This window comes from Capsicum annuum, chromosome 7, assembly GCF_002878395.1.
Source record: "Capsicum annuum cultivar UCD-10X-F1 chromosome 7, UCD10Xv1.1, whole genome shotgun sequence".
NCBI lineage: Eukaryota > Viridiplantae > Streptophyta > Magnoliopsida > Solanales > Solanaceae > Capsicum > Capsicum annuum.
In genome coordinates, this window is record NC_061117.1 from 143,515,252 (window position 1) to 143,587,340 (window position 72,089).

Here is a 72,089-nt window from a genome sequence, read left to right on the forward strand (position 1 = left end):
CTCTATTCTTCTTCCTCTCTACTTTATATTTCATAACACATTATGAATAAGAGACTCTAATAAATTGAGTAATTGGAAAATAATGTAAATTCATGCAATATTTAATTCAACTTCTTGACGTTCCTACGCCAAGGTAAAAAGTTCCAAGAACAATTCTGAATTTTATATATTGGTTTCAATTTGATGAAATTTTTTATTCTACCATGTGGTAAATTTGGAGGGAATAAAATACCCACCTAATCTGGATTTATTATTTATTGATGTTAATTTATTAAAAAGAAGTAGGGGAATATGATAAGTAACTGTGAAATAATTATTTCTCATATACAGTGACAAGAAGATGTCTACTTGTTCATAATATGCATTGATAATACATGCTAGTTTTATGAATTATTTTACAATGGGTCAATTACATATGCTTAAATTGACTTTTGATTGATCAAATTTATGCTCATATGAAATCTGGAAATTGAAAAAAACAAACACTTTTATTATGGGTATTACAATATTGCTTATGGTTATATTTTACCAGATATTGTGTTTATACAAAGCATGTTGGAAACAAAATTTTCATGACCTCGAGAGTTGATTGGTTTTTATTTATATTTATGGAACATCAGTTTATAAGGATAATCACTTGAGAATTGTGATCTATCTTGAGTCATTAAGGTGGAAACATTTTAATAGGCACAACTTTGAGTGTTATTATATTTTGGCCTATTATACATTGAGTACATAAGATGATTAATTCAAGTTTCACCGCACCAAGATAAGATATCGAGTTTAGGTCCTGATACGTAGATGCACTATAATGATTAGATATTGGGCTCAAATCTTGTTGATTTATCACCTAAGATGCCTTTATATGGATAAGACGTTGAGTATGAATCTTAATACACTCTATTGATGATATAATGATGGATATGGTAAAATAATGTCTTTTTGGTAAAAATATATTAAATTTGTCCAATTGAATATGCTCCATTCCCTTAAGTGAATATGGTATCAATGCATAATATGTTTAAAAGAAGACTAGTGATTGAATGTATGAATATAAGCATAGAGGGACAATATGATAATAATCATCAAAAGTGATAATATTTTCACAGGCTTATTATGATAAGATAGCTTACAAAAAAAAATTTCTACATTATATGTATGCCTCAATTGTCTCCTAAAGTAGCAATACATAAAAAAAGGTTATAAGCTATCAGAATTTGATATGCTTAAGGCACGATTATATTCTATTCCTGGAGAATGAGAATTTTGAAAGTTATAAATACAGATCCATACCCATAGGTTGAATGTGACTGTATTAAGTCAATATAAACACAAACATGTTCTTGATTGTGAAGATATCATAATCCACCTCCTGAAGAGGTAGACTAACTTAGCAGAGTCTATTTCTAAAATGGTAGAACTCTAAAATTTCCTCTCAAAGTAGTAAATCTGAAATTCATGCAATAATAAATTTGATGTTTACTAAAGGATTATTGCTCATGTTATTGTAACTAGGAGTTACTAATACAAATAATTTAATCTATTGACACGAACTTTTTGTCATCATGAAGATGTTCATATTGAGTATTAGACACATGTTTAAGAACTAGAAGATTCTTTAAGAATTGTTTATGTTTCTTGTTCTCGTGATAAGTTGGTTGAACCAACAATTATTGGGATTAGATCCCTTAAAATATAAAAAGTATAAAAGGTGAATAAGGGTTCATTCACAAATCATGTGATATATTGAAAGATCCATCAATAAGATAATCAAATGTACATTTATTGTCAACCTCCAGTTTTACATTCATAAAGTTGCTTGCTCAATAAAATTGAGTTAAGAGCGTGATCTTCAGATTGTGTAATCAAGACAATTCATCTTGATAACACTGGTTTGGCATTAGAATGCCATCGATAAATAGTTATATCATTGATAATTAGAAATAAACTTCATATCTTGGTCTAAATTATGATTAATTTCCCCTTATAGTTCGTTCTAAGTCAGAAACCCCGTATTTTTTGTTTAATAGATTTGGCATGCGGTATACGATTAATCGATATACCATAATTTACAAAGATGGATTCCTCAAATAAAATAGAGGATGTGTTTTAGTTTTCCTAACATAAGGAGTAGAATATAAGAAGCTATAAAATATGTTAGGAATTATCGTTAGCTCCTCGTTCAGAAGATAATTCAAGTTAAATGCCAAACGCATCTCATATTTAAGCTGTAACTGCTCCTATTTTATGTCATTAAAGGAAAAAGTCTACACATGTGTGAAGCATAGTAGACCAATCAAATCCAAATGAAATAATCCTTGAAAAGAATGAAGCACAAATAATCATAATAAGAAGGCAATGTGCTCTTGAAGAGCTTACAACATAACACTTCGTGAAACCTCATAACAGGTTCAGGTAACTAAAATACTGAAGTGATGAAATCTCAAAATGTTATTTCACAATGTGAACTAATACAAAATGATATATCATAGATAATATTAATGATACACTATTGGCGCAATATTATAAAAGATTACTGTAATGATCCCCCATGCCATTTTCTTGATTTGCATGCATTTCTAGCATTTTGAGACTTCCCATAATGGTTATGTGTAATTTATGATTTTTTAGAACTATCGATTAGATGATCAGACAGTTTATTTGGATTTCAGGCTCATTTCTCTATTCTAAAGTTTTCGATGATTCTAAATGAGCGCCAAACAAACTAATCAGTAAAACAACCTGAAATGAGAATTTGATAGTGCCAACAGATCTAGAATATCAATTTTAGGCTAAGTAGACTTTTTATTTGGCTCCTGAGGCACTTGAGCTCACTTCGACCTACTGGTCAAAAATTTAAAAATTAGAAATTTGAGTGTGGGACCAATATTTGGTCAAAATGACCTTGGATGGAAAATATGACTTTGCCATCATATCTAGAAAATCAAATTTAGTAGGTTTACATAGTTCAGTTGTGCATATATGATGCCGAATAAATCTCGAGACCTTAGTAGAAACTTGGAAAATTTTCCAAGTTTCAACAGATAACTGGTGCCTGTGCGATCGTACCTTTGTGTGCAGAGGAGATAGTATAATCAAACTAAAAGAAATTGAAATTATAACACCTACTCCGGATGCAAAGCTATGTGATTGCATACCTGGAAATGTGATTACAACTCCTAATTATCTTGAAGGGGTATAAATAGACCCCTGAGGTCGTGAATTAGCCCATTTTTCATCCATACATCGAGTGACAAAGCCCTAATGAATGTGATATCTCAAAATTGAGGCTTGTTGGCGATTGGAAACCTTGTTTTGTTTTTATTTTTGTAATTATCATCCAAATTAAGGTAAGATTCCACCCTTTTATTGGTGAATTTTAATAATTTCTTGACCGAAACCCCAATAGCTCAATAGCTTGATTTTAGCCTCAATTTAGCTTGGTTTTCACCTATTTTTTTAGGGTTATAATTCCTTGATCATGTATGAACATTGGGTTGGCCTCGGAAGTATGATTTCCATAAGCGGGATCCATATGGGGTTTTTTATGTCATTTTTTACCTGAAGCACAATGGTGCAATATGGGTATCATTATTCTCGTATTGATGAGTAGATTATAATTTTGATAGTGTGGAAATACTTTGGGATTGTAAAGTAAAGATGCATGTGTGGTTAACTATTTAGGGATCTGCAGTATGTCTTTAAGGTAGGCTTGTATCTACTCTTCTTCCTAAGATGATGCATTTTATATATTCCATGTGAATATAAATGTTACGATTGATTATAGGTAGAATGACTTAGTATTGATTATTGAAGTTTGGTGATTAGATGAGGATTTTTGACCTGTAAGGTAAAATGCTTATTACACTTTTAGAATCCTATTGTCTTCTCCCTAGATTGAACTAATTCATAGAATGGATATGATATGGTGCTAGGTTTTGAATGTGCTTTAAGAATTGGAAGCATGGGTAGTATGATGAACCTTATTTGAACTATTTTACTGATCTTGAAACAGTAATTTAGGTGTAGTTGACTTGATTTCTCATGCCCTAGGTGTGTTCCTATTTAGGATTGATTACGGATTATGAATCACCAATAAGTGAATTTTGGTACCATATCCTAGTCTGGGATATAAATTGCCTAAATAACGAACTCGAGGATTAGAAGTGGGTTCTTTTGGCTCACCTTAAAAGACTTGTGTTAGACCTTGTTGACTTAATTACGGATGTTAGGCATAGTTGAGTCTAGTAAACCAATTGTGTAAGGTTACTTCACAACTTGGTGAGTCATAATGGTATGTAATGCCCCAAAAGTACCCTCTGGATGTCACACGGTGGTCATGACTATGAATAGTCTCAATCTAGTCTCAATCTAACCCATAAATTAAACTTAACTTGGGACTCGTATGAAAAGAGAACTACATATTAGAATCTAAAGGTAAATGAATTCATATTTTAACAAAAGTCTTTAACTTGGAAGTCTTTACACAACTCTTAAAAACCAAAAACATTAATAGTCTAACAAGCCTCTAATACTAACCAGAGAGCCACTGGGACTGAGCCCAGCTGACTCGAACATAAGAAGAAATCAAATAACTAAAATAATTCATCAACAATAAGATCCTGATAAAATGGGTCCTCAGACTATGAGGGCTCACCAAAAGTTAAGATGTAGGTGGTGATGCCCGTAGTCATCATGCTGCAGGAAATAAGCACCAGACCCTACATTATAAGACTATATAGAACATAGACATATATGTGGGTCAGTACCTCTAGAATGTACTAACTATGTGTGGGTGAATGCATAAGTAAAAATGATAACTGAATATTCAAATAAACTTTCAATGATGAATGCGAAGTGTAAATGACTCACCTTGTATATGAATGAAATAGAAAACTGACAGATCATAATCATAAATAAAGAATCATAAGAGTAAACTTTGTGAGCCATGACACTTAGTTTCTAAAATCAATACTAATTTTTCTTTCTTAGGGAGGTTCTTCTAACCAAAATAAACCATGTGAGCTACCGTTGAGTCCGTGTTACCCAGATTGGAGAAAGTTGTTCTACCCTTGCCATCAGAATACAACCTTAATCTTAGTGATCACTATACTTTACTTCATCCATATTGGGAAAAAAGTTTAACCTACATTGGCTCGTAGTATCTGAGAATTTAGGATACGCCCATCTGCATTCCCTTCTTGGTGCTAAATACTACTCCCAAAGTTTATATATGTTCTCATACTTAAGAAATCCACCTTAAACTAGCATAATGTTTTGTATACTAGAAAAAACTTATGCTTCTCTTTACTTTAAATTATAATTAAGATGAACAATTATGGATTTCAAGTCTTGTCATTGAATCAAAAGCTCAAACTTTCTTGTAAACTTACGCCTTAAATCTCATACTTTCTTTCATATAACTTGTAGGACAATATCATGCTTAAAACTCAATTGGAAATCTTTAATCAATGTTTCAAATCAAACTCATGATATTCAAATCATAATAGAGAATATTCAAGTCGAAACATAAATAGATGAGAATATGTATGCACTTAAGTACTTCAATCATATGATAATTTCATAAACTCAATACAAGAAAAATTGGGTAAGAACCCTAATTGCAAATCATACAACTTTAACTTTAAAACAAGTTTTGGGCACAAGGATGGTAGAATATCCTTGCTCACAAACCTCACTTACCTTAATTGGATGAATCCTTGGAGAAATCTTGAATTTGAAACTTTACTTCTTGAGTTCTTAATGGAAGGTACTTGAATTTTGTTAAAGGGAAGAGGGAAATGGTTTTTATGACATGTATGGAATTCCTAGGGCTAAGAGAGTGGAATAAACGTGTTATAAAACACCTTAATTCATTTTATAATGATTAGGAATGGCTTAGGGTGTGAAAAGACCTTAACGCCCTTAAATTAAGTCAAAATGAAACAATTTTAGGCATTGTGTTTAGCTATGGGGCACATGCCAGAAGTAAACTTGAGGTAGTGCGGCACACACCAACAACACACCTCATCCAATGGCTATTTGCAATCGCCAAGCGATGCACGGCCTTAGCACAAGGTCTAACATAAGGCGCACACTCATTTTAAGGCCTAAAATCACCCCCACTCATCCCATAACATCTAAATATGGTCTACCATCGAAATAGGGAGGGTTCTAAAGATCATTTTAAATGCATCATTTGAGCATTACAACTATGGGGTGTTACATTATCTCCCCCTTAGGAATCATTCATCCTCGAATAAAACTATGTAAGTTGAAGCATGAAGAATGTTGAGATCACATATTGAACACTCATGTGTTGTATCATGATTAAGTAACTGAAAGTAAACCATGATACATAGACTGAGCTGAGTTTCATAAATACATGATATGACATGTACATAGTTATATAGCTAAGATAGAGAATGAGAAAGTCTATTTAAAAGAAACCATTACCTCAAACTGAGTCCAGATTCATAAGAAAAAGATGGGATACTTGGCCCACATATCTACTTCTCTTTCCCATATGGCTCCCTCAACAGACTGATTTTACCATAGGACCTTAACCAAAGAAACTTCCTTATTCCTTAGCCTATGAACCTGATGATCAAGGAACGCAATAGGGACTTCTTCATAGGAAAGGCAATCCTTAACATCCACACATTCCAATGGAACAACAGAAGTTGAATCACTAAAGCACTTCTTTAATAAAGAAAAATGGAACACCTGGTGTAGTGATGCCAAATCTATAGGAAACTATAGCTCATAAGCTATTTTCTCAAAATGGTACAAAATTTTGTATCGGCCAACATAGCGGGGACTAAGCTTCCCCTTCTTTCCAAAACTCAACTCCTTTCATAGGAAAATTTTTTAAATAAACTAAGTCACCAACCTTAAACTCTAGATCCCTTCTCCTCATATCTGCATAAGATTTTTGATGACTTTGGGCTGTCTTCAGATTCTCTCAGAATTAACTAAACTTTCTCCATAGCCTCAAATACAAAATCTAGCCCTATTAAAGAACCCTCTCCTACTTCAAACCAACTAATAGAAGATCTACAACTCTTTTTATGGAGAGACTTAAAAGGATCCTACTACAAACCAACCAATAAGAGATCTACATCTTCTTCCATAGAGAGCCTTAAAAGGAGCCATTTGAATATTGGAGTGATAACTATTATTGTAGGCAAACTCAATCAAAGGTAAGTGGTCATCCCAACTACCGTAAAGTCAATAACATAGGCTCTCAACATATCCTCTAAAGTTTGAATGGACCTCTCCACCTGAACATCCATCTGAGGATGAAAAGTTGTACTCATATGAACTTGGGTACCAATACCCTTCTAAAAAGCCTTCCAAAAGAAAGAAGTAAACTAAATACCTCTATCTGAAATGATAGAGAATAGAACCCTATGCAACTTTATGAATACCCTAAGACAAAGCCTGGAATAATCCTCAGCTAAGTACAAAGTATGAACTGGTAAGAAATAGGTTGACTTGGTCATTCTATCTATAATGACCCAAATCGAATCATGCAAATGATGCGTACAAGGCAACCCTATCACAAAGTCCATGTTCACCACCTCCTACTTCTAAGTAGAGCTGATAAACTCCCAAAGAATACCACTAGGCTTTTTGTGTACAGCCTTAACCTGCTAATAGTTCCAACACTTACCCACAAATTCTACAATATCATTCTTCATTCCACTCCCCTAATAGATTTCTCGTAAGTCACGGTTCATCTTAGTGGCTTTGAGATGAATAGAATACCGCACACCATGAGCCTATGCTAATATTCACTATTTCAAACCATCAACACATGAAACATATAACCTACCCTGATAATTAAGCACCCCATCTCTCCCTTAGGATAAAACCTCCACCTTCTGATCTCTAATTGCCTTCTTTAACTAAACCAAACTAGGATCCCTGACTTGCTTTTGTTTTACTTCAGCAATTAATGAAGATTCCAAGCCATTTTGAACTTATATCCACAGCAAAATTAACCAACCGAACTCCTAACCTAGCAAGTTGTTGAACCTCATGAACTAACTCCTTTTAATCTTCTTCAATATAGGCAACACTACCCATAGACAATCTACTAAGGGTATCTGCCACTATATTGGCCTTGCCCAGGTGATACAACACACTCATATCATAATCTTTCAACAACTCCAACCATATTCTCTGATAAAGATTCAGATCTGTTTGAGAAAATACATACTGAAGACTTTTATGTTTAGTGAAAACATCAACATGCACACCATAAAGGTAGTGCCTCAAAATTTTCAAGGCAAAAAGTACAACAGCTAACTCAAAATTATGTTTCGGCTAATTCCTTTTATGATCCTAAAGTTTCCTAGAGGCATAGGCTATCACTCTCCCTTTTTACATCAACACACAACCTAACCCAACTCTAGAAGTATCAAAATACACTACGAACCTCTCTAATCTTTCTGGGAAAGCCAACATTGGGTTCGAAGTCAATCTATCTTTCAACTCTTAGAAACCTTTCTCACACTTATCCGACCATAAAAATTTCACCTTTGTTTGGGTCATTTTAGTCAATGGTGCAGCTATAGAGGAGAGACCTTACAAAAATCTCCTATAGTATTCGACCAAACCCTAGAAGCTTCGAATATTAGATAGAGTAATGGGTCTATATCAGTGCTTCACTACATCAGTCTTCTAAGGATCTATATGAATATCATCCTCTAATATGACATGCCCTTAGAAAGTAACAGATTCCAACCAACACTCACATTTACCAACTTCACATACAATTGACGATCCTTGAGGCTCTACAACACTATTCTCAAATGATCAGCATATTGTTCCCCACTCCTAGAAAACACCAGTATGCCATCTATAAAGACAATGACAAACAGGTCCAAGTACTGCTCGAAGACCGTGTTTATCAAATCCACAAGGGCTGCAGGATCATTTATTAGTCCAAATAACATAACCATAAACTCAAAATGGTCATACCTCATTTCGAATGTTTTTTTTAGAATGCCTTGCTCCCTAAAATTCTACTGATAATATCCCAACCTAAGGTCAATCTTGGAGAACCATCGGGCACCCTAAAATTAATCAAAAAAATCATTGATTCTAAGAATGTGATACTTGTTCTTGATGGTAACCTTGTTTAGCTGTTTATAATCTATAAACATTCTGAGAGTACCATCTTTCTTGCACATAAAAAGTATTGGATCACCCCACGGAGAGACATTGGGTCTTATGAAACCTTTATATAAGAGGTCTTTATGTTGTTTCTTTAACTCTTTAAGTTTGGCTGGAGCCATATGATATGGAGGGAAAGAGATGGGTTGAGTATCGGGAAGAAGATCAATACAGAATTATATTTCTCTATTTAGAGGTACCCCTATCAAATCTTCAGGGAATATCTTAGGAAATTCATTGGCTACACGTACTGATTGAACTATTGGGACTTCAGAATTAGTATATTTGACTCTAACTAAATGATAGATACAACCTTCTGATATCAACTTTATGGCCTTAAGATAAGAGATGGAACAACCTTTGTATATAGATCTAAATATCTATATTTTTATATATATATATATATATATATATATATATATATATATATATATATATATATATGATAATATATTCATGCATAGCATGAATGGATCCAATCCTTGCCTATAATAACATCAAAATATACCATCTCTAACTTTATCAAGTTTGCTTGTATAATTTTTTGAAGGGTCGTGATAGGACACCTCTTATAGACTTGTCTTACAATGACGGACTCACCCACTGGGGTGGAAACTAAGAAGGGCTTAGAGAGATTTTTAAGACCTAACCCAAAATTTACACCAATTAATGGAGTTACATAGGAGAGATTTGATTTCGGGTCTAACAAAACATATACATCAAGGTGAAAGGCACGAAGCATACCAGTGACAATATCGGGTAATCTCTCCTACTCCTGATGGGATGGTAAAGCATAAAATTAATTTTGGCGCTGACTACCACTAGTACTGAAAGATGCGCCCTGCGGAGGTACTGGGTGACCTAGCTAAGCTACTGGATTAGTAACTTGAGTTTGAGGACGAACATCCCTACTTCCCTGCTTAGCATACGGATACTCTTTCATTCTATGTCCCAACTTGCCATACCCCAAACAAACCTTTTTTCCTATCAAACGCTCACCAAGATAGGTCCTGCCATACTTCGTATATGTCGAATAGCTGGGCCTTCCACCTACACTATTCAGAGAACTGGAATTAAGTCCTTCCCTACTACTCCTGCCTAATCCTAGGTGCAAGGGAACTAGCTAAAGATTACACAGACATTGATGAATAAACCTAAAACTGCAAATGGATTCCCCCTACAGATGTTGCTAACTATACTCAAACTGTCCAGTTCTAGCCTTTTTATTCCTCTTCTCTATTTCATTCAACTTTTCTTCCTTAATCTATTGAGTATGAGTCATCAATAAAGCAATATCCACATCCATAATAAGCATGGAAGTCTTACACTCCTTGACCTCTAAATTATATACCCTAGTAACAAACTTACTCATACAAGCTCTAAGTCAGATAATAACTCAGGGGCATACTTAGACAACTAAGTGAACTTAGGACAGTACTCCTTCACTATCATAAAGCCCTATCTCAGGTTCATAAACTCCTCTATCTCAGCTTACCTCATCTCACATAGAAAGAACCTATCCAGAAAAGCATTCTAAAACTCTGGCCAACTCATAGGAGCTGCATTCTCAGCCCTACTTACTTTCCATATAACAACCCAATCATAAGTAACATCATTCAGCCTATAGGATTCTAGCACTATGCTCTCCTCTTCAGTGATATGCATAATTTGAGTAATCTTCCTCACCTAATTATTAAAGAGTTGAAGATCCTCATCCACCTTTGACCCATGGAATTCAGATGGATTTATCCTCATAAAGTATTGAATTCTGGCTACAGAAAAAGTATAATTTTATTGAACAAGGACTGTCACCTATTTGTTGACAAAAAAATTGGCATTTAAATCTTAGGACAATGCTTAAAAGGCAGCCAAAGAATTAGCTTAAGACATATTTTCATTTAAAAGGTCATCGTGCAGGAGTAGTTGATTACCATTATCAGCTTGGCAAAGAGAAATATTCTATCATATAAAAGCATTAGTTAAGGTAAATAGAGACAAAATTAAGCATGATAGATCATGAAATAAATGATGACTCCTAACTCGTTTTGTATCCTCGTGCTCATAAATATGATGCACTTCACATCCATGATCAAGACTATATGTAACATGGATTTTCTGGCTCCCTCATACTCTTTAAAACCTTAGGATCTGAAACCAAGTTTGTAAATCCCCATAAGTACTCCCTAGACATCACATGATACTTAAGACCAAGAGTAGTCTCAAGCTAACCCATAATTCAAGCTTAACTTGGGACTCGTATGAAAAGTGAACTATATATTAGAATCTGAAGGTAAATAAATTCATATCTTAACAAAATGCATTAAATTGGAAGTCTTTACACAACTCTTAAAAATTGAAGAACATTAATAGTCTAACAAGCCTCTAATACGGACCTGAGAGCCACTGGGATAAACCTCAGCTGACTCGAACATAAGCAAAAATCAAATAACAAAAATACTTCATCAATAATAAGATTTTGATAAAATCTATCCTCAGACTATGAGGACTCACCAAAAGTTAGGATATAGATGGTGATGTCCGTAGTCAATCGTGCTATTAGAAATGAGTACCAGAACCTACATTATAAGACAATGTAGCACAAAGATATATATATATAGATCAGTACCTCTAGAATGTACTGAGTATGTGGTGATGAATGCATAAGTAAAAATGATAACTGAATATTCAAATAAACTTTCAATGATGCATGCTAAGTTTAAATGACTAACATTGAATATGAACAAAATAGAAAACTGCAAATTCATAATCATAAATGAAGAAGCATAAAAGTAAACTTGGTGAGCCATGACACTTAGTTTCTAAAAGATTTACTTATTTTTCATTCTTAGTGATATTTTTCTAACCTACGTAAACCATATAAACTACCATGGAGTCCAACATCATACCCAAATTGGGGAGAGTTGTTCTACCATTTCCATCAAAATACAACCTTAATTGTAGCGATCACTATACTTTACTTTATCTATATTGGCAAAAAAGCTTAACCTACTTTGGCTCGTAGTTTCTAGAAATTCATGATACGCTGATCTTCATTCCCTTCTCGGTGCTAAATACTACTACAACAGTTTATATATGTGCTCATACTTAAGAAATCTACCTTAAAATACCATAAGGGTTTGTATACTAGAAACCAATTATGTTTCTCTTTACTTTAAATCAAAATTAAGATGAAAAATTGTGGATTTCAAGTCTTGCCATTGAATCAAAAGCTCAAACTTTCTTGTAAACTTAGTGCTTAAACTTAATCCTTTAATCTCATACTTCTTTCATATAACTTGCAACATAATATCATGCTTAAAACTCAACTGGAAATCTTTAATCAATGTTTCAAATCAAACTTATGATATTCAAATCCAAATATAGAATCTTTAAGTCAAAAAATAAATGGATGAGAATATGTATTCACTTTGATACTTCAATCATATGATAATGTCATAAACTCAAGACAAGATAAATTCGGAATGAACCCTAATTGCAAATCGTATAACTTTATCTTTAAAATAAGTTTTGGGAAAAAGAATGGAAGAATATCCTTGATCATAAACCCCATATACCTTGATTGAATAAAAACCTTTGAGAAAGCTTGAAGTTGGAACTTAACTTCTTGAGTTCTTGATGGAAGAAACTTGAATTTTGTTAAAGGGAAGAGGGAAAGGGTTTTTATGTCAGGTACTGAATGCTTAGTGTTAAGAGAGTGGAATTAATGTGTTTTAAAACTCCTTAATTAATTTGAGAATTATTATTAACATTTTTAGGGTGTGAAAAGACCTTAACGCCCTTATATTATGTCAAAACAAAGCAATTTTGGGTGTTGTACTTTTGCTGTGTGGCGTATGCCAATAGCACACTTGAGGTTGTATGGTGCAAGTCAATAGAACACCTTATCCAGTGGCTATTTATGATTTTCATGTGATGTATGGCCTTAGAACAAGGTCTAACATATGGTTCACACTCATTTTTATGGCCAAAAATCACCCCTTACTCTTTCCATAACATCTAAACATGGTCTACCATCAAAATGGGGGTCCTAAAGTTCATTTTAAATGCATCATTTGAGCATTACAGCTATGAGGTATTACATGGTATTTCCCTAGTTAATGATTAATGGATCATAGCTATGAGATAGTCATAGATATGATATTTAACATATAAAGATGATACTCCTTATAGTTATGATTTATGGATTATTGATATATAGTGCCTCCTAGATGTAAGATGTTTTATAGATGTGAGATAGCTCCTGGATGTTACATTCCATATGATAGATTGTTCCTCCTAGAAGTGAGATGCCTCCTAGATGAGAGATGCCTTATTCATATATTATGTTTCCTAGACGTGAGATGCCTACTAGATGTGATATGACTCCTATATATGAGATGTCTTATTTATATATTATGCCTTCTAGATGTGAGATGCTTATTGATATTAAGCCTACTAGGTGAGAGATGATTACAAATATGCTTTATGGCTTGTAGAGATGTTATACCTCCAAGTTATTATATGGCTTAGAGATACGAGTTGGCTTATAAATATGATAATTGATATGAGTTCTACATACGTATGTGGGCCTAAGGCCGTGATTAAGATGTAATAATTATTCAAAATGTATTATTGGTCCAAGGTTCATGTTATGATATCGGTTGGACATATGGAAAATGTTTATTCTTGTAAAGGATGCAGTTGTAGTTTATGAATATAGATATTAATGCTTATGGTTCCATTATTTGAATACTAGTGAGGGCATGCATAGATTTGGTACAATCATGATATTTAACTTGGAAAATTATGCAATTCTAGGTAAAATATGATTTATTTCTGTTTTTCCTAAATAAGGTTTAAAGCCCACTTTTACCTGAAAAATAGATTTGTTCGTATCAATAACTACCTGTCTTAATGAATAACTTATATAAAAAAGAGGTTAATAATGATTTTTTAAAGATTAGATCGAGATAGATTTTGGTCTATGATTTAGTACTACTAATTACTCCAGTCGTGATAGATTCTGACTCTTTCCATACTTTTAAAATTGATTAATCCCAAATTTTAATCTGGGCAATGGATTTACAGATTTACACTCTCTCTAGCCATGACTTTAGTCCATGCATGCATTATATATCTGTATGCACTTATCTCCGATATGGGATAGAGGACAATATTGTATCAATGATATAAATTATAGGTAAGAACTAATGACAAATTTTAATAGTAATGTTATATATATGTGTTGATGATTATGATGATAATGATATTACACCCAACAAGGATAGAGGATAACTATTATGCTACTACTTATACATTGATACCCGACAAGGTCAAAGGATAGTGTGATAATGATATTAATACCTAACATAGTCAGAGGATTATTACATGTATATACCTATGTATATATCTACTAGTTCAAATCCGGCTAGCCCTATGTAGAGAAATTATATATATGTACCAGGCAAGGCTGAAAGATGATTATGATGATGATGGTTATGATGGTGATGGTTATGATGATGATATGATATTAATTATACTTACTGATTTGAGTTTGGATATATAATATGATACTTGGCTAATTATGGTATTGTTGATTCTATTACATTCATCCTTGCACGCATATTGCCTATCACCAGTATGTGCATGTATCTATCAGCCCATATGGAAGGGTTGCATAGGTATGAGTGATGACTATGCCTTATGGTATGCTATGTATTGGTTGCACCTCTGAGCTTGGGGCGGTGGGGGCATGTGAAAGGCTCAGCTAGGTATTGGTTGTTTGAATAATTTGGTTACTCATATGTTCATGGATATTGTTATTATAATTGTTATGAGCATTAATAAGGCCAATTTGTGATATATTAGTTATTGATTTAGTATCAAGATTTGAGGTATGATTTTAGCCTCTTTTACCTAACAATTTCATTATTATGCATGATTACCTCATGATTAGACGTATGGATTAGAAACCTTGAGTATGTTAGTACTAAATCTTGCTAGCATCATAAGGTCTTAAAAATAAGGATATAATAATTTAGGTTGTGCTTTGAGTTGACATTATATATATGTATATGTGTATCTAGATATATATAGCTATGGTATTATCGTATATCCCTTGCTTCTTTGATTTATTCATTCATATTGTATATTCATTCTTTGGCTTTGTATACTATTTTATATATCTATGTTTTTTCCTTTATTCATATATAGGCCAAAGATATACGGTGCAGCATTGCGATTCTAGATCCTTGATTTTTCCTTAGCCTTATCATGCTAGTTTTATTGCTATGAGTAGAGTAGTTTCCCTTACTATCTTACTAGTTTTATTATATGATTGTTGGACACCTGTGTGTAGTTTCCATTCTATTTATATGTTATATATATCTACTTTATCTTTAGAGCTCAATTTCCAGTTGCCTACTGAGTACCACGTGTTTGGTAGTCATACTACACTTTTCCAACCTACAGATCACAGTACGGGCTATCATCGTTGATGTGTGCATCATGCAAATAAACGATGGTTAGGAGACTTAGAGTGAGCTCCTGGCATTGGAGTATTACTTACCTTCCTTTTTTATACTATGCTAGTCTCTGTTGTATTTGGAGATAAGTTATACCAGTATGAGTCCCTTGGTATTTTATTTTTGTACTCTTATTTTATAAGAAAATCTTATGTTGATACCATCAAGTTTTGGGACTATATTATGTATTTGATCATGTATTACGTCTATTCTGCATTCTTTTCTTTATCTCTTTAGGTAGTTCATTACTAGCCATTTTGGACTATAAGTTTAGCATACCTACTGGTGGGTTATAGTAGGCGCCATCATGACTAGACAAATTGGATCATAATAAATTTGTATCAAAGCCAAGTTCACCGGTGTATTAGTATAAGAGCTAAGTATTAGGTAGAGTCCTGTGGGTTGATCCGTACATGTCTATAATCTATCTTTGGGATGAAATAAGGACATTCTTAGGAAATTCATTTCTTAACCCCTTGTCATGTGTTCGCATTGCTATGAGTCTCACACATATTCTTTGACTCTATTATGTCCAAAATGAATAATACGAGATATTGATAGATGTGGACATTATTTTAACACATTTTCTCAGAGCTCCAGTGCAGCATCGGACCAGAGAGTAAAGAATGGACATTGAAGATCTTTAGCACAAGCTAATAGATTTGGGGCCATCTTAGACTCCAATTAAGCTCGTGACTACTTCAGATTTTCAAGGTTCAACATAAGGGATCCTGAGTCATGTTGCAGATTCCTCACCTTTATGGCTGACATTTGATTCATTGAGCAGTTCTCAGACCAAAGTTTAAATTATTGGTGTTCATCAAGGGTCTTTACTAGTTTTTGAGCACGAGATTGGGTTTTTTAGAGTGAGCCAATCCAGATTTGGTGCATGGATTTATTAGAGGTTTGGCATTGCCACTCTGTTTAGCGTTCGAGCACTTGATAGTAGTTGGGTCTTCCTTCTCTCAACTTATGGTTTATGTGAGGGCATAGAGAGAGAATGTATTAGGACTTATAAAGGTGGCAGCTAGAGTCCATGCCATCAGTATAGTGTTATAGGTATAGTATTTGTAAGTGAGGATCCTTGTGATAGAGGTCAGCTTTACTTACAGCCTATTATCTCTAAGTAGGTAGCATTTTAGACTAAGAGTAGTTCTCAGATTAGTCAAGGTAATCATAGGAGGGAGAGTCCCCATCAGACCTCGTAGACTTTTTGGTATTGGTCTTTAGGCCATGGAGGCAATTCTAGATTATAAGGGGCAATATCTTAGAGTATTCTAGGATTTTGTTTTGGTTGTGTTGAGATGGGACACTACTACAGAGAGTGCCCCAGATATGAGTTACTTGATCAAATAAATACAATATTTATTCCCCACCATCCTAGAGTTATTAAGGTGGACTATGACTGTGAGAGGGATGGTTATTATAGTAGAGAGTGCTCTAGAGTCAATGGGCCAGCAATTTGGGCTATGTTTGTATTCTCTCTAGTTTAGGGCTTTAGGAGTTTGCTACGACTTTAGAGAGATCAATCACAGGTCAGGAGTCTTTCTCTGTTATGGGTTTACTAGTCATTCAGCTTATTCAGATATATGTGTGATATTCTGGCATCTTTAGTTAGAGATAGTGTACTTATTACCTCAGTGTATGATTTAGTCTGTCGATCTGAGTTTGGTCCCATTTAGATTTTTACTCTCTAGATCCATTAGGCATGTGGTTGTGGAATTCACTATGATTGGTGTGCTTTTATTTCCCTGCACTTTCCTTTTTCATTGTATTTATTAGAGTTTTTGTACATATTTATATTATATGTCTTGATGAGTTCATACTGGTTATTATGTGCCTTGTTATTAAATTTATGATTATATGACCACCCCTCGTGGTTTATTTCTTTTTTTTAATGGATGGATTAGATCTATATTTATATTTTCTCCCTGTAGGTGTAGCATTTGGGTTCGAGTCCCATTTATCTTGGCACATTGTGTCCAGCCTTATTGTGTCCTTGAGTGGTACTAACTATTAATTTTTATTTTAGTACCACATGTTTATTATATTGATGTTTATATTTCTATTGTTGTTGATATTGTTTGATCTAATTGATCCTCATTGGGTAGCTATTTAGACTAGTGTTATCTAGTAAAAATTCCATTCTTTGTGGTTCTTATTCAGTGTCTTAATCAACTATAGCTCGATTTGATGATTTCTTCTCTGTAGCGAGGTGAGGTAGATTGTTCTCCTTTTTTGTTGACTCTGTTAGACTGATTATGGATTTAATTGTGGTATCGAAGGTAAGTTGACCTTTTGTGGTTCTGTATGGTTCTAAAATTTGCAATTTAGTTATATTTCCTATTTTGGAGTTCGAGATTCTTGGACTTGCCTTCTGAGTTGTAAATGTATTGTATCGGCAATCCCCTTATATAGCCTATTTCTGAGCTTGACCAATTTTAGATCCATTTTTCATTTGTGTCTATTTCGTTGCCTGTTAGTAGTCTTGATATTTATATTAAGAGGTCATGGATTGATCTCTTAAATTTGTTGGATTCATCTCTTGGTGATGGTTTTCTCTTATCATTAGTGTGGAGATTGGATGCTCCTTTACTATCATGATATGGTTCTTGTCTAAAGTAGAGTTTGAAAGTCAGAGGTAGGTGGTCCTTCCTGTGATTGCTTCTTGAATTAGAAAATAAAAAATCCTTCATCTTTAGTTGCTTGGTTTATTTTTTGGTAGTGGCTTGGACCTTGGTATTGGTGTTGAGATTGGTATTTTCTTTCTTGGCAAGGTGATTCATAGATTGATTGAGATATGATTATCATATGGGGGTGGATTCAGGAAATCCCTATTTCTGAGTTTGTTCGGCTTAATAAGGCCAGGTGGAGTGTTTTTTCTTGATGATATGTGCCTATGACTATTCTTAGATGCGATAGAGTGTTTGATTCGTTAGTTTCCTGCTTAAGTTACATTTCTCTGAGTTGCGAGACTTTTTTTCATCACTAGAGTGGTTTCCAGCCTTGGGGAGTTTTTTAGCATGTTTTGATAGTCCATGTCCTCCATCATCCATAGAGTTGATTTTTGATATTTTCAATCGGTGATATCCTTTGGAATGATTTCTGTTTTATGGCTACATTTCTTTCCGTCTAGTTGATATAAAGTTGGTTATTTGTATTGTTAGTCAATGGTTTATCCATACGGTGATTTTGTTCTTTATCTATATTTTGATTTTGGCTGGGTATGATTTAGTTCGAATTCATCTAATTTGGGAACTAAAGTCGATTTCAGTAGTTGACCTTAACATAGATTTATTGACTTAGTTTGGAATTGATGCCTTGGAATGACGATTTGGAAGTTATGATAGAGTTGGAGTATGAATACCTACCTGTCTTCAGGTTTGTTTAAGTAGTTGGGATCAAGCAATTCAGCATTGGTGTTGTAGAGCTTTCAGGCAACCTTTGTTTTAGAATTATCTCAGTTCAGATTTTAATTATAGGTTGGTTGAGCAAATTCCATGGTTGTCCATTCGGTCTTATTGACTTTGGATAGATTATTGTTGTTAAGTGTTCAGATGTAGCCCAAGGACCTACTATTGGTTCCTTAACCTTTTACGACAGGTCTTCCTTTTTCTTTGGGAATTTTGGATGATATACTCAGTGTGAGTAATATACTTGAGTTGGATTTAGTATGGTTTCATTCTTGGTAAATGGGACATCCTGGAATGGATCATTCAGTGATGAGTAGTTATGCCTTGATCTTTTAAATTTCAATTTAATTACCATTCGGATTAGTAGCATTGGCATCGATTGTATTCTTTGATTATCTCCATTTGTATGCCCAGATAGTCCCTTATGGCTTATTCTTATTTTTGTCATATGGACTTTTAGCTGATTAGCTTCAGTTCTTCAAGTTCTCTAAGATGGAATTCTATAGACAAGACTCAGGTGATTTTGCTCCTGGTTTGGATTGGATAATAGGTGTGAAATAGTAAAGAAATGTTATATTTAGATGTAAAGGCGGTGGTACGACTCATGCCTTGGACTGGTTTTGGCTAGGATGAGTTTTTGTTGATTTTACCGGTATCAAGATGGTATTAGTGTATTGTGGTTTAGATTTTAGTGCATTAACTTTTTTTAATTCAGTTAGAAGATAATTGGTGAGTGAAGTTGACTTTTAGCTATTTGGAAGTGAAGTGAGAGAGCTATTGAAAAAAGGGATACCTATGACAAAATCCCTTGGAAGTGTTCTCTCTCTCTTTGTGGAGGTTTTCTCGAAAGTCATGCTTGGAGCATGCGGGCCCAGTACCTCATCCTTTTGAGGTTTGGGATTGTTTTCCATTGACTTACTGGGGTGAAAGTCCTTTTAGTAGTGGATATTGTAATGATCCTCAAGTTTATTTCCTTTATTTGGATGCATTTCAAGTATTTTGAGCCTTCCAACAGTGGTTTGTGTCTCTGAAATATCGATTTAGGCTAGGAAGACCTTTGGTTTGTGTCTTAAGTCACCCGAGCTTATTTCAGCTTGTTGGTTAAAAAGTTGAAAAATTAAAAATTTGGGTGTGGGACCCATATTTGGTAAAAAAAAACTCGAATACAAAATTCAACTTTGACATTGCATCCAGAACAACAAATTGAATATTCTTACATAGTTTATCTACGTATTTCAGATTCCGAATGAATCCGGAGGCCTTGGAGAAAACTTGGAAAAAATTCCCAGTTTGAGTTGATAACTGGTGCCTATGCAATCATAACTCTTGGTTCGCGATTGCACCTCAGTGTGCAGAGAAGATAGTGCAATGAAGCTAAAGTATGTTATGATTGTAGCACCTACTCTGGATGCCAAGGTGTGTGATTACACACCTAGATGTGTGATTGCAACACTTGATGACCTTGAAAGGATATAAATAGACCCCTTAGGTCACAAATTAGCCCATTTTTCATCCTTACCTTGAGAGGAAAAGCCTTAATGAGGGCGATAACATAAAATTGAGGCTTCTTGGTAATTGGAAAGCTTGTTTAACATCTATTTTTGTGATTATCATCCTAAATAAGGTAAGGTTCCACCATTTTATTGGTGAATTTTAATGATTTCTTAAAAAAATCCCAATAGCTTGAGGTCTTGATTTTAGCCCCCATTTAGCGTGGTTATCATCCATTCTTAAGAGTTATGATTCCCTGATTATGTATGAATATTGGGTTTACCTCGGAAACGTAATTTTCATAAATATGACCCATATGGGTTTTTTAGTGTTATTTTTAGACCTGAAGCACAATGGTGCAAATGGGTATCATTATTCTTGTATTGATGAGTATATTATGATTTTGAAAGCATGATGACATTTTATGATCGTGAATTAAAGAAGTCATTTGTTGAACGATTTAAGGATTTGGGGTTCAGCATCGAGGTAGGCTTCTGTCTACTCTTCTTCGTAAAATGGCGAGTGTTATATATTCCATGTGAATGTTAATGTAATGTTGATTATAGGTAGAATGAATTAGTCTTGATTATTGAAGTTTGGGTATTAGATGAGTGTTTTTTAGCCCACCTTAAGCCAAGACTTGTGTTAGTCCTTGTGGACTTATTTATGAATTTTAGACATAGTTAAGTCTAGTAAGCCCTTAGGGTAAGGTTACTTCATGAATTAGTGAGTCATGATGGTATTTCCTATGTTAATGATTACTGGCTCATGGCTATGAGATAGCCATAAATGTGATATTTGGCCTATAGAGATGATATTCCTCATAGTTATGATTTATGGCTTATTGATATATTGTGCCTCCTAGATGTGAGATGCCTCGTAGATGTGAGATGCCTCATAGATATGAGAACCCTCCTATATATGAGATGCCTTATTGATATGTTGTGACTCCTAGATGTGAGTTGCCTCCTAGATGTGAGATGCCTCCTAGATATGACATGCCTTATTTATATATTGTGCCTCCTAGATGTGAGATGCCTTATTGATATAATGTACCTCCTAGATATGAGATGCTTATTAATATTATGCCTACTAGGTGAGAGATGATTACAAATAGGCTTTATGGTGTTTAGATATGTTACACCTCCTAGTTAGCCTATGGCTTAGAGATTTGAGTTGGCTTAGAATATAGTTATTCGTATAAGTTATGGATATATATGTGGACCTACGGATGTAATTATGATGTTATAATTATTCTGGACGTATTATAGGGACAAGGGTTGTGTTATGATATCGGTTGGACATACGGGAAATATTTATCTTTGTAAAGGATATGGTTGTAGTTTATGTATACAATTATGGTACCATTGTTAGAATACTAGTGATGGCTTGCATAGATTTGGTACATTTGTGATCATTCAATCGGTAAATGATACGATTTTAGATAAAATAGAATTTATTACTGTTTTTTCCTAAATAAGGATTAAAGACCACTTTTCACCTTAAAAACAAATTTCTTTGTAACAATAATTGTTTGTCTTAATCAATAACTTATATGTAAAAGAGGTTAATAATGATCTTTTAAATATTCTACTAATTACTCCAATCATGAGAGATTTGGACTCTTTCCATACTTTTATAACAATTTAGTCCCAAAATTCACTCTTGATAATGGATTTACAGATTTACACTCTTTTTAGCCATGACTTAAGTCCATGCATCTATTATATGTCTATATACACATCTCTCCGATATGGGATGGAGAAAGATGTTGTGTCGATGATATAAATTACAGCTAAAACCCGATGACAAATTTAGTATTGATGTTTTATATATCTGTGTTAATGATTATGATGATACTAATTATATACCCGGCAACCCCGGAGGATGACTATGATGATACAATTTAGATATTGATACCTGTCAAGGCTGGAGAATAGTGTGATGCTCATATTGATACCGAGCAAGGCCAAAGGATGATTACACTGAGGTGCGTATATATATACATACCGGTTTGAGTCCTCGTATCCATATGAATAGAAATTATACATTTACCTGACAAGGTCGATGGATGATTATGATGATGATTGTTCTGATGATGATGATGATGATGGTGATGGTTATGATGATTATAATATGATATTGATTATACTCACTGGTTTGAGTCTTGATATATATCATGATACTTGGATCTATTATAGTATTATGGATTTTGTTGCATTCATCCTTGCATGCGCATTGGCTAACACTAGTATGCGCCTATATCTAGCAGCCCATTGGGGTATAGAAAGTGAAGAAGAAGTAGGCTTAGATAGAGGAGCGGTAGGGCAAGAAGTTTAGGTTCTCTAAGCAGGGTAATGGCCAACAGCAGAGTGGCAGGGATGGTGGTAAGTGGCTCAAGAAGAAGTGGGGCAATTCTGGGTTATATTCGATGGCTAGTTCTCCATAACCAAAGTCATTGTGTGATGGTGTTTCTATGGTGGCGATAACTTCAGGGAATAGGGTACCCAAGCTTAGGCTAATGGGGCCCAGTCAGCTCTGCCATACCCTCTCTACAGGTTTTATGGTAGATTGTATCAAAGTTACTGTGATGAGGAAAGGAATAAGTGCTTCAATTATGGTTAGCCATGGCATATTCTTAGAAACTATCCTATTGGTAAGGTTGCTTCAAGGGCGAACAACGTTTTAGTTTTTTCATCATCGCTCTGGCACCAAAGGATGCATCGTCTAGTTCGGACAATAGTTGGAACCATCTTTATGCTCTCACTACCCAATAGGAGTCCGAGGCATCACCTAATGTAATGATGGGTACATTGAAACTCTTTTCCCGTGATGTGTATTGTTTACTTAATCCAAGGTCTTCTGTCTCTTATGTGACCCCATTTGTGGCTTTCTATTTTTGTTTTAGTTTGGATTGTGTTTCAGACTCTTTTTCTATTTTTACCCGATAGGTGACTCGGTAATTGCTAAAAGAATATATAGGGGGTGTGGTATCTGTCGTTAGTAAAGAGACTTTGGTGGATTTATTTGAATTAGATATGGTTGATTTTGATGTTATATTAGGGATGGATTGGTTGCACTCATGCTATGCATCTCTAGACTGTAAGACCCATAAGGTTGTCTTTAAATTCCCTAATGAGCCAGTTATTAAGTGGGAGAGTGGTTCCCTAGCTCCTCAGGGGAAGTTCATATCTCATCTTAGACCTCAAAGATTAATCTCTAAAGGGTGTCTCTATGATCTGGTATGGGTTAAGGATGCAAACTCGGATGGTCCTTTGCATTTTGTTTTGGTGGTGGATGAATTTCCTAAGGTCTTCCCTAATGACCTTCCTGGTGTTCCTCCAGGTGGGGACTGAAGGAGCTTAAGGAGGAATTAAAGGATCTTTGTATTAGGGTTTCATTCATCCTAGTATATCTCTATGGGGTGCATTGGTGTTATTCTGTGTAATAAGGGTGATTCCCTTCAAATGTGTATCGATTACCGGCAATTGAATAAGGTGACGGTAAAGAATAAGTATCCTCTTCCAAGGATAGATAATTTGTTTGATCAATTGTAGGGTGCTAAGTTTTTCTTAAAGATTGATCTTAGATTCAGGTATCATTAGTTAAAGATTAAGGAGGAGGATATCTCTAAGACTGCCTTTCGTACACGATATGGGCATTTTGAGTTTTTAGTTATGCATTTTGGGTTGGCCAATTCCCCTACAACATTCATAGACTTGATGAATAGGGTCTTCCATTAATTTTTGGATCTGACTGTCATTGTATTCATAGACGACATTCTGGTGTATTCTAAGAGTGAGGTTGATCATGCCAATCACCTTTGCATTGTGTTGCAAACTTTGAAGGAGCAGTAGTTGTATGCCATGTTTTTGAAATGTGAATTCTGGTTTAATGTTGTCACTTTTCTGGGTCATATCATTTCTAGTAAGGGGATCATGGTTGATCTGCAAAAGGTTTCAGTGGCTAAGAAATGACCTAGACGCACGACTCCAATCGATATTCGGAGCTTCTTAGGTTTGGCGGGTTACTATAGGAGGTTTGTGGAAAGTTTTTCAACTATAGCTGCCTCATTGACTAAATTAACTCAGAAGAAGGTAAGATTCTTATGACAGGAGTTTTGAGAAGCTGAAGGATAAAGATTCTTATGACAGGAGTTTTGAGAAGCTGAAGGATAAGCTAACTTTGGCCCTGGTCTTAATTCTATTTAAAGGCATTGATAGGTATGTGATCTACTATGATGTGTCCCATATGGGACTTGGTTGTGTTCTTATGCAGTATGGAAAGGTGATAGCTTATGCCTCTAGATAGTTGAAGGTGCATAAGAAAAATTACCAAAATCGTGTGTATAAAGTGCATGTGGGCATCTTTTTTTATCATAAGATCCTGTAGTGTGTATTTTCTTAGAAATAGATTAACCTCAGGCAAAGGAGTTGGCTTGAGCTTCTCAAGGATTATGATATAAGTTTTCACTACCATCTAGGTAAACCTAATGTTGTTGCTGATTCTCTTAGCGGGTTGTCCATGGGGAGTTTAGCTCATATGGATAAGAATAAGTAGGAGTTGGTGAAGGATATTCACCATTTGGCTAACCTTGGAGTTTGTCTTTGGACAAAGATGATGGTGGTGTGTTGGTGCAGGAAGTGGCACGGTCATCTCTGGGTGTTGAAATCAAGGAGAAGCAGATGTTAGATCATGTCTTCATGAGTATTAAGGGTCATGTAGGTGGGCAGAAGGTAATGGCCTTTGAGATCAGTGGTGATGGTACTTTGCGATACCAAGGGAGGTTATGTGTTCCCAATGTCGATAGTTTGCGTGAGAGGGTCTTGGTTAAGGCACATGAGTAATGCTATGTTATTCTTTCTGGTTCGACAAAAATGTATCATGACCTCAAGGAGATGTATTGGTGGAACAATATAAAGAAGGATGTGGCTAATTTTGTGGCCAAGTGCATGGTTTGTCAACAAGTGAAAGTTGAGCACATAAGGCCCAGAGGTAAGTTCCAAGAGGTTGAGTTTCCTGAATGAAAGTGGGAAGTAATAAATATGAATTTTATTACCGGTCCTTCTCAATCTTGGAATCAATTTGATTCGGTTTGGGTCATCGTGGATAGGATGACAAAGTCAGCTCACTTTTTGCCAGTGAGGACTAACTTCTCGGCTGAGGATTATACGAGGTTTTATCTTCATTAGACTGTAAATTTGCATGGGGTACCTATTTCTATCATCTCGTGTAATGGTACAAAGTTTACATCTTACTTTTGGTGGTTATTCTAGAAATGTTTAGGGACTATAGTTAGTCTTAGTACTGCTTTTCACCCGTAGTTGGATGGACAAGAAGAAAGGACTACTCTGACGTTAGAGGACATGTTTTGTGCTTGTGTGATTGATTATAGTGGTAGTTGGGTTGAGCACTTACCTCTTTTCGATTTTTCTATAATAATATTTACCACTTTAGCTTAGCATGGCTCCTTTTGAAGCATTGTATGGTAGAAGGTGTAGATCTCCTATTGGGTTGTTCGATGTAGCAGAGATGTTTGGCCTAAATTTGTCTTACCAAGCCATAGAAAAGGTAAAGGTGATTCAAACGTGAGGCGAAGAGAGTTAAAGTTTGAGGTTGGGGATAGGGTGTTCCTAAAGGTGTCTTCCATGAAGTAAGTGATGCGGTTTGGTAAGAAGGGGAAGCTCAGCCCCAATATATGGGTCCTTGGTCTTGAGAAGGGGTGGTAAGGTTGCGTATGGGCTGGATTTGCCGTCTAGTTTAAGTTCCATTCACCTAGTATTCTCTGTTTCTATGTGGAGTAGTGTATGGGCGATTCATCTCAAATCATGCCTATCAAGGATATTGGTATTTCAAATTCCTTGTCCTATGAGGAGGTCCTGATTGAGATATTGAATCATCAGGTTCTTCTATTGCTGACCAAAGATGTAGCTTTGATAAAGGTTCTATGGAGGAACCACAAGATTGAGGAGACTACTTGGGAAGCTGAAGAGGAAATGAAGTCCAAGTATCCGTTCCGATTTTCTGCTCCGAAAGTTAGTGTAGAAGGTATACGTTCTTCATTATACTTTTGTTTTCAAACTTTGTTAATTGAAAGATTCACTTCCTTGCATCTTTTTTTCTAAATTTTTTAAAGGTTAAATTTGAGGTAGTAGGGTATAAATCGTGTTAGTCGTGCCTTGTCCCATCATTCGAAGACGAATGATTCAAGTGGGAGACAATTGGAACACCTTAGGTTTTGATTCTGGACATCATATGATTGGGGGTACTTGTCGTATGATAAGGTATGGTTTAAGGCCCTTAACTTATATATTTTTCACCATAGTTTTGGTTAGTTTCTGTCCAAGGTTTAAATGGGCATCAAAAGGGTTATTTGACGATGATACGAGTGGTCTAGTCCAAGTCGTATGTTGCCTAGAGTTAACCCCCTTGGATTCTATCTTGGATATGGTTTGAGGGGACAACTTATATGGTATGGGTATGACGTATTCCAGGGGGAGTCGTATTGTGGACAGTGTGTGATGTTTAATATTCTGGCTAGGGTACGAGTGGTATGTACCACTTGTATGGGGGAAGGGTATTCATACCCTCCTGCAGGAATTTATACAGTTTAAGCTGGGGGTATTTTGGGCATTTCCACTCTCAACCCCTTATGACCCCATGACTTGAAACACTTTTGGAATATCATTTACAATATTATTCTAAATCAAAAACACTAGAAACACTCTCAAATATCTCTCAAGCTCTTGGGGAAAAAAGAGGCTAAGGTTTCTTTCAAGGTGGTCAACTAAGGCTCTCAAGGGTGGTTTCTCTCTGTCTTCCTTCATATCTAAGGCATGTTACTTGTCCCTCATTTTAAGTTGAACTAAATTCATGTTTTAATGGATGGTTTTCATGATTTCTTATGGGTATTATTTGGTTTTGAAATATATGTTGGGGGTTTTGGTTATTAATGGTTGGATAATGTTTTCCCATGTTTTACTTATGGTTTTTTCTATTATAATGTTGGTTTGAGTATTGTGGAATGTGTGGTGATGGTAAATGGGTTTAGGGATACTTTGGATTCCCCAAATTGCTAGGTTTTGGTTTTGGAAACTATATGCCCTCAACATATTTGACAAAACGCCTATAAGAATGGTTTTGTCACATAGCTTGACTTTTATTGAAATTATTGCATTGCATAATATGGTAATGGAACCCTAAATAGTTTAAATGGTTTGATAATGCCTTAGTTTCCATGGTTTGGTTTTATTAGAAAGCATAAGGGGTACATAGAAAGCCCCTAAGATTTGGGTAATAACACTGCTTGCAAGCTATAGTCGGTGTGACGGTAACACTACATAATGCCTTAGTAATTAATTGTAACGCCCCGATTCCCATGAACCGAAACGCCACACGGTGCTTACGATCCCGAAGGACCACAAGCTAACCCTTTTTTTGATATCTATACTTGTTCACCGCATAATATAATAAAATATATGCGAAAACTGGCTAACACTTGCCAAAAGGTTCAAACATCTAGAAATATAAAATACCTTAAACCACACACTAATACATATGTCTGAAAAGACTCTACACTGCCTGAGCTGTGGAGTTGAAGGGACAATTCCCCCAACTAACTCCGTCTACTAAAATCAAATACTGTAATAACAACATCCTCGGATGATGAGGACTCACTGCTGCACCCAGTGCTACTATACAAGTGACTTCTAAGATGCTCCAAGTTTCACTCCCCTGAACCTATGGTGCCCCAAAATAAAAGAACACCATAGCGCGAATGAGTCAGTCAGATGTACTGAGTATGAAAGCAGGAAGACTAAATGCAAGGGCATATGCATGAATATTTAATCAACAGAATAATATGAGAATAACGAACGATTACACACATATATATGCACAATTCACAACCACTATAACAATTATAACAACTCTAGATACCACAGCTCGGATACCTCTTTACTATCCTCGGAACTCACTACTGTACTGGGGTACTGCATTACTGAATCACAGGATACCAACACTGATCGATTGAATACACTCACACCCCTGACTCCTGATGGTTTATACTGACACAGAAACCGTGGGAAGTAGTTACATAACTCACCATGACTCCTCATAAGCAACTGAATATGTAGGGGTGCACGCAATAATTTGAATAATATCTTTGATTTCATAAAACATGCGTATGGAAAATGAAGACTCACATGGCTTGAATTTTACTATCCATACTTCTCATAATATTATAGAGAGGAAAACATAAGTAAAATCCCATAAATCATCATAAAATCATCAATATTCATCATAAATTCTCATAACTTATCATAGACATCCAAACTCATCAACTCAAGACGCGGAGTGACTCGATAGTTCAAGAAACATACTCTTATGGACCGGAGAGTTTCCTATAACCGACAACCCCACGTGAAATACCAACGTTTACCCTCCTAGGGAGAGGACTCCCATTGGCGGGAGAGTTGTACTCTTGCCAGGGAGTACAACCTTAAAGCTTTCATAATCACAATTCAGCTCTCTGGCTAACAATATCATCATCAACAACCCTATGGTGGCATATAGGTTTAGGGAAATACCAAATTTTCCTCTCAGTGCTAAGTAATCTTTCCCAAATAGCTCAGAAAGCGTTAGGAAATCCACCATAACATCACAAGGGTCTATCATAAAAACCAAGTCAAATCTCTTTCTCATTTATCAAATCATATCAATTTGTAGATTCCTAACTCAACACATTTTAACTCAAAACATTTTAATTTTCCTCAACATCAACATGGTATCAATAACACAGGATTTCATCTCTGCGAGCTTAAAATCAATATAAATCATCTCAACTCTGTGGATGCAAATCAATATTCTCAAATGATCATTCTTTCATTCCAATTCAAATCATGACAATAGCTTTTGAAAAGCATTTAAGATCTTCAAATCATAGTAAGATTTTGTATGTCGTAATGTAACTCAAATCATGGCTCTTATATCAAGAATCCTCAAAAAAATAATTTTACAGTAGTGGTATGCAATTTATGGCATAAAATCTCAATTCAAGAAAACAAGATAATAAGGTTATTATGTATACCTATATTGGACGATTCAAAGTTCCATAAATCATATCTTGAAAACACTTGAAATATCAACTCGTGGTAGAAATATGAAATTCACCATGTCAAATCATAACTTGGGAATAATAAAGTAATCATGTACATCAAATCTTAAACAATTTATACTTTTTATAACCTCATAATTCGTCATTAAAAATCTTGGGTATTTACCCACTTTACAAAATCATGAAATTCCAATGATAAAATCAATTCTTTGGGCACAAGAATGAAAAGATATTCTTGTTCAAAACCCCACATACTAAGTTCTCACGGAATTCATGTTAAGTTTTCAAATCATCAAAAATTCATCGATCATAGCATGACTAAGATTATCGCGGAACTGACTCAGCTCTAGACTAGAAAACTATTTCGGGCATACGTACCCCCAGTAATCAATAACATAAGTAATACGTAGTATAAAACAATGTATACTCACATGCACACAGTCCATCATGCATCATGCATTAATTAACACCTCACACCAATCATTTGAAGATCAATTCATATACAAGTATTGGGATCTCATGCCATTAAATCGTAGATCATTCAACAAGGATGCATATGGTTAATGAAGAATACAACATAACATAGTTCATCAAATCGGAATACACACAAATAACATACATTCAACACATCATGATTCACTTCTCAAGGTTCTTTCCTTTAAGATCTTAATATATACAATTCGACCCATAATTAGACATTTCACACTTAGCATGGCCTAATGGCCTTACCATTTCTCTCAAGCGTCATAGTAAACATGTAGCATGCAAGTATGGTATGAACTCATCACTTCGATCATAAGGAGTCATACGATCCATTCTTCTTCAACTAGGCATTTCTACAATTACCTTGCATGCACCATTTAGGAATAGGTCAGTATGAACAATTACATATGCTACAACACCATCATTTATCTTAATTCCGCCAACTAAATCCCTCATCTGCGCTTACAACCATATCATAAGCCTTCCACACAACATCCCCAATTTTAGACAATAACATGTAGTTCATGTTGAATGTATACATAGAAAGTAGTCTAGTAATTTAGAACTTATTATATCCTAAGAACGTAAATTTATAGCCTCTTAGACAATTCTACAAACACCTTACATGCACTTTTAGGCATTGGTGAATTCATCAAATTCTCATGTTTTCCGCGACCCCATATACATATAAGAGAAATAAGAGGAAAATAATACAAGTTCTCAGCTGAATGGGGTATTTTTAGAGGTTTAAAAGAGTGGTAAAAGACCAAAATACCCCTAAGATGTATATTTATGTGAACCTATGAATAAACACTAGATGATGAAATTAGAGATGAATCATGATGATTAATTGTTGTATAATGTTGTCTACATATGTTATACCTACCATGTGTTTGATTAAATGCCTAGATGAAGGAACAATGCCCAACTAGTATGATATCATGAAATCCCCATATATATACAAGCTTATGCATATCATATGTTTGGTGAAGTGCTTCAATATATGAATTATGAATTGTGTTGTTGGTCATGTGTTCACGTAAGTCATGTTATGTCAGTTTCTTTCCATCGAGTCCTGGGGTACTTGTAACCAAATATTCAGTTGTGTGCCTAGGGCCATGTCATGTTTTCATGATCTCCTCAGTCAATCTATGATCCATAGAACTCAGTCAATCTTGTGACTCAGGAAATCTCAGAAATCGTAGTAATTTCAGTTGCTCAGTAATCTTAGTAACCTTAGTATTCCCAGTCAATCTTAGTAACTTCAGTATTCTCAGTCAGTCCTTAGAACTTAGTATATTCCGTCATTCAATGGAACTTAGTAAATTCAATTTAGCTCTACTAGACAATACTACTAGTATTAGTTCAGTTCAGTTAATAAGCTCAGTTCAGTGCCTTTCAGATAGGAGTAGAATTCAGAACCGAGGGATCTTAGGGATGTGGACTCACCCGCTAGATAGGACTGAGATACCTGGAAGCAATCCCTAAGTTCCAAAAATACGTAGCAAGCGTACGTATGATATATTACCCATTAGATAGGACTAACGTACTCAGGGATCACCCATTAGAGCATTTAAATGAATCAGACTGATCCCAGAGGTCGCCCGCTAGATTAGGACTGACTCCACAGCAGTTGTCTTTACCAGTTGCACGGTACTGACACCCTTCTAGCTGGGGTTATAGGTTGGACCACAGTTAGCTTAGTATGGGGTACGTCGGTTAGATGAATACATCCTGCCATTTCAGTTACAGCATCAGGACTGATACAGTCAATTTAGCTTAGTAGTATAGATTGAAGACTATCAGATATAGGCAATTCTTATCATTATAAATAGAATCTGGGATTACCCATTAGATAGGACTGATCTCAACTATGGTCAATAGTAACGGTATCATCAAATTTAGAGATCACCCGCCAGATAGGACTGATCTCAGATTCAGTTACTTAGATACAGTACGGAACTCAGCTAGTTCCATTAGATTTAGGACTGTCAGATACAATCACTCATGTTATCAGTTATCATAACTTCTGTTATTAGCATTCAGGTTCAGGACTGTCAGATACAGCCAACCAGACCAGTTTTTCATAATCAAAACTGTCAAGACACAGTTATCCTTGTATTAGTAACATAGTATCTGTCCCATGGTATTCAGTAATATAGTATTAGTTTCTCACTTATCAGTGACTAAGATGTCAATGTTAGTATCCTTAGTATCCAGTCTTATCATGATCTCAGATACAGTTACGTATGCACGCATGTATTCTCACGTTCATGTTAGTCAGCCAGTTAGTTTTGTTCATGCATAAGAACTTATTGCATTCGGCCTACCTCACTTGCATACTGGTATATTCAAAGTACTAAAACATTTGCGCTATGGTGTCTTATACCATAGGTTTAGAAGAACGATCTCCAGAGAACCAGTAGCATCCTAGTTCAGCGATCAAAGTTAGCAGTGTGTCCTCATCCTTTGAGGACATAATGATCACAGTACTATTTCAGTTTTCAATTTTTTTCAGTAGTTGGAGTTAGTTGGGGACATGTCCCATAAACTCCTTATTCAAACAATTTAGAGGCTTTCATACTATAGCATATCAGATAGTTATTTCAGATTTGTTTTGGTATTGTATACCATATGTTCAGTTATGTATTAGTATTGAACCTTAAGGCCTTTCAGTTCATGTTTTTGCTTTTTATAATTTTTTATGTAGTATACAGGTACTGATATCAGTCATAGGTTAGCTTGTGGTCCTTCAAGGTCAATAGCACCGTGTAGCATTCTGGTTTAGAAAATTAGGGCTTTACAAACTTGGTATCAGAGCCTAAGGTTCAACAGTGACCTAGAAAGTCTTAAAAGCCGCATGTAGTAGAGTCTTATTCATGCGTGTGTTGTGCACTACACCTATGTGCAGGAGGCAATGAGATGTTTTAGGAACAGTATCCCTTCTTTCAGTATTCATAATGTGCGAGTGATCATAGGCTGAAAGTTAAACTCTCAGTCTAATCCATTTCTCCCTTTCTTCTACAAAACATGCCTCATAAAAGAAGAAACGAAAATCAGTCATCCCCTCAGCCCAAAGAACCTTTGGGCGAACATGTTTCTTACGCGGAGTTCAGGGTCGTACTCACTAATATTAATCAATCAGTTACTACTCATAATGAAAGACCAACTATCGTTCTAGCTGACCAATGGCCAATTCAGCTACCGCCAGGATTCAGGACTTTACCCGAATGAACCCTCCATCCTGTCTTTGGTCTAAGTCAGATGAGGACCCTCAGGAATTCCTAGATCAGGTTTAGAAGGTGACCTACATCATGGGGGTGGCTACTATTGAGAGTTTTGAGCTAGCTACATACCTATTGCAGGATGTTGCTCACACTCGGTTCAAGCAGTGGAAGTCAGAGAGGGCAGATGATGCAGGGTCAGTTGAGTGGGAGAGTTTTCTTCCATATTCCTTGATAGATTCTTTCCCCTAGAGCTTAGAGAATCCAAGGTTCTAGAGTTCATCAACCTCGGGTAGGGCAATATGACAGTGAAAGAGTATTCTCTTAAGTTTACTCAATTAACCAGATATGCCCCTCATGTGGTTGCAGACAGTAGGGCCAAGATGAGTAAGTTTGTGTTAGTAGTGAATGATAGCGTAGTTAATTAGTATAGATCTGCCATGCTGAATAGTGACTTGACTTTAGCCAGACTTATGACCTATGCTCAGTAGATAGAGGAGCAAAAGATTAAGATTAAGGAAAAGCAGAATAAGAGGGCAAGGGCAGGTAGTTTCTTCTTTGCTCACCCTAATTCAAGGGGTGGTATCCGTACTCAGTATAGTCATAAGCTTTCAATCCCAACTCTATCTTCAGCTGGTGCACCAGTACCAAAGTTTGAGAATATCAGTCATGATGGGTCGCTAGGATCTGAGGCCCATGGTAGTGAGAACAGGAGTCTTACCTATCCGCTTTATGAAGAGTGTGGTAAGAATCACCTACGTATATGTAGAGCAGGTAGTAAGGTATGTTATCGGTATGGTAAGCCAGGCCACAGGCTGCGGGAATGAAGAGTAAGGGATCAGAAGGGAAAATATTTACGTCGGAAGGGCGTCACTTCCAGTACCACTAGTGGTCAGCATCAGAATAGGTTTAATGCTTTTCAGACTCGCCATGATCAAGGAAATTCCCCCCGCATAGAATCGAGAATGTTATAGGCCCTTCATACTCATGATATGCATTGCTAGACCTCTTGCTCTCATTTTAGCTTAAGATTTTTAGCATGAGTTATTTAGTCCTGAATCAGTCCGTGGATGCCCTGTGCATCACCCCTGTATCTTAGTAAAGTTAGTGTTCTTAGAGGGACATAGTGTCCCAAGGGGGAGATACCCCATTATTCCCCTACGCTCTCATGTCTTAAATTAAGCTTCTCTTCACATAAAGAATCCAGTTTAGAATAGAGGATAATCATTAGTTGACCCTCAAAGTCCTAACCTCAGCTCTAGGCGAAGTATTCAGAGGCTTAGTTCAGTTCATGAAATTCAGTTTATGTATCATGTTTCAGCCTCAGTCATGTTCTCAGGTTTTAGTTCATGCATACTTCTAGCATAATCATGGGGTCATCAGTGCTTTTTAGTCATGTAACAGTTTTCTTAAACTTACTCAATTCCATGTTCAAATTACCATTACAAACTTGGTATTTAGTTCATGCTTAGATCCCCATTACAAACTTGGTACTAAGTACCCTTGCATATTCAGTCATGCATTCATATATCAGTTCAGTCATATAATTATACATCAGACATGCATTCTCACTGTGGGGAAATTTAGTTCATCAGAATATTCATTCATGTATTCATGAGTCAATTATCAGACATGCATCAGGTATGCATGAATTCAACTTATTAGTCATGCATTAGATATGCATGTTCAGTATGTCATATTCAGATCTTCAGTCATGTCAGTCATGAAATCATGTTTAAGTAATTCATGTTTATTATGTATGTCAGTTTATGTTCTTCCCCTCACTATGTCAGTTTATGTTCTTCCCCTCACTCTCAGTCTCATTCCAGGATGATTGTTCTTAGGGGGAAGATATTGTAATACCCGTACTTTTCCTAGCTTGAAAATTTTTCTCAAGAATGTTAGAAACTTTATTTCAAAGATGAATCTACTTTTGTAAATGTGGTATTTTTAAGATTTTAACTTTTTGTCAAGTGGTAAATTCAATAAACTCTCCATCAATACCAAATTTTCCCAAATCAGACACCCGGACAAAGAGTTAGAGCCATTTTAGTGATACAGTGTATCAACTTAACCTTCAGAGCATCGCGGAGATAGCTCAAATGGAAATTGTCAATTTCTAGTGTTATACCATAATGGTGGTGCATCACGCCAAACTTCCAGGTCATAGAGAAGGTTGAAATGCAATAGCTCCGCATCTCGCCACCGTGCAATTTCCCATTTGTCACTTTCTAGTGATTTGGCGCGATAGTGGCGCGTCGCGCCAAGGATGAAAATTGGGAAATTTTCTCAGAAATTAAATACGTGTCCTAGGGTTAAAAGGGTCAATTTCCCGCCCTATATAAGCCTTATAGCATGATATTTGGCCATAATTCAGCAACTTACACTCAATTATTCTCAAAAAAAACTCTCAAAAACAAGCCCTAGGGTTTTCATAGAAGGTTTAATTCCAACGGAATTCACTGTCAAATTTAAAGAATCTCTTCGTCAATCTTCGTAGAACCATAAGATAAGGTATGCGTACTGTTCATTCATGGACTCCTTTTGTCCATGAAGCCCGAGAATATCTTTTCTAAGTTTAAGTTTATGAATTTCTTCATAAATTTCATGTTGGGTTTGTTTTGTTTAAGTTGAGAATGATCAATTGAGTTCAAATCCATGTTGGGTGATCAATTTTATATGGAATTGATTTGTACAGATGTATATTCATGTGAACTATGAATAAACACTAGATGATGAAATTAGAGATGAATCATGATGATTAATTGTTGTATAATGTTCTCTACATGTGCTATGTCAACTATGTGTTTGATTAAATGCCTAGATGAAGGAATAATGCCCAACTTGTATAATATCATGATATCCCCATGTATGTACAAGCTTATGCATATCACATGTTTGGTGAAGTGCTTCAATATATGAATTATGAATTATGTTGTTGGTCATGTGTTCACGTAAGTCATGCTATATCAGTTTCTTTCCATCGAGTCCTGGGGGTACTTGTACCCGAACATTTAGTTGTGTGCCTAGAGCTATGTCATGTTTTCACGATCTCCTCAGTCAAGCTATGATCTATAGAACTCAGTCAATCATGTGACTCAGGAAATCTTAGTAATTTCAGTATCTCAGTAATCTTAGTAACCTCAGTATTCCCAATCAATCTCAGTAACTTCAGTATTCTCAGTCAGTCGTCAGAACTCAGTATATTCAGTCAGTCAACGAAACTCAGTAAATTCAGTTTATCTCTGCTAGACAATACCACTAGTATCAGTTCAGTTCAGTTAATCAACTCAGTCCAGTTAATCAGTTCAGTGTCTTTCTGATGAGAGTAGGATTCAGCACCGAGCAACCCTAGGGATGGGGACTCACCCGCTAGATAGGACTGAGATTCCTAGAAGTAATCCCTAAGTTGCAGAACTACGTAGCCAACGTAGGTTCGATATGTCACCCGTTAGATAGGACTAAAATACTCAGGGATCACCTGTTAGCAAATTTAAATGTATATCACTGATCCCAGGGGTCATCCGCTAGATTAGGACTGAGTCCACAGAAGTTTTCTTTACCAGTGACACGGTACTGACACTCTTCCAGCTGGGGTTATAGGTTGGACCCCAATTAGCTTAGTATGGGGCATGTCGGACAGATGAATACATTCCACTATTTTAGTTACAGAATCAGGACTGTCGGATGCAGTTAATTCAGTTCAGTAGTATAGATTTAGGATTGTCAGATACAGTCAGTTCTTATCATTATAAATAGACTCCGGGATCACCCATTAGATAGGACTGATCTCAACTATGGTCAATCAGTAATGGTATCATCAAATTTAGAGATTGTCCGCTGGATAGGACTGATCTTAGATTCAGTTACTCAGATATAGTATGGAACTCAGCTAGTTCCATCAGATTCTGGACTGTTAGATATAGTCACTCATGTTATCAGTTATATCAGTTATCAAAAATTATGTTATTAGAATTTTGCTTCATGATTGTCGGATACAGTCAACCAAAACAGTTATTTATAATTAAAACTGTCAGACACAGTTATCCATATATCTTTATCATTGTATATGTCCCTCTGTATTCAGTAATACAGTATTAGTTTCTCACCCATCTATGACTCAGATGTCAATGTCAGTAGACTTAGTAGTCAGAGCTCAGTATCCAGTCCTATCATGATCTCAGATACAGTTATGTATGCATGCATGTATTCTCACATTCATGTTATTCAGTCAGTTAGTGTTGTTCATGCATATGAACCTATTGCATTCAGCCTACCTCACTTGCATACCGGTATATTCAAAGTACTGACGCATTTTTGCTATGGTATCTTATACCATAGGTTTAGAAGCACGAGCTCCAGAGAACCAGTATCATCCCAGTTCAGCGATCAGAGTTAGCAGTGAGTCCTCATCGTTCTAGGACATGATGATCATAGTACTATTTCAGTTTTCAATTTATTTCAGTAGTTGGAGTTAGTTGAGGACATGTACCATCAACTCCTTATTCAGACAGTTTAGAGGCTTTCAGACTATAGCATGTCAGATAGTTATTGTAGATTTGTTTTGGTATTATATATCATATTTTCAATTATGTATTAGTATTGAACCTTATGGACTTTCAGTTCATGTTTCCGCATTTTACAGTCTTTTATGTAGTATACAGGTACAGATATCAGTCATGGGTTAGCTTATGGTCCTTCGGGGTCAAGAGCACCATGTAGCGTTCTGGTTCAGTAAATCGGGGCATTACACGGAACCTCCACCTTTCACAGCTTAGTTACACCTCCCTCCATAAATTCCCAAATTAAAACCATGTCCAAACTATCCAATTACCATTTAGTAACCAAGGCCAATTATTAGTGGTATTATCATACTGACCATACTTGCAAGATTTATCCATAGCCAAACCATTTAGGTTAAGGGGACTCTCGATTGACCTTTCCATTTAGCATATTAACCTTTTGGGAGACAATCATGTTCTCCACAAGCATAACCAATTAGCCTTCAACCCTTGTAAAACATTTAAACCATTTATAGTTTCACATATAAGTTGAAAACAAGCAAGAGTTCCATTTAAAGAAGTCAATGCAATGAACATATCTTGATAAACATTTTATCAAACACCTTGGGGGCATAATATAACTAAAACCAATTCCAAAGACCAATAAACCATTACCATGCAATCCAATTGCCCAAAACCGTCATTGATGCATATAAAATCATAATTAAACCATAGGAAATCATAACCAAGCCATTATAAACCAAAACCCCAATTAATAGTTGAAAACTATAAACCATGCAACATTGAAACTATGAAAACATCCATAAAATCCATGCCTTTTTAGAAATAATAAGTAGGGAAGTGACGTATACCTTAAACCTAGAAAGATGATGAAAGAAAATCACCAAATCAAGACCAAAGCAATCCCTAAGTTGAAACCCTAGCTTTCATGACACAAAAGCTCTTGAGAGAATTATGATTTGTTTTAAAATAGTTTTCTAAGAGTTAATGAATAGAATAATAGGATAAATAACCTCCTAAGTGTATTAGAAGTCATGGGGTCATAAATAGGGTATATAGGGAAATGTCTAGTATATCCCTACTTAAAAACCCGTCACAGGGATACGACTGGCCCTGTTACGAGTCGTACTCTTCCTTATGGTTGGTTTCCACCAGTCGTACCTAGGCCTTAGCCTTTGGATCAAACACTGTCTAGCATACGACTCATCCAACCATTTCATAACCTCAACATATGATCCATACCAATGATCCTTATCCCTGGCAGAATGAATTACCAAATGTATCAAACATTACCTACCATACGATTCACTGATACGACTTATACCAATCCTTATGACTCGTACCCCTAAGTCGTGACCATTCTTTGATCAAAACCATCCCACCAACTAACACTGTTCAGCTTACGATAGGACCATACCACCCGTACCCCAGCATACTTCTCTTACCCTAGAATCATATTGGGTTCGAGAAAGAATTTCAAGAAAAATTTCTAAGGCCAAAACCTAGGATGTAACATTCTCCCCCTCTAGGAACATTCATCCCCAAATGATGGATACGATAGGGGTAACAACACACAGAGTCATTTGCATTATCAAATGTATCACCAACCTTCATCAAAGTTTAGAAACAAAGAGACAAAGATATTAATATTTCCTTTAACAAACTCAGAAAATAAAGATATGTTCAAGAACACATACCTTCCACATGAATACCAGGAGCAGAAAATAAGAACGGATACTTGGACTTCATGTCCTCTTCTGCTTCCCATGTAGCTTCATCTACGTTATGGTTCTGCCACAGAACCTTAATCGAAGACACATCCTTGATCCACAACCGACAAACTTGCCTATCCAAAATCTCCATCGAGATATCTTAATAAGACAAAGAATCCGAGATGTCCAACCCTTCCAAAGGAATGACAAAAAAAGGATCGATAATACACTTTCTTATCATGGAAACATGAAAGACCAGATGAACCAAATCCAAACTAGATGGCAACTCCAACTCCTAAGCAATATTACTAACTCTCTGCAAAATCACATAAGGACCAATAAACTGAGGACTAAGTTTCCCTTTCTTGCCAAACCGCACAATCCCCTTCATTGGAGACACCTTTAAGAATACCTTGTCCCAACCTCAAGCCCCAAATCTCTACACCTAACATCCGCATAAGACTTTTGTCTAATCTGGGAAACCTTAAGCCTATCCTAAATCACCTTCACCTTTTTCATAGCTTGATAGACAAAATCGGGACCAAACATATCCAACTCACCAAGATCAAACCATCCACTAGAAAATCTATACCTCCTATCATACAACACCTCAAAAAGAGCCATACCAATACTAGAATGATAAATATTGTTGTAAGCAAAATCTACCAAAGGTAGATGCTCAACCAAACTTTCACTATAATCAATCACGCATGCTTGAAGCATGTCCTCCAAAGTCTAAATCATTCTCTCCGCTTGCCCGTCCGACTGCGGATGAAAAGTCGTACTCAGAATAACCTTAGTCCCCAACCCTTTTTGGAAAGACCACCAAAAATGAGATGTAAACTATGTACCATGATTAAAAATAATCAAAATATGCATCCTATGCAGCTTAATAATTTCTTAAAGATGCAATTGCACATAATTTTTTGCCAAAAAGGTAGTCCTTACCGACAAAAAGTTAGCAGACTTTGTCATCTTATCCACGATGATCCAAATCAAATCAAATTGGTTTTCAGACTGAGGAAGACCAGTAATAAAATTCATATATATCATCTCCCATTTTCATTCAGGTAACTATATTTCTTGATACAACCCACCAAGCCTCATGTGCTCAACCTTAACCTGTTGACACACTATGCACTTGGCCATGAAGTCAACTACATCTCTCTTCATACCATTCCACTAATAGATATTCTTAAGATCATGGTATATATTTGTTGGGCCAGGATGGACAGCATAGAACGACTCATGCATGTCAACACAAAAACTTTGCAGCAACCCATCGATATTCGAAACACATAGTCTCCCTGGGTACGACAAAGTACCATCACCTCTAATCTTAAACACCACCACCTTTTTCCCACCAACATCACTATTGATTTTCATCAAGACCAAATCTAACACTTCCTTCTCCTTAATCTCTGCACCAGGAGATAATTGAATAACTTCTTGCACCATGTGACCACCATCCTTAGAATCAAAGAGATGAACTCGTAGATTGACCGAGCGGTGAATATCCTTTACCAATTCCTGCTTTCTTTCCTCCATATAAGCCAAACTGCCCATACACAACCTGTTAAGATCATCAGTAACCATGTTAGCCTTACCCGGGTGATAGTGAAGACTCATATCCTAATCCTTAAGAAGATCAAGCCATCTCCTCTACCACCAACAGCTCTAAATCATGAGTAGGATAATTCTTCTCTTGTGCCTTCAACTACCTGGAAGCATAGGCAGTCACCTTCTTATGTTGTATTAAATCATAACCAAGCCCTACCCGAGATGCATCACAATAAACCACAAACCCCTTATTGCCTTCTGGCTAAGACAAAATTAGAGTTGAAGTCAACCTATCCTTTAACTTCTCAAAACTCCCCTCAGAAACATCCGACAAAGAAAACTTAACCTTCTTTCGAGTTAACTTAGTCAAAGGAGCAGCTATCGACGAAAAGCTTTCCACAAACCGCCTATAATACTCGGCTAAACCCAAGAAACCCCGAATACTGAATGGAGTCTTCGACCTAGGACACCTCTTCACCGCAACAACCTTTTGAGGATCAACTATTAACCCCTTACTATAAATAATGTGACCCAAGAAAGTCACAGCATTCAACTAAACCTTACACTTAGAGAACTTGGCAAATAACTATTGTCCTTAAGGTCTAAAACACCATACAAAGGTGACTAGCATAATCCGCCTCACTCCTAGAATACACCAAAATGTCATTAATAAATACAATGACAAAGAGATCCAAATAGTACCTGAACACCTTGTTCATCAAATCCAAAATGCTTCCACAATATTAGTTAACCTAAATGATATCACCAAGAACTCAAAATACCCATACCGAGTAAGAAAATCAATCCTAGAGATATCAACCTCCCTAATCTTAAGCTGATGGTGCCCAGATCGAAATCTATCTTAGAAAATAACTTGGCACCTAGTAACTGATCAAATAGATCATTTATCCTTGGGAGAGGATACTTGTTCTTGATTGTTATCTTGTTCAACTACCTGTAGTCAATGCATATTTGAAGGGAACCATCCTTCTTGCGCACAAACAACATTGGTACACCCCACGAAAAAATGCTAGGACAAATAAACCCCTTATCCAGAAGATCCTTAATTTGCTCATTGAGTTTGCTAAACTCAGCTGGAGCTATTCTATATAGAGGAATAGATATTGGACAAGTGCCCGAAAGTAAATCAATACCAAACTCTATTACCCTATCTGGAGGAACACCAGGAAGATCATCTAAAAATATCCTTAGAAACTCATTAACTACCAAAACTGACAGCAAAGAAGGATCTTCTGAGTTGGAATCTTAAACCCGAACCAAGTGATGAAGACACACTTTAGAGATTAACCTTCGAGCTCTAAGATAAGAAATAAATCTCCCCCTAGGAGATAAAGAACAACCCTTCCATTTTATTTCTAGCTCACCAGGCAACCTAAACATAACCTAACTAGTCTAACAATCTAAACACGTATAACAAGAATGCAACTAGTCCATACCCAATATCACATCAAAATTGACCATCCCCAACTTAAATAGATCTACCAAGGTTTGCCTATCACCAATATATACTACACACACCCTATAGACCCATTTAGCATAACTGAGTCTCCTATTGGGGTAGAAATAGAGAAAGGATCCAAAATAATTTTTGGATCAAAACCAAAAGACACTTGTACAGAAGGAGTCACATAAGAAAGAGTAGATCCCAAATCAAGATAACAATATATGTCACGGGAAAAGAGTTGTAATGTACCAGTAACAACATCAGGTGATGCCTTAGATTCCTATTGGGATGCCAAAGCATACAACCAATTCCGACCAATACTAGAACCAAAAACAGTAACAGAAGTAGATGCCACACCACCAGGTGTAGGAGTAAAAAATGAAGCCACCAGTATCTTATTCCCCCGATAGAAACCTTGTTAATCAGACAATCCTTAAGCTGATGGCCTACCTGACCACACTTAAAGAACTTATATCTACCTTTATTATAGAATCCCTAATGAGGATGACCGCAGAACAAACAAGGAAGGCATGAAAAAATGGACTGACCTCCACTCACCTAAGATTGGGTAACCTAAGCTCGAGAATTATCATCACCTTGGTGATGCCTGTCACCCGACTACTGGGGGTAAGGAGCACTGGCAGTAGATAAGGAACCAGAACTCCCCCATTTCTTTTTCTGCCACTTTCTACTATCTCTACCATCCTGAAATTGCGCACCTCTATGATCAAAAAATTTTCCCCGCTTTCTCGGCCTATCCCTTAATTTTTGCCTGCTTTCTCTTCTCATATTCATCCTTTTGTATATGAACTATCAACCTAAAGATCTCCATATCCCTAATAAGAAAAGAATTTTTGCTCTCCGAAATCAAATCTCTATTCAACCCAGAAGCAAATTTTCTCATTCTCAACCTCATATCTGCGACCAAATTAGGAGCATACCTTAACAATTGATGAAACTTCAAGGCATATTCCCTCACAGACATTCTTCTTTTCCTGAGGTTCACATATTCCTCCATTTTAGTTTCCCTCACATCCTGAAGAAAGAAATGATCCATATAGGGATTAGAAAAGGCCTCCTATAAACCCTCTTTTTCCATATCACCCTTATCTTTATCCTACTTCCCATACCACTGATAAGCAATATCTTTGAGTTGATAAGCCGCAAAGCTAACTCCCCTCTATATCGAAAGCATGCATAACCCAAAATATCTTCTCCAATTCCTCAAAGAAGCCCTGTGGTTCTTCCTTCACATTCACTCTCATAAAAGTAGCAGGACCCATCTTCATAAACTGACCAACCCTTGTGGCCTTCGCAGACCAAGCACTAGTTGCATCCTGCTCAGCCTGAGCGGCGGCCATCTGAGCAATAACTTGAATAGACTGATGAAACTCCGCATTTATCATGATACCCTGAGGGACCTAAAGATCAGTAGGAGGAATAGGAGGAACACCATTACAAGCAAGAATAGGACCATGAGATCAAAGATGTATTCTAGATGTAAGAGGTACCCCTTTAAGATTATCACTAGATGGGATGGAAGAATTTTCTTGTGTTCCATATCTAGGAGGCATGAACTGAAAGACAAACAACCAAGGATTAGAGAAGATTCCAAGACTGAGAATTTTTAGAAATTGGAACATTCCTAAATGTCCCACAGCCTCTCTTTTATGAGTGTGGCACACTTCATAACCCTAAAAGAGACTCTACTCAACACGGCTTTATGGACTCCAAGTTGACAATGAACCTAAAGCTCTAATACCAACTTGATACAATCCAAAAAAGGGCTTAGACATAATGGACATTCCAAGTCCAACAAGGACGGGGACCACCCCTTTTACCCAACCCAACCACCTCATACAACCTCAGATAGGCTAAATGTCAAGCATATAACAAGATTGCATGAATGCTCTTATAAAGACTCTAGAATAGGGTCACAATCGTGACTGATCCAACTGAGTCTACCTGCACCAAACCAACCATCCATGTCATACCAAATCAAAGAGAATATCAAAACATAATATGATAATCAAACCCAAAATATACTACAATGGAACAACCAATAATATCATCCAATAATGTCAACCCCAACACCAATTCCAATGCTAAGGATGACACCAATATCGATCCGTCCTATACCAACCCCCAAAAGTGCCACAAAGACTCTATCCAAAAGAATATGAATATCTGGTTGGGATATGCCCCCAACCATAGCCTAAACCAATATCCAAAACAAAAGCAAAATATCTAAGAATATCCATATCATGAAATGGAGCCTTCCGGGAAGATAGAAGCTCACCACTTTAATCCAAAAGCTATCCCCAAATCAATCACTGTGTAGGAGAAGTCAAATATTCAATTCCTGTATAATGTAGGTATACAATTGCTAGTAAACAGGCTAGCGAATGACCATTAGCATGTATCTCAAGACAAAGATAAAGTAATGTCATTTAAACAACCAAGTAAAACTATCCATGATGTATAAAACCATACATATATATAAGTGCCTGGAAAGGAAATCCACATTTAGAATGCATTTAAAACCTTTAACTAGGCTATGTAACCTTGTCTTTAACCACACCCATAGGTTGTATGGGCTCAACTGCCCCTGCTGAAAGAGTCCCAGTGCATGTAGCCACACGACCAGCAAATATCCCTTAGGATAACTAGTAAATCCCTCCAATATAAAATGTGATACTCGAATGTGGTCATCAAAGATCCCTCATATCGGGAAATATGAGTTTTTAGTTATGATCCCCCCAAAACCTCTGCCTTCCATGGCGTAGTTACACATCCCTCTATTAATGCCTAAATTAATCCAATTAAAATTTATTAATCAAGGCTAATTATTAGTGGTATCATCATACTAACCATACTTGCAAGATTTATCCATAGCCAAACCATTTAGGTTTAGAGGACTCTCAAGTGCCCCTTCCTCTTACCATATTAACCTCTTGAGAGAGTACCATGTTCTCTACAAGCATACCCAATTATCCTTTAACCTTTGTAAAATATTTAAAACATTTGTAATTTCAGATATAAGCTAAAAACAAGCAAGAGTTTCAATTAAAGAAGTCAATGCAATGAACATGACTTTATAAGCATTTTATCAAACACCTTGGGGGAATAATATAACCAAAACTAATTCCAAAGACCATTAAGCCATTACCATGCATTCAAATTGCCCAAAACCATCATTGATGCATATAAAAGTATAATTAAACCATAGAAAACCAGAACCAAGCTATTACAAACAAAACCCTATTTAATAGTTGAAAACCATAAACCATGCAACATTGAAACTATGAATACTTCCATAAAATCTATGCCTTTTTAGAAATAATAAGTAGGGAAGATACACATGCCTTAAACCAAGAAAGATGATGGAAGAAAATCACCAAAGCAAGCCCCAAAGCAATTCCTAAGTTGAAACCCTAGCTTTTTTGCCCCAAAAGCTCTTAAGATAATTATGATGTGTTTTGAAATAGTTTTATAAGTGTTAATGAATAGAATAATTGGGCAAATAACCTCTTAAGTGTATTGGAAGTCGTGGATCATAATTAGGGTAAGTAGGGACATATCCAAAATACCCTTACTTAAGTCCCTCGCAAACCCGACACAAAGATACGACTGACCCTCTTATGAGTTCTACCCTTCCTTATTATTAGTTTCCACCAATCATACCTAGGCCTTAACCTCTGGATCAGACACTGTCCATTAGATGACTCATCTACCCAAGTCGTAACCTTATAATATGATCCATACCCATGATCTGTATCCCTGGAAAAATGAATTACTAGAAGGATCAAACATGACCCACCCTACAAGTCACCAATACAAATCATACCAATCCTTATGACTCGTAACCCTAAGTCATGAATATTCTAGTAATTGAAACCATCTTACCAACTAACACTGATCAGCTTACGATAGGACCATACCACTCATAACCCAGCTCATAGATCATACCCTTGAATCATATTAGGTTAGGAAAATAGATTTCAAGGAACATTTCTAAGGATAAAATCCAGGATGTAATAGTATTCCCATGCAATACAGTAACAAGCTATTCTACTCCTCCTATTTAGTGATCGAATTTCAGGATTAGCTACTAGATTAAAGTAGTGAGTTTTCATATTCCAAAAGGCTCCATTTCATGTTCATGTATGTTTTTACACACTTTAGATATTTCATGGTTATTGGTTTTGGCTATGGTTAGGGGCATGTCCCAATCGGATATTAGTTTTCTTTTGGTTAAAGGCTTTTATAGAACTACTATAGGTTGGTATGGGCAGGATCAGTAATGGTGTCAGACTTAGTATTACCATTGGTATTGGGGCTAATAGCATTGGAATAAATTTGTCATTGTTTCATCATTTTATGTTATATTATGGAACTTGGATTGGTTATTGTTTCGATTCTGGCTTATGGTTTTGGTTTAGTTATGGTTATTGGTTGGGTTTGGGATGGTTGGGCTCATTTAGATCGATCACGGTCATAGACCTATCCCAGAGTCATGGGATACATAATAATGCTATCTTATTATACATTCATGTAAAGCCCCAAAACTTTCTCCCAATACGTCACACAGTGCTCAAGACTATTAGTAGCCTTAACTTAACCCTGTCTGTCTTCTACTAAGTCTGAATATCATAATAAGGAAATATAGATATCAAAAGCATGCTAAATGCGGAAACTATCTAAAATAATTGAGAATAAACTAAATATAATCTCTGCAAAATACTAATCTCATGGATCTGAATCAAATCTAGTAGTCTGACAAGCCTCTACTATTATTATCTAGAGAGTCACTAGGACAAACCTCAAGCTGACTCAAACTGTATGAAAATAATACTGAATCATCTAAACTGATAAGCTGAGTATCTGAATAACTATGTCCCCAAACAATGATGACTCACCAACTGTCAGATATAGGTAGAGATGCTCAAAAATCACTCATATCACTGAAACTGAGCACCTGAACCTACATTATGAGACAATGTAGGACATAGACATATATGCAGATCAGTACTTTGAGGATGTACTAAGTATATGGGGTGAAATACATAAATAAAATATAATATCATTCATCATCATAGTTTGTAAAACAATGCATACAAAATGTAAATGACTTACATAAGCTGAAATATCAAAAAAAACTAAAATCTGTTATCATGAATAACAAATCATACTTTGTAAATCTAGTGAGTCATAACATTAAGTTCTTAAAGCTATACTAGTGATCTATCTGTAAATCATGCTACCTAAGTGTAGAAAGGACTCAATTTTATATGTGAAGTCTATAGCTATTATCTTTCTGTAAAGCATAATCTAAATAAAGTTGTGAGCCTTTACACTTAGTTTTCTAAAAGCTTATCTTTACTATAGGGAAAATACCTTAAAACTATTCTGAAAGCTTTTACTATTAGGGAGGTTCTTCTAACTGACATAAAACAAGTGAGCAAACATAGAGTCTAACGTCTTGTTCCCCTAAGGGGAAAACCTCACGATGGGGAGAGGTGTCTACTCTTGCCAAGGAGTATAACCTAATCTAAGTGATCACATTTGTAACTATCATCCATATAGAACTGGGAATAATCTAATAATCTATACCTACGTTGGCTATGTAGTTCTGCGGAAGATAGAGCACGCTAATCCCACACTTTCTGTTTGATGCAAAATACTACTCTCTTTTACTCTGTATGCTTATTCTGTTGAAAATCCACTTTATTCTGAAACCAATTATGCATTTATCTGAATAAATCTGTAAGCAAAGCTAATCTTATTTCTGTAATCTATAATAAATTTGTAAAGTGGGTTCCAAATCTTATCTAAGGATAAAAAGATCAAGGCTTTCTGAAAATCTAAAAGTAAACTGATCATCTGATGCATTAAAGCATAATCTTTCTTGAAATAATAATATTCAATATAGGGATAGTAACTCACGCATCAATATCATGTCAAAATATCATAATAATCATGCTTGGTAATGAAAACAATGATAGTTCATCTCAAAATTTGGAAATTATTACAATTGGCATGAAAACATGAAAATAAACATGCAATTCAACTTTTAAATCACATGAAATCTCATAATCTTGCAATGAGCAATAGTGGGTATGAATCCTAAGTCAAATCTCATGTAATTTCATGGAAAATCATATAAATTTGAAACAAAAAAATGGTTTTGGGCACAAGGATGAAATCTGATCCTTGTTCATAAACCCCATATACTTTGATTAATGAAATTTCTAAGAAAGCTTGAACTTGAATCTCTATTTGAGCGTTTAAGAGATGATCTCTTGATTATCTGGATTTGGGAATCCTCAATTTAGAGCATTCTTGGAGAAACAATGGAGGAATTTGATTTCTTGGAGTGTAAGCTATGAGTTCTAGGGTTTTCCTTTGAGAGAGAATGGATGAAAAATAATCATACTAGGCTTAGAATGGGTTTAATCTTATGTTTTGGATGGATTGGGGGCTTCGGAATTAACCAATGAGCCCTTTTTAATTTTTGATCAGAACTAGAAATCCTGATTGTGCATGCCACCATGACGCGCCCCTATCACGGTGGTTCACTAGAAATAGGACAATTGGGAACTGGAAATTTACTGTGATACGAAGTCATCGCGATGCTCCATAGGAATGTCATTTAGGCCATCGTCGTGATGCGGTACTATCGCGTTGGCCTACTGGAAATGGAAAACTGGGAAATTGGACCTCACTACATTATGAGCTTATCGCGGAGGTCCACTAGAATCTGACGAATGTAAATTAAGCCTCCACAACAATGTGGTGCTTGTTCATATGGCACACTGTCAACACTAAAAACACCATACCGATTTTTGAATTTGGACAAAATTGGTATCAATAAAAAGCTTATTCAATTATCTACATGATGAAGGGTCTAAATCTAGAAAATTTCATGTGTAATAAAATTTATTCATTTTTTAAGCCAACCCTTGACATTCTAAGAGCAAAATTAAGCTAGGAAAAAGTATGGTCCATTACAATATCTCCCCCTTGAGAACCTTCGTCCTTGAATGTGGCCAGTTAAGCTGAAAATACTGAGGAATCTGAGGCTATAAGCTATCATGCATAACTAAAATAAATAGCATGACTGAATCTCAACATAATGAGCTACTGAACTGGTCTACAAGTGCATGATTTTACATAAAACAACTATATAGATGAATCTGAGATTGGGAAAGAACTGAATGAAGGAAGACTATTATCTTCGGCTGGATCTGAGTTCGTGGAGAAGAGATGAGGACACTTGGTATGCATGTTTTCTTCTACTTCCAAAGTTGCACCCTCAATGGACGGATTTCACCACAGAACTTTGACCAAGGGAACTTCTTTGTTCCTTAGTCTACGGATCTGATGATCTAGAATCTCTACTGGAACTTCTTCATATGAAAGGCTATTCTGAATATCTATACTTTCTAGAGGGATTATAATGGTTGAATCATGCATGCACTTCTTTAACAAGGACATATGGAATATTAGATGAACTAAGGATAAATTTGTAGGTAGCTCAAGCTCATACGCCACCTTCCCAACACGACTCAAAATTCGAAAGGGGCCTAAATATTAGGGACTAAGCTTCCCTTTTTTGCCAAATCTCTTCACCCCCTTCAAGGGTAATACTTTCAAATACACAAGATCATCAACCTTACCCACTTTGAACCAACCAACTGGCGATCTATATCTCTGCCTATAAAGAGCTTCAAATGGGGCCATCTGAATACTAGTATGGTAACTGTTATTATATACGAACTAATCAATGGCAAATGGTCATCCTAACTACCCTTGAAATCAAGAACGCATGCTGTCAACATGTCCTCTAAAGTCTGAATGGTCCTTTAGCCTGACCATCTATCTGTAGTTGAAAAGCTAAACTAAGATGAACTTGGGTACCAAGACCCTTCTAAAAGGCTTTCCAAAACTGAGAGGTAAACTGAGTACCCCTATCTGAGATGATAGATAAAGGAACACTATACAATCTGAATAATTCTCTGATATATATAACTTAGCATAATCTTCAGCTGTGTAAGGCGTGTGAACTCGTAAGAAATGGATTGACTTGGTCAATCTGTCTACAATAACCCAAATCGAATCATGCTGACGATGCAAATGGGGTAATCCAGTCATAAAGTCCATATTTACCTCTTCCCACTTCCAAGTAGGGATACCAAACTCTTGCAATGTACCACCAAGCCTTTGGTGCTCTACCTTAACTTACTGACAAGTTACACACTTAGCTACAAATTCTGCTATATCTTTCCTCATACCACTCCATCAATAGACTTCTCGCAAGTCATGGTATATCTTGGTGGCTCTTGGATGATGGAATAACTTGCACCATGCGCTTCCACCATAATCTATTGCCTCAAATCATCAACACATAGCACACACAATCTACTTTGGTATCTCAACACACCACCTTTCTCTTGGGAGAAAAACTCTACCTTCTGGTCTTTACCTGACTCCTTCAATTTGACCAAACTAGAATCTTTATCTTGCTTCTCTTTCACTTCCGAAACTAGGGAAGATTCGGAACTACTCTGAACCCAAACATTTCCTTCAGCTGAATCAACCAATCTCACAACTAATCTAGGTAACCGATAAACTTCTCGTACTAACTCCTTCTTATTATTTTCCACATGAGCAACACTACCCATGGACAATCTACTAGGGGTGTTTGCCACTACATTGTCCTTTCCCAGATTATACAACACAATTATATCATAATCCTTCTACAATTCTAACCACCTTCTCTGATGAAGATTCAACTCCCTCTAAGTAAACACATACTACAAACTTTTGTGATCCAGAAACAGGTTAATATACACCCTATAAAGATAATGTCACCATATTTTCAAAGCAAAAACAACAGTAGCTAACTTAAGGTCATGGGTAGGGTTATTTTTTCGTGAGGCTTAAGCTATCTGGAAGCATAAGCTAAAACTTTGCCTCTCTGATTCAGAACAGAACCCTGACCAACTCTAGAAGCATCACAATACACCACAAAACCATTTGAACTATCAGGTAATGCCAAAACTGCGGCTAAAGTCAGTCGAGTCTTCAACTCCTAAAAACTCTTCTCGTAGGAATCTAACCACTGAAACTTAACTTTCTTCTAGGTCAGTATAGACATAGGAGATTCAATAGGTGAGAAAACCTCAATGAAATATCTGTAATAGCCATCTAAACCCAAGAAACTCCTAATGTCTAATGAAGAGATAGGTTTAGGCCAATTTCTTACTGCTTCTATATTTTGAGGATCAACTCGAATACCCTTACTAAAAATAATATGACCAAGGAAAGCTACTGACCTTATCCAAAACTCAAATTTACTAAGTTCGGTGAACAACTGGTGATCCCTAAGAGTTTGCAACATAATTATAAGATGGTCTGCGTGATCATCCTTACTATGAAAGTAGACAAGAATATCATCAATACAGATTATGAAAAATATGTCTAGATATTGTTTGAACACTCTGTTCATCAAGTCCATGAAGGCTGTTGGGGCATTTGTTAGTCTGAAGGACATGACTAAAAACTCAAAATGACCATAACGAGTTCTGAAAGCTGTCTTTGAAATATCACACTCCCTTACTCTAAGCTGATGATAGCTAGACCTAAGGTTTATCTTTGAGAAGTAACTTGCACCTTTGAGATGATCAAATAGGTCATCAATTCTTGGAAGAGGATATTTGTTTTTGATTGTAACTTTATTCAACTGACGATAGTCAATGCACATTCGCAAAGAACTATCTTTTTTCATACGAATAGGACAGGAGCGCCCCACGAAGAAACACTAGGACTTATGAAACCTTTATCTAAGAGATCTTTAAGTAGCTCTTTTAACCCTTTAAGCTCGGCTGGAGCCATATGATATGGAGGAATAGGGATAGGCTAAGTATCTGGGTGAAGGTCAATTCTGAATTCTATTTCCCTATCAGGAGGTACCCCTAGCAAATCTTTGAGAAAAATATCAGGAAACTCATTGACCATTCTGAGTGACTAAATTGTTGGAGTCTCGAACTTAGTTTCTTTGACTCAAACTAGATGATAGATACACCCTTTGGAAATCAAATTTCTAGCTTTAAGATAAGATATGAAATGACTCTTGGGAGACATTGAATTTCCTTCCCACTCAAAGATCGTCTCATTTGGGAACTAAAACTTAACCACTCAGGTGCGACAATCTATAGATGCATAATAGGAATGGAGCCAATCCATACCCAGAATAAGGTCAAAGTCAACCATATCTAACTCTATTACATCCGCTAATATGATTTTATGAAGGACAAAGATTGAATACTTTCTATAGATCTGTTTGGCAACAGCTGGCTCACCCACTGAAGTAGAAACCAAGAAGGGCTCATGGATCTTTCCAGGGCTTATTTCAAAATTCGCTACAACTAAGGCAGTCACATAAGAGAAATTCTACCCGGGGTCTAACAACATATTAACATCAAGATAAAAGACACGAAGCATACCAGAAACAACATCTGGTGAATCCTCCTGCTCCTGACGGGATGGTAAAGCATAAAACTAATTCTGGAGTTGACCGCCACCGGTATTGGATAATTTTCCCTAAGGATGAACTAGGCGACCTAGAGGAGCTGGTGTACTAGTAGCCTGAGTCTGGAGATGAACATCTCTATTTCCCTGCTTATTATGTGGACACTCTCTAATTCTATGACCCAACTTACCATAACCATATCCCTTCTGCCCCAACATACACTCACCAGGATGATTCTTACCACACTTAGCACATGGAGGATAACTGGACCTTTCACTCACATTATTCTAATATTTGGACATAGAAAACTTACCCCACTACTTTTGCCTAGCTCTGGGAGTAGGAGCACTAGCTGAAGATGGGGCTGGCATAGATGAACAATTCTAAAACTGTGAATGATGTCCTCCTCTAGACCTAGTCTGGCCATACTCAAACTACCCTATTCTAGCCTTCTTATTTCCCCTCTCTCATCTCTTTAACTTTTTTGCCTCAATTTGCTGAGCATGAATCATCAACCTAGCAAGATCCATGTCTTCAATAATCATAGCAGTCCTACACTCCTTGACTACCAAGCTATACACTCCAGTAACAAACTTACTCATACTTTTCCTATGATCAGCCATTATATCGGGGGCGTACTTAGATATCTAATTTAACGTAAGGCAGTACTCCTTCACTGTCATTGAGCCCTACCTCAAATTTACAAACACTTCTATCTTAGCTTCTCTCATTTTAGATGGAAAGAATCTATCTACAAGTGCATCCTGAAATACTTTCCAACTCATAGGAGTTGTATTCTCACCTCTACCATTCTTCCACATAACTATTAAATCATATTCTACATCCTTTAATCTATAAGATGCCAACTCTACACTCTCCTCCTCAGAAATATGCATAATATGGGTGATCTTATTCAACTCATATAAATAAAGGTGTGGGTCCTCACCTGATTTCAACCCAAAGAACTCTAGCGGATTCATTCTCATGAAGTCACGAATTCTAGCTGCTACTAAATCGCTATTCAACTGAAGTAGGACTGCATCCTGATGGTTACCCTAAATATTAGCAGTCACTGCCTGGGTCAATGCCTGAAAGATAGCCCTAAACTCAACATGGGATACATTTTTATTCAGAGGATCAACAAGCTGGGTGGTTGGTTATCATTTCTATAGGTGTTAGCTCAAAGAGAAGGCACGTTCAACTATCACATAAAACCATTAGTTAAAAGCAGATAGAGATATTGTAAGCACGATAGATCATAAAAGAAAGAGGTAATTTTCTAAAATGTCCTGTAGTCTCTTGCTCATGAATGTGGCGCTTTCCACACCCATGATCAAGACTCTACATAACGCGGCTTGTCTGACTCCCTAAGACTCTTATAAACCTTAGGTTCTGATACAATATTTCCAACGCCCCAAAACATGGTCCCGAGATATAACATGATGCTCAAGACTATGGGTAGCCTTAAGCTAACCTTGTCTGCCTTCTACTAAGTCTGAATATCATAATAAGGAAATATAGATATCAAAATCATGCTGAATACAAAAATTGTCTGAAATAATTGAGAATAATTTAAATATAATCTCTTAAAAATACTAATCTCAAGGGTTTGAATCAAATCTAGCAATCTGACAAGCCTCTGCTACTATTATCTAGAGAGTCATTAGGATAAACCCCTAGCTTAATCAAACTATCTGAAAAAAATACTGAATCATCTAAACTAATAAGTTGAAAATCTTAATAACTCAATCCCCAAACTATGAGGACTCACCAACTATCGGATGTAGATGAAGATGCTCGAAAATCACAAACGCTATTGAAACTGAGACCTGAACCTACATTATGAGATAATATAGCATATAGACGTATATGTGGATCAGTACTTTGAGGATGCACTGAGTATATGGGGATGAAATGCATAAGTAAAGCATAATATCATTCATCATCATAGTTTGTAAAGCAATATATGCTAAATGTAAATGACTCACAGAATTTAGAATATCAGAAATGCTAAAATCTGTTATCATGAATAACAAATCATACTTTGTAAATCTAATAAGTCAAAAGATTTAGTTTGAAAAGTTATACTAGTGATCGGTTTATAAATAATGCTACCTACGTATAGAAAGGACTCAATTATATATCTGAAGTTTATAGCTATTCTCTTTCTGTAAAGCATAATCTAAATAAAGTTGTGAGCCTTTACACTTAGTTTTCTAAAAGCTTCTCTTTACTATAGGGAAAATAATTTAAAACTATTATGAAAGCTTTTATTGTTACGGAGGTTCTTCTAACCGACATAAACCATGTGAGCTAACATGGAGTCCAACGTATTGTTTACCTAAGGGAAAAATCTCATAATGGGAAGAGGTGGCATACTCTTGCTAAGGAGTATAACCTAATCTAAGTGATCACATCTGTAACTATCATCCATATTGAAATAAGAATAATTTAATAATCTTTACCTACGTTGGATACGTAATTCTGTGGAAGATAGGGCACATTAATCCCACACTTCCCGCTCGGTGCTAAATACTAATCCTTTTTAATCTGAATGTTTATTCTGTTGGAAATCCACTTTAAAACTAGCATAAGGGTTTATTTTGAAATCAATTATGCATTTATTTGAATAAATCTATGAGCAAAGCTAATCTTATTTTTGTAATCTATGATAAATCTATAAAGTGGATTCCAAATCTTATCTAAGGATCAAAAGATTAAGGCTTTCTAAAAATCTAAAAATAAACTGATCATTTGATGCATTAAAGCATAATCTTTCTTCAAAATAATAATATTCAATCTAGAGATAACAACCCATGCATCAATCTCATGTCAAAACATCATAATAGTCATGCTTGGTAATGAAAACAATGATAGTTAGTCTCAAAATCTAGAAATTACCGTAATAGGCATGAAAATATGAAAATAAACATGCAATTCAACTTCTAAATCACTTGAAATCTCATAATCTTGAAATTAGAAATAGTGGGTATGAACCCTAATTCAAATCTCATGTAATTTCATAGAAAATCATATAAATTTAAAATAAAAACTTGGTTTTGGGCACAAGGATAAAAGAGGATCCTTCTTCATAAACCCCACATTACTTAATTGATGAAATTTCTAAGAAAGCTTGAACTTGAATCTCTATTTGAGCCTTTGAAGATGATCGTTTGATTATCTTAATTTCTGAATCCTTAATTTAAAGCCTTCTTGGAGAAACAATGGAGGAATTTGATTTCCTAGAGAGTAAGCTTGAGTTCTAGTGTTTTTCTTTGAGAGAGAATGGATGAAAAATAAGCATAATAGGCTTAGAATGGGTTTAATCCTATGTTTTGTACAGATTGAGGGCTTGGGAATTGACCAAAGAGCCCTTTTTAAGTTTTGATCAGAAGTGGAAATACTGACTTTGAATGCCACCATGACGCGCCACTAACGCGGTGGCTCACTGGAAATAGGATAATTGGGAACTGGTAATTTACCGCAATGCGGAGCCATCAAGGCTCTCCATAGGAATGTCATTTAGGCCATCATCATGACGTGGTACCATCGCGTTGTCCCACTATAAATATATAATTGAGAAATTAGACCTCACCGTAATGTGTGCTTAGCGCAGAGGTCCACTGGAATCTAACGAATTAAAATTAAGCCTCCACCGCGACGTGGTGCTTGTTCAAATAGCATACTGTCAACACTAAAAACACCATAACTTCTCAACCGAGTATTGGATATATACAAAACTGGTATCTATGGAAAGCTTATTCAATTCTCTACACAATGAAGGGTCTAAGTCTGAAAAATTTCACATGTAACAAAAGTTATTCATTTTTTAAGCTAACCCTTGACATTCTAGGAGCAAAATTGAGCTAGAAAAAAGTATGGGGTATTATAATTCCCAATTCATCCGACTTAAGATATGCGTAAGGTTAGTTAGGTTGGGTATCGATATAGTCTTCGATCCTTGTTGGACTAGAGATGCCCATTATGACAAGGCCCTAGGTTAGGTCGTGTCAAGTTGGTATCAAGGCTTTAGGTTCATGGACAATTGGGAGTCGACAAAATTGTGTTGAGTAGAGTCTCTTTTAAAGGTATGTATCATGCCACACTCATAAGGGAGAGACTATAAGGAATTTAGGGATATTTTACTTTCTTGGTATTTTATTTTCAAGCTTGGAGTCTAAGTCTTGGAATCTTCTTTAATCCCAATAATTTTTCTTTTCAGATCATGCCTCAACGATTTGAGATACAATGTAACTCTTCTGTCCCAACTGGGGATAATGTTAAAGGGACACGTACTACTAAGGGGATCCATACTCGATCCAGGGGTCCAGTTCCTGATATTTCTGTAGTTCCACCAGTTGCTACTAGTCATCCTCAAGGTGAGGTGACCAATACAGAATTTTGTCAATCAATTCATGTTATCGCTCAATTGGTTGCTGCTCAAGCTGATCGGGATGTATCTAGTGTTCCATCTGTTGAGGCCACAAGGGTTGGCTAATTTATAAAGATGAATCCAACTAATTTTACTGGTGTGAAGGTAGAGGTGGATCCTCAAGGTTTCTTGGATGAAATAGAGAAAATCTTTAGAGTGATACAAGTAACGAATGTGGAAGGGATGAATTTTACTTCTTACCAACTTAAGGATATGATGTACCAATGGTACGAGGAATAGAATAGGATAAAAGGTGATGTTGAGAAGTTGACTTAATAGGAGACTTTCTCTAATGCTATTATGTACTGCACCATTCCTCAGGAGTTGAGGGAAGCAAAAGCGGGGGAGTTTGTTAATTTAGGGCAAGGGAAAATATCTATTAAGGAATATGCCTTTAAGTTTCATCAGTTGTCAAGGTATGCTCCAGATAAGGTATTTGATATGCGGGCAAAGATAAGAAAGTTCACTTCTGAACTATCTCAAGAGTTGATCTTTGAAAGAAAGACTGCATCGCTGATAAAAGATATGGATATTTCTAGGTTGATTTTTCATATGCAATAGGTGGAGGAAGAAAAGAGAAAAAAGGTTGAGTTTGGGGAAAGGTAGGGTAAGAAGTTCAGATTATCGAAACAATATGGTGGGCAATCACAAGGTGGTCGATATGGTGGTATGTGGCCAAAGAAGAAGTGGGAAAGATCTAGTTCCTTTTTTATATCTAGTTCTCCTTACCAAAAATAGTCGGGTGATAGGCGTCAGTAGGGTGGAGATAATTTCCAATCACAGGGTGACTAATCTTAGGAAAGTGGGGCTCAGTCGGCCTCATCATGCCCTCCTTGTCAGTTTACTAGTAGGTTTCATTGGATTTTTTGTGATGATTGAAGGGATAGGTGTTTCAGATATGGTCAGCCAAGCCATATGCTTAGAAACTGTTCGATTGGTAAAGGTGCTTTAGGAGCGAGTAGGTAATACCCTGAGAATTCAAACTGATAGTAGAACCATTCTTCAAGATCATGAGAAATAAATTATAGTTCATTAGTAGTTTTATGGTCAAGGTTGGTGTGTATTAAGACCTCAAATATGTCTTAGCTATTAGGTGAATCAAAACATTTAATGTTCCATAATTAAGGCTATTTTCTGGTCCAAAAATGATGGTTAGAGTGACGGTCAGTCACCAGAGTGATGGTCCATCACCCATACCATCATCTTTGTCCGTAACAGCGCTGAAATGACATTTTAAAGGGCTTTTTGGGTCTTTATCCATCCTTTTTAACCCCTAATTGCATCAAATCAAAGCACATAACTTTATATTCATCCGTTGCATCAAAATTAGGGCTTCTCTCAAGACTATCTCCCAAGAATAATATTCAAGAACTTCTTCAGGAGTACTTAAGAATCAAAACGTCACAATTCAAGAACCTTCAAGAAAAGCGTCCAAGAACTTTCTCAAGGCTTCAAAAGTCAACTTGTTCCATTGAATCAAGACAAATAAGGTATGTGGGGTTTGAACAAGGATACTCCTTTTGTCCTTGTGCCCAAAAGTTGCTTTAATTACAAAGATATGTGGTTTTACATATTTTCTTATGAAATTGAAGTATGGGTTTATACCCTATATTATTATTTCTTGAGATTAAGATATTTCCCATGTTCTAGAAATTGAATTATATGAGTATGTTGATGTTATAATGCATATTGCTGAAATTTTCCAGATTTTGAGGTGATTTATGAATATTTATGATATCAAGTATGAATTTTGAGATGTTTTAACATGACATTGACATATGGGTCATTAAACCTTATGTGATATTGTTATTTGGAGAACTTTTGTTCTATAAGAACCCATGATTGGAGTATTTTGAGATTATTGAGAAAGCTTTGACCTTGACGGTCATAGTAGCTTTGAAATCCACTTTACTAAATGAGATTACCGATTTTATAGTTGGGTACTTTATGAACCATGAGATTATTTTAAAAGTAGATTTCCTATAAGATGAGCATAACTAACTAATGGGAGTAGTATTTAGCACCGAGTTGGGTAAGTTACTATAGTTTCATACCCTAGAACTATGTGCCACCATAGGATTGAGATTTATAGGCCTGAGGCCGAGATAGTGATCACTGAGTTGAGGTTATACCCCTTGAAAAGAGTATGACACCTCTCTCTAATGTGAGGTTCTTCCTTGGGAGGACAAAATGTTGGACGCCATATAGCTCGCATGGTGTATGTCAGTTAAGAGAACCTCCCTAATAGTAAGATTTTTAGAGTAGCTTCTTAAAGTATAATTTTCCCTTGAAGAAAGTATTTTTTTCCCTGCTAGTAAAAGAAAATAACAACTTTTGAATATATTTCTTAAGGTAAGTGTTTTCCATAATGATTTTAGGTAAAGGCTCACAAAACTTGTTCAGATATTGAATTACTTGAGATTTTCAGTTATAAAGTTACAGCTTTAGTTTTCAGACACAAAGGTGAGCTCCTTTTTCACTTAGCTTATATAAATTAAGATAAAGTATTTATTATGCTAAAAGAAATTTTAGATTTCATTTAGTTTACAAGATTACGAAAACAAGAAGAGAATACAGATTTTAGAATTAAATGTTGTGGCTCATAAGATTTATAAAGAATGTTTTGCTTCTTATTGCTACTTATTAGAGTATTTCAGATATTCCAGCTTATGTGAGTCACTTACATTTAGCAATGCATTGTTTTATAAATGATGACTATGAGATATATTTTTACTTGTGTATTCACCCCTATATACTCAGTACATCCTCAAAGTACTGATTCACATATATATCTATGTGCTACATTATCTCATAATGTAGGTACAAGTTTCAGTATACACATTCAGACTCAGACAGTTGCAGATTCCATCCTGTGAAATAATGAGTCCTCATACTTCAGGGACTTCAGTTATACTTATTTATATTCTTTACTTTCTCATTCATACGTATTGATTAGCGATAGTTGAAGTAGCTTCCTAGCTATCTATAGTCAGTATTAGTAGAGGCATCATGGACAGACAATAGAGTTAATGTATTCAATTTCAATTTTCTCTGTAAAAGTAGAGTTGTAATCATGTGAATTCAGTTTTGTATTGAATAGATTTTAGAAAAGAGTTATCTTTCACTGATTTTGTACAGATTTAGCTATTTTATTCAATTGCTTTTGATTTATGCTAGTAGAAGGGTTAGCTTGGGGTCACGTATGATCCTAAGAACTGTGTGACATCTCGGGACCTATTTTTGGGGTGTTACAAACTTGGTATCAGAGCACAAGGTTCAAGTGTCCTAGGGTATCTATGAAATTGTGTCTCGTACAGTCTTGCAGAATGTTACGGAGATGTCTGTACTTTTCTTCAAGAGGCTATAGGGCATTTAGGAAATGTTTCCCTTCTTTCAAGTCTCAGATTGTGCTATAGAAAGGTTCTCTAAGAAACTTATATAGATTCTCATCTTGCTCTATTTAGACCATATTTGCCTTATTTTTAAGGTAACGGAGACAGACAAGCTTAAATCTTTATAGATAGAGCTTTCTCAAACAGTCTCTATAAATAGTTATGGGATTGCGCGCAGTCTCAACGTATATTATCAATTCTTTTAAGTTTCGAGTTTTGAAGAACTTCATTCATGTTCATGGAAATAGTGTGCTAAGCTCAAGTCAAATGTGCTTTCAGATCCCTCCTTAGAATCCATAATGTTAATCTATAAGTGTAAGTAGGATTGAGGTCAAGTCGTTGATACACGTCATGGTTAGTTAAAGTTTTATATGCTATGTGTGATTAGTTGAAATTTTATGTATGTTTTCTTAAAAATAATGCAAAGAAGTTGTTCTTATAGAGGTTTGTAGGATATGGACAAGATGCTTTATGAGCGTTTGTTTAGAAGTGCATATGGGGTTATAAAGATAGGCTTAAATGTCCTATTTGTATACAAGTGGAGGGATGCATTGAGAATTAGTGAATGTCTAGTACTAGGTGGATTATAGTTGTTGGAGTGGTAATGAGGATTATTCTAGAGATAAGAAGTTTTGAAAAATGCAGATGCGTCTGAATTCATGATTTTGACTGGTGTTATGTTATGGGGTTATGTGTGATACCTTGTGATTTCGAGTTAGGCTTGACCATAACAAGAGAGTTGGATTTAGTTAGACTTTGGTAGATGAATTTCTCAATGGCCATGTGAGAATTATAAGTTGAGTCAATGAGTATGGTGTTTAAGGGGAAAGTTTAGTTGAGAGAGTATTCTAAAAGTGTGGCTAAGCTTTAAAGTAAGAAGTTACATTGGTTGAGGTCTAGTACTTCTATCCTGACTTATAATTCACACGTCTATGTTCCATTCTATATTTGGAGCAATGTTGTAATTCCTTATTCTTAGGTCTTATTCAGATCATGCCCAGAGTCCCTTACTCCCTAATGGCCTTAGAAATTTCTTAGAAAGGTGTTGAAGAAATACCCTATTTGGGGGGAGGGCATTCAGCATAACTCAGTCCGTGCAGCCAGAAATCCAGTTTACATCTTTTGATTTAGTCTAGTCTCACTACCTAAAAATTTCATGAGTATGACCATTTCAAGAGATAGTTTGTTCCCATCCAAGTAGACTGGAAAATTCAGTTCAGTACATGCATCATTCATCAATTCCAAATTCAGATAATAAGTCATGGTTCAGTCCATAAGTATCCTGTATATCATCTTAGTCTTTTCTAGTATTTCAACCATATTAGTATTATTCAGGGATGAATGATCTTAAGGAGGAGGTGTTGTAATACCCTGAGTTTTAATGCCATAAACCTCTCATCTCTTCTCTGCAAACTCGGATCCAATCGAAGGTGATAGCCTTCCTTAATTTAGTTATTTTCTAATCAAAGATTCAACTATATAGATATTCTTATTATAAGTTCATGCATTCCCAGATGTACTCAAAGGGTTAGAATGATGTAGAATTAGTTTAGTAATTTATTTCAGCTGTGCATCCTCAATTTTCTCTGCTAGCCAACCACATTCGAGGACGAATATTCCCAAGAGGGAGATATTGTAAGACCCCAAGAATTTCAACCAATAATAGAACCATGATTCGAGCTCATGAGAAATAAATTATAGTGCATTTGTGTTTTTATGGTCAAGTTTGGTGTTTATTACGACCTCAAATATGTCCTAGCTATTAGGCGAATCAAAAATTCCCTTACCAATTGAATTTTTTAGAAGGATTTTGGTATAGTCAATTTCAAACAAGAATATCTTTTGTTATACTGTGAATTTTTAATCACAGAACCCAACAACAAATATATAATTGAATTATCTTTCAAACGATACCAATTTCTCCAAAATTTGGTATCGAAGTAAAAAGTTATGGCCGTTTTACTGAGAGCTATCCGAACTACCCAGGAGCGACGGGCAAGCTAATGGACCGTCAAGTCAGCGACGGAACGTTGCTCTGGCCATCACCACTGAGGAAGTAAGGCTATTTATGGGCCAAAAATAATGGTTAGAGTGACATTCAGTCACCAAAGTGACGGTCCGTCACCCAGACTATCAACTTTGTTCGAAACAGCGCTGAAACGACGTTTTAAAGGGATTTTTGGGTCTTTATCCACCCTTTTTAACCTCTAATTAGATCAAATTAAATCACATAACTTCATATTCATAAATAACATCAAAATTAGGGTTTCTCTCAAGACTATCTCCCAAGAACAATATTCAAGAACTTCTTTAAGAGTACTCAAGAATCAAAGCGTCACCATTCAAGAACCTTTAATAAAAGCCTCCAAAAACTTTCTCAAGGCTTCAAAAGTCAACTTGTTCCATTGAATCAACCCAAATAACGTATGTAGAGTTTGAACAAGGAAACTTCTTTCGTCCTTGTGCCCAAAAGTTGTTTTAATTACAAAGATGTATGGTTTTACATGTTTTCTTATGAAATTAAAGTATGGGTTTATACCCTATGTTATTATTTCTTGAGATTAAGATATTTCCTATGTTTTAGAAATTGAATTATATGAGTATGTTGATGTTATAATGCATATTGCTGAAATTTTCAAGATTTTGAGATGATTTATGAATATTTATGATATCAAGTATGAATTTTGAGATGTTTTAACTTGAGATTGACATATGGGTCATTAAGTATAATTTGAGATTGTGATTTTGAGAACTTTTGTCCTATAAGCACCCATGATTTAAGTATTTTAAGATTATTGAGAAAGCTTTGACCTTGACGGTCATAGTAGCTTTGAAATCCACTTTACTAAATGAGATTACAAATTTTATAGTTGGGATCTTTATGAACTATGAGACTATTTTAAAAGTGAATTTTCTATGAGATGAGCGTAACTAACTAAAGGGAGTTGTATTTAGAACGAGTTGGGTAAGTTACTATAGTTTCATACCCCAGAACTACGGCTGAGATAGTGATCACTGAGTTGAGGTTATACTCCCTATAAAGAGTATGTCTCCTCTCCCCAATGTGATATTTCTCCCTTAGAAGGACAAAATGTTGGACTCTATGTAGCTCGCATGGTGTATGTCGGTTAAGAGAACCTCCCTAATAGTAAGATTTTCAGAGTAGTTTCCTAAAGTATAATTTTCCCATGAAGAAAGTATTTTTTTCTGCTAGTAAAAGTAAATATCAGCTTTTCAGTATATTTATTAAGGTAATTATTTTCCCTAATGATTTTAGAAAACTAAGTGTAAAGGCTCACAAAACTTGTTCAGATATTAAATTACTTGAGATTTTCAGTTACAGAGTTACAGCTTTAGTTTTCAGCCAAAAACATGAGCTCCTTTTTTACTTAGCCTATATGAATTAAGATAAAGTATTTCTTATGCAGAAAGAAATTTCAGATTTCATTTAGTTTAAAAGATTACGAGAACAAGAAGAGAATAAAGATTTTAGAATTAATTACTGTGGATCACGAGATTTGCAAAGCATGTTTTACTTCTTATTGCTACTTATTACAGTATTTTAGATATTCCAGATTATGTGAGTTACTTATATTTAGCAATGCATTGTTTTATAAATGATGACTATGAGATATGTTACTTGTGAATTCACCCGCATATACTTAGGACATCCTTAAAGTATTGATCCACATATATATCTATGTGCTACATTGTCTCATACTATAGGTACAAGTTCCAGTATGCACATTAAGACTCAGACAATTGCAGATTCCAGCCTATGAGATAATGAGTCCTCCTACTTCGGGGACTTCAGTTACATTTATTTATATTCTTTAATTTCTCATCCATACGTATTGATTATCGATATTTGGAGTAGCTTCTTAGCTGTCTATAGTCAGTATTAGTAGAGGCTTCATAGACAGACAGTAGAGTTAATGTATTCAATTTTAGTTTTCTTTGTAAAAGAGGAGTTGTAATTATGTGAATTCAGTTTTGTATTGAACAGATTTTAGAAAAGTGTTATATTCCACTTATTTTGTATAGATTTAGTTATTTTATTCAGTTTCTTATAAGTTATGCGAGTAGAAGGGTTAGCTTAGGGTCACTTATGATCCTAAGTACCGTGTGATGTCTCGGGACCTATTTTTGGGGTGTTACAGAGTAAGTCACTGGTTGCTTCATCTTCTTATCCTACACCAAGGGTACTGCTTCTACATCTATTTAAACTTTTGATACCAGCACAGGTCAGAATAGGTTATATGCTCTTGCTACTCGACAGGAATCTAATACATCACTTGATGCCGTGACTGGTATGTTACAACTCTTTTCTTATGATGCGTATTGTTTGCTTTATTTGGGGTCCACTCTCTCTTATGTGACCCTATTTTTGGATGTGTATTTTTGTTTTAATCCGAGGTTATATCAAATCTTTTGTTTTGTTTCTACCTTGGTACGTGACTTAGTTATTACTAAAAGAGTCTATAGGGGGTTTGGTATCTGCTGGTGGTAGGCAAACTTTGGTAGATTTGTTTGAACTCGATATGGTGGATTTTTATATTATTCTAGGGATAGATTGGTTACACTCTTATTATGCATCCTTAGATTTTCATACCCATAAGGTTGCCTTTAGGTTCCCTGGTGAACTAGTTATTGAGTGAGAGGGTGGTTCCCTAACTCCTAGGTGGGTTTATTTCTTATCTTAGAGCTCAGAATTTAATATCTAAAGGGTGTTTCTATCATCTGGTCTGGGTTAAGGATTCTAACTAGGAAAGTCCTTCTTTATATTTAGTTTCGGTGGTGAATGATTTTGTTGTGCTCTTCTCGGATGATCTTCCTGGTATTTCTCTAGATAGGTAGATTGAGTTTGGTATTGATTTCGATTCGGACACTCGTCCAATATCTATTCCTTCTTATAGAATAGCTCTGGCTGAGTTGAGGGAACTCAAAGAGCAACTTAAGGATCATTTGGATAAGGGTTTCATCCATCTTAGTGTGTCCCCATGGAGTGCACCATTGTTATTCGTGTGCAAGATGGATGGTTTCCTTCGGATATGCATTGACTGTAGGCAATTGAATAAGGTGAAGATGAAGAATAAGTATCCTCTTCCAAAGATAGATGACTTATTTGATCAGTTGCAGGGTGCCAAGTTCTTTTTTAAGATAGATCTTTGGTCTAGGTATTATCATCTTAAGATTAGGGAGGAGAATATCCCTAAGATGACTTTTTCTACTCGGTATGGGAACTTTGAGTCCCTAGTTATGTCATTGGGTTTATCTAATGCCCCGGTAGCATTTATGAATTTGATGAATAGAGTTTTTAGGTAGTTTCTAGATCTTTTTGGCATTTTGTTCATTAATGATATCTTGGTGTATTCTAAGAGTGAGATGGATCATGCTAATCACCTCTGTGTGGTGTTGTAGACCTTAAAGAAACAGCAATTGTATGCCAAGTTTTCCAAGTGTAAGTTTTGGCTAAACCCTGTGACATTTTTTGGTCATATTATTTTTAGTGAGGGGACCATGGTGGATCCATAAAAGGTGGTTATGGTTAAAAGGTGGCCTAGACCAACAACTCTAACTGACATTTGGAGCTTTTTTGGTTCTGCTAGGTATTATAGGTGGTTCATACAAGGGTTCTCGACGATAACTTCCCCATTGACTAAGTTGACCTAGAAGAAGGTAAAGTTTTCATGGTCGAATGTTTTTTAGGGGAGTTTTAAGAAATTGAATGATAATCTAACTTCAACTCCAGTTTTGACATTGCCTGAAGGTAATAAGGGATTTGTGGTTTACTATGATGTGTCTCAGGTGGGACTTGGTTTAGTTTTGATGCAGCATGGGTAGGTGATTGCCTATGCTTCTAGGTATTTAAAAGGTGCATGAGAGGAATTAATCCTACTCATGATTTGGAGATTTTAGAGGTGGCTTTTGCTTCAAAATTTGGTGGCATTTTTATATGGAGTGCACGTGGACATTTTTTTTGATCATAAGAGTCTACAATATGTGTTCACTTAGAAGGAGTTAAATCTCATACAGAAAGATAGTTGGAGCATTGAAGGACTATGATATGAGTGTTTACTACCACCCAAGTAAGGCTAACGTGGTTGATGATACTCTTAGCAGGTTGTTCATAGGGAGTTTAACTTATATGGATAAGGAGAAGCGAGAATTGGTGAGGGACATTCACCGCCAGAATCGGTGAAGGACATTCACCGCCTGGCTAATCTTAGAGTTTATCTATTGGACTCCAATGATGGTGGTGTGATGGTACAGGAAGTGGTTTGGACATCTCTTTGTGCAGATATCAAGGAGAAGCAAATGCTAGATCCTATCTTGAATAAAATCTAGAGTGATGTAGGTTGGCAAAGGGTGATGGTGTTTGAGATCAGTGGTGATGGTACCTTAAGGTACCAAGGGCAGTTATGTGTTCCTAATGTTGATAATTTGAGACAAAAGGTTTTGGCTGAGGCGCATGAATCTCGCTATGTTGTTCATCCTGGTTCAACAAAAATGTATCATGATCTCAAAAAAATATATTAGAGGAATGGTATGAAAAGGGATGTGGTTGATTTTGTGGCTAAGTGCATGGTGTGCCGATAAGCCAAAGTTGAGCACATGAGGCCTGGTGGTTGTATCAGGAAATGGGAATTAATCAATATGAATTTTGTTACTGGTCTTCCTCTATATCAGAACCAATTTGATTTGATTTGGGTTATCATGGATAGGATGACAAAGTTTGCTCACTTCTTTCCAGTGCAGACTAACTTCTAGGATGAGGACTATGCGAGGTTGTACCTTTAGGAGATTGTAAAGTTGCATGGGGTACCAGTTTCAATTATCTCTGACTGTGATACTCAATATTCATCTCACTTTTAGTGGTTTATTCAGAAGGGGTTAGGTACTAAATTAGTCTGAGTACTGTTTTTCATCCGCAGATGGATAGGCAAGCAGAGGGGACTATTCAAACATTGAAGGATATGCTTAGGGCATATGTGATTGATTATGGTGGCAATTGGATTGAACATCTACCTCTAGTAGAGTTTGCTTACAATAATAGTTACCATTCTAATATTGGAATAGCCCATTTTTTAGGCATTATATGGTAGGAGGTATAGATCTCTGTAACACCCTGCATTTTTCGAGCTCATTTTCAAACAGTCGTTCCAACGCGTATAGATCAGAACCCAATGATTCCTTGTTAATATATGTGTGATGATAAAATCAATAGTGTGGGAATACCTTTGAACATTAATTGAGGACACAAAAATCTCCTAACTCAAAGATAAGTTGAGAACGCTTTTATCGATTAAGTTTTAGTGAATGCTTCAGCTTAGGTCAACTTTCAATGACCATTGCTCCCAGTACATAATGAGTTACGTAGCCTACCATATACCAAAAGAATCTTTGATTCCTCTTTCCAACGCAACTGTTTTCACCTTAATCCGATATCGGAGTAGAAAGTTATGCTCATTTTACTTTGAAGTATCTGTCTGTCAACTAAGTGACAACTACACTGATAAGCCATCACTTAGGTGATGACTAAAGCTCTTGAGCTGTCAACTCTATTCCTCAGCCTAAGATAGTAAGGGGAAATTCCATCCTTAAAGTGATGATTTAGGTAACGAGCCATCACCTAAGTGACGGGCCATCAACCTTTGTCATCAACTGAAGAAATTCAATGATTTTGTTGGTTTCCTAGGGGCATTTTGGTACTTTCCTCACCCCAAATTTCTCGTATATGATTTAAATCATCCAAAACACGTTATAATACATCTCCTATCAATTTTTAACATCTCAAATCCTCCCCATTCTCAAAAATAAGAGAAAATTAGGATTTTCTCTAAGTTTAAGATTTCAAGAAAAAGGTCAAGATTAGGGTTCGAATCTTCAAGTTAAACAACATAAGGTACGTGGGATTTTTCTAAACTATAAGGGCACATTGAAATTGTTTTGAGTAAGGTTTAAAGTTATGAAATCATATATTTACGAAGGGTTTTGAAATTTCATTAACAAATATGCATTGTGAACCATTTTGATAATAATATTTTGGTGTTGAGTCCTTTCCCAAAAATCTAATTTGTACTCGTATATAAGTATGTATGAATTTTTGAGTTTGAAAGATGAATAAAGAGCATGAATATTTATGCGCCCTCTCTTATTTTGACATCTCTTGATCTCACTTGTTATGAATTGATTTCCTATTTTGAAGCATGGCATCATTATATTGACTTATTCTTGAATGACTTGAGTTTGGTTTGAAACTGAAGAGAGAGTGTTTTCTTGTTAATATAAATGAAAACTGATGATTTAAAGAGTTGCATGTTTTTCTACAAAGTAATGGACCATCACATGTTTAAGAATTGAAAGAGAGAATCTTTGCATAAGTTTTCATGGATTTCGATATGCAAATTCTCTTATACTATTTGAATAATTTAGTGGTCCAAACATTATGTTCTATATAAAGAGATTGTAAGATGATATTTTATGGCTTAGAGATATGACTTGCAAGTCTTGATATGACAATACCAAAAGAGATAATGCCATGATAATATAGAACATAACAGAATGCAGATTTTACTTTAGATTTTTAGATTTTGAAATTTAGAATGATACATGTTTAGAAATATTTAAAAATAGGCTTAAAGAGAGGTATATGGTTACCCGGAGAAGTCATGAGCCTAGAAAACTCATTGCCTAAAATCGTAATTTGCCGATACGGGTTATTATGTTACCCAAAAGGGAAATTACACTAGCGACAACCGTGGCATAGTAGATGAGCAGATACTCCAACCCTTGTGCCAAACTTGGGTTGGGGCTTAGCCGCCGAGTCAATGGAGGATTCCATATATCCCATGGGATTGTAGAATTGCAGGGTGTACCACCTAGCTCAAAATTAAAGCAAAGAGTGAGTCTCGATTTTAAAGAATTGTCTCAAAGTCTTTTAAGTTCTCCCATGTGTTTTCATATATCGTATGTAAAGTGTTTCATTAATTTCTCACTTATGTTATATAAAAATATATTATTTTGGATTGCTCTGCATACTAGTACATCTGTATTAACCCCCTATATTCCAGGATATGAGGCATAGTGTCGGGTCCCGCTAAGCTGTCGATTAGTTATCCGAAGTTTGCCATTGGTAAGCCTCCCTAATTTTGAAAGGTCTTGGTTGTTGGACATTACTATTTTGTTTTGTTTCATGGTCCGACTGGGGGTCTTGTCCCATTTCTTAGATGTATATTGATTCTTGTATTGTTAGATATTTCACAGATTGGTGTAATGTGTTTTGATGCTAAGAACTTCTTTAAGAATTGTTCAGTTTAATTATGAGATTGACCATGATTTTGTATAATAATTTTCCGCAATTCATTATATTGTATGAATATTGTGCATAATTTCCAGATAGAGAAGGGCTCTCAGGCCTTCACGGTTTGGGATGCCCGTCTGGCCTGGGCCTCAGTTTGGGTTGTGACAAACTTGGTATCAAAGCACGATTCATGGTCTCAGGGTGTCTATGAAGTCGTGTCTAGTAGAGTCTTGTTTATGAGTGTGTTGTGCACCACACTTATAATCAGGAGGATACCAGACATTTAGGAGTTGTTTCTTATTCTTTCATACTCTACTTTGTGCTATAGCATCATCCATAAGAAATTTATCCAAATTCCTTCCTTGTTCTAATTTCATGGGCCATGCCTCATTGTCGAGGCGATACAAGCCTACGAGTCCAGCTCCCTCAGTGAGGTGGTTCTCTCTGATTGAGTTATCCATAAAGTTATAAGATAGTTCAAGCACTTGAGAAGAGTCCATTAGTGCTTTAAGGTGTATTGATTCAAGTGTATACCTTTATCCTGATGAAATCATTCTTTTCAGCCTGAGGTAGGAAGTGTATTCAGTCCCCTTTTAAAATTCTTGTTGCAGATGTCATGCATAAGGATAATGATATGTAGCAGAATGTTGGAACAGTATTTCCACCTGAGTAGTAGTATGTGTTAAAGTGTCATGACTTATTGGTAGTGAGATGGGCCAAGAAGTTGCTGATATGAAGTCACAGTTTAGAAGTCAGAGCGAGGGTGACTTTTGTGTAAACAAACAGTTTTAGTTGTATAACTATTGACTGAGGGATGGTTTGCCATTTTACAGAGATTGACTAATGTGGTAGCAATATTTGTAGATTGTATGGTAGTCTCTGAAGAAAGTGACAAGATATGATTATTATTTATTCAAAATAGGGAAGGATCTTAGAATGGATAGTTATTGTGGTTGTAGAAATCGTTCATAGGCTGTGAATGGAAAGCAGTAGATTAGTCAATAAGTTATGGGTAAAAGTTCATTGGTGTAAATGAAATTTTGAATGTAGTGGTGATGTATAAGTAAATATGATGTGAGGGAGTGGAATATATTGATAATATTGTAATGGGTTTGTAACACCCTGTAAAGTCGTGCATGGATTAGCCTTTAATAGAGTGCCCTTAGACTTAAAAACTTGAAAAATTTTCTAAGTGTAATGAGGACTTAGAGTCATTTTAGCTGGCAATCTTTGGGATACAACTTTTCAACCTTCCCAATAGTTGTTTTTAGATTTTAAAGTTGAGTTATGGTCGGTAAAGCTCATAGTGCAGTTTGGATAAGTTTTGGAATTTTTTGGAATGCTTAAGGCTGCGTTTGGATTTCAAAACAGTAGCAAAACGGATAGCCTATTGCCCAGTTTTCGACATTTCAAGGTCAATTTCAAATGATCATAACTCCCTGTATATAATGAACTGTGTGAGCTATAATATATCAAACGAAATCTCTATGAGTCCTCTTTCAAATGCAGTTGGTTTCATCAGATTTGAGTATATTATTAAAAAGTTATAATCGATTTACTCCAGCCTAACAAACTGTCAATTGAGGGACAGATTTGACCTTAATTATTCCTTAGGGGTATTTTGGTCTTCCTCCACCCCTATATATAACACCAACACGGGATTTAATCCCTCAAACAACATAATACACATACTTTCCCAAAAATTGCTCAAGAACTCTCCTTAGGGTTTCAAAA